Genomic DNA, 72,089 nt, shown 5'->3' with positions numbered 1-72,089 from the left:
CCTCACCTCCCCCCATGTCCCTCCCTGCCCCCCTCACCTCTTGCCCCCCTCCCCACCCCCTCACCCCACCCCCATGTCTCGACCCCACCCCTCACCCTCACGCCTAGCCCCCTTCACCCCAACCCCTCACCTCTCGCCCCACCCCCATGTGCACCCCCCCCCCCCCCCACCCCCTGCCCTCACCCTCCCCCCCTGCCCCCCTCCCCTCTCACCTCTCTCCCCACCCCCATGCACAACCCCCCCCAACAACCCTCTGCCCCTCACCTCTCGTCCCCCCCACCCATGCCCCGACCCCCTCACCTCTCGACCCACCCACCCATGCCCCGACCCCCTCACCTCTCGACCCCCCCGCTGATGCCTCACCCCCCTCACCTCTCCCTGCTGCACCCCCCCCCCCCCCCCCCCCCCCCCCATGCCCAACCCCCCTCACCTCTCTCCCCACCACCATGCGCACCCAACCCCCCCCCCCCCCCCCCCCCCAACAGCCCCCCGCCCTTCACCTCTCGCCCCCCTCGGGCATGTCCCACCCCCCTCACCTCTCGGGGCCCCTCGCCCATGCCCCACCCCACTCACCTCTTAGCGGCCCCCCCCATGCCCCCCTTCCCCCCCTCACCTCTCTCCCCCTCCCACCCATTGCTCTCCCTGCCCCTCCCCCACCCCCTCTCCTCCCTTCGCTCCCCCCCTCCCACGGCCTCCCCCGCCGCCCTCTCGCCCTCCCCTCCCTCCTCTTCGCCCCCCCCCCGACCACCAGTGGTCGGGCGGGGTGGCGAGTTGCTGGGGTGGCGCAGGCCTCGTTTGCACCACCCCGATGGCCCACCCCCCCGCCTGATTGGTGGCCCGCCCCCCTAGTGCCGCCAGTCGAGTGGGGGGGCGGGCAACCAGGGAGGGTGAACGAGGCCGTGGGAGTGGAGGGGGGGCGAAGAGGAGGGAGGGGAGGGCGAGAGGGCAGCGGGGGAGGCCGTGGGAGGGGGGGAGCGGAGGGAGGAGAGGGGGGGAGCGGAGGGAGGAGAGGGGGTAGGGGGAGCGACAGGTGGGAGGGGGAGAGAGGTGAGGGGGGGGGGGTTAGGGGGCTGAGAGGTGAGGGGGTGGGGCATGGGAGGGGCCAAGAGGTGAGGGGGTGGGGCATGGGAGGGGCCAAGAGGTGAGGGGCGGGGGGGTGTTGGGGGGAGGGTGGGCATGGGGGTAGTGAGGAGAGAGTTGGGGGGGTGGTAGGCATGGGGGTGGGGCGAGAGGTGAGGGGTGGGGTGAGGGGGGTGTGGAGAGAGGTGAGGGGGGGTAGGCATGGGGGTGGGGCGAGAGGTGGGGGAGGGTCATGACATGGGGGTGGGGGGAGAGAGGTGAGGGGGGGGTGGGGGGCGGGTGGAGCGAGAGGTTAGGTGGGCATGGGGCATGGGGTGCGGGCCGAGAGGTGGGGTGGGGGTGTGTGGGGTAGGGGGCTGGGGCATGGGGTGGCGCGAGAGGTGAGGGGGGTGTTGGGGGTTCGAGGGGGGAAGAGGAGAGGGGGGTTGAGGAAGGAAGGGTTGGAGAAGGGAGGTGGAGGCTGGGGCATGGGGGATGGGGGAGAGGGTAGAGAGGCGCGGTGGGTGTAGGGAGAGAGTGTTGAGTGGGGGGGGAAGAGACGGGGGGGGGGGGGTGGTGTGTGAGGGGGTTTGGGGGTGGGCGGCAGGGGGACGGGGGTAGAGGGAGGAGTGTGAGGGGTGGGGAGGGTCGCCACGTGGGGAGGGCGCATGAGGTGAGGTGGTGGATGATGGGGAGGGCATGTAAGTGAGGGGGCAAGTGCGGGTAGGGATGGGAGTGTTGACGAGTCATGTGGGGATGTGGAGGGGGGGTAAGGAGGCAGGGGCATAGGGTGTGTTTGAAGGAGGTTAGAGTGTTGAGAGTGGGGGGTTCGTGATAGGGGGTGAGTCAGATTGCGGCGTCCACCTCGGCAGCTCGCCCGCCTGCCATGGGGATTGGGCGATTCTGAGAATCACCCAACCCCTTTGACAGGCGGGCAAGTCGTAAGGGTGGGTGCCGCAGCCCTCACACCCCACACCCCCTCGCGCCCTCACACCCCGCCCGGCCTCCCTGCCCACCATGCGACACCACGAAGGCCCACTCACGACTATTGGGTGATTGAGTTTGATCAGGCCCACCATGCTCACGATGGACGTAATTGTTATTTTGGCTCAGAAAAATTATTAATTTAGAAAAAAAAATTCTTCTTCATTAAATTAATTTAATATGAAAATTTTGAAGGAAAAAAATTTAACTTACCTTTCAATTGCGAGAATTCTTCGTTGAATATGTTGTTGATAGCAATATAGCTTCTCCACAAATTCACGAGTCTTTCAACAAACTTCAGAAAACCTAGATGTGACGTGAGTAATAGTGATAATGAAATTTAATATATAAGTGAAATTACAAAGATGTTTTTCCGTACAGTTAATGTGGGATAATTTGTTTTAAAATATTATAAAGCAAATATTGTAGAATTGTTTTACTAAAATATTATAAAGCAAATATTGTAGAATTTTTTTACAATGGGTTGAATGTGGGATTAATTTGTTTTAGAATATATTATAGAAATTAAAAAAAAAAAAATAAAAAAATTCAATTGTTTAGTAAATATTATATACTTTAACTGTTAGAATAATTAATGTAGAAGTCGTAGTTTACAATTTTAATTTTAGTGATTTATTTCATAAGAAAAATTTAGTTTACATTTTTCAATAAATTGTAGAATAAAATAATGAAGGTAAATAAATCTAACAAACTTTTTGGAGGGAAATATTTTCGTGAAACTTTTTGGAGGGAATAACTTTGCAGGGAAAATTTCATTCTTTAAGCTATATAATCTCCTTAGGAGACTCCATTTGTATCATTCAACATCTTCTATTTGAAAGGGATGGATTGTTATGATAGTGAAATTTTGATTTATACACCATCAACATCTTCATCGTGTAACAACTCTATTCATATTGATGAATATAACAGGAATTCTTCCACTATGAATAGAAAGTCAATTCTTCCACTTAGTCCTAATTCTAAAGACTATGAGAGCAACACTGATGAAAGAGGGGATGGAGAATTTCAAATAAATAAAGAGTCACAGATTCCACTTAGTCCTAATTCTAAGGACTATGAAAGCAGCGGTGATGAAGAGCATGATGGTGAAGTTCAAAAGAATGGAGTGTCACGATGTCCACTTAGTCCTAATTTTGAGGACTATGAGAGTAGCAGTTTTGAAGAGCATGATGGTGAAATTCAAAAGAATGGAGTGTCATGGTGTCCACTTATTCCTAATTCTGAGGACTATGAGAGTAGTAGTTTTGAATAGCATGATGGCGAATTTCAAAAGAATGGAGTGTCACGGTGTCCACTTAGTCCTAATTCTAAGGACTATGAGAGCAGCAGTGATGAAGAACGTGATAACGAATTTCAAAAGAATGGAGTGTCAAAATGTCCACTTAGTCCTAATTCTAAGGACTATGAGAGCAACAATGATGAAGAGAATGATGATGAATTTCAAAAGTATGGAGTGTCACGGTGTCCAGTTAGTCCTAATTCTAAGGACTATGAGAGCAGCAACGATGAAGAGCGGGATGATGAATTTCAAAAGATTGGAGTGCCATGGTGTCCACTTAGTCCTAATTCTAAGGACTATGAGAGCAATAGTTATGAAGAGTGTGATGATGAATTTCAAAAAAATGGAGTGTCACAGTGTCATCTTAGTCCTAATTATAAGGACTATGAGAGCAGCAGTGATGAAGGACAGGATGATGCACTTAGTCATAATTCTAATGAGTATAAAGGTAGCAGTGACAAAGGACAGGATGTAGCATTTTCAATAAGTAAATAGTCACATTTTTGACATAGTCCTAATTCTATGGACTATGAGAGTAGCACTGACAATGCACATGAGGAAGAATATCCATTAAACATCAAGTCAAATTTTCCATTCAGTCTGAATTCTAAGGACTATGACAGTAGCACTGAAGAAGGGGAAGATGAAGAATATCCTCCAAGTCAATATTTGAAAAGCAAAGCTGATCACAGTGTGGATAACATTCCTCTTAACGATGATGAAAATCCTTATACAAATGATGATTCGATGATGGACATGTTGCCAAGAAATATTGTATAGAGGAGTAGGAGCAGACCTTTTCGTATCAATGCAAGTTGTTCTAGTTATACAAGGGGTACAATAGAATATCCGATGAGAAGAAGTTCTATCAGCGCTCTCATTTCAAGTGAATGTTGCCAAAAAAATTGCTTGAAACATATGGATTTCACATTTGCATTAGAAAGCAGGAAGAGATATTTGTCAATGAATAAAAGCATGCAAAATTCATATTTAGTTGGGTGCATGCAATCTACATTGTCAGGTTATGATTATCATATTAGGAATTTATTTATATGTAGAAAAGCTTTCAAAATGTTTCATTCAATTGGGAATTTTCGTCTCTCGAGAATTCAAGAAAATTTGGAAAAGGATCCTACATTTTATTCAGAAGTACATCATAAAAGACAGTTTGGGCCATTATCAAATACTGCAATGTCATGGATGAAAGATTTCTTTTCAAAGCATGGAGAGTGTATGCCAAATAGAGAGACAATACATATTCTAGATAATTTTTCAAGACGAGAAATGTACAACTTATACAAAGAATATGCAGAAGGTGCTGAGGGACATGGCCAGTTTATTACATATCAATATTTTGTGAAGGTATGGAAGAAAGAATTCAATAATGTCCATATTCCTAAGAAGACAAGGATGGGGATATGCAGTACATGTGCTTCTCTTAAATAAAAAAGGGACAAATGTGAAGGCTCAGAAAGTGGTAAGCGTTCATAACTTTAACTTTTAAAATTGTATAGTCATCAACTATGAAAACATATTTCTTAATGAATTTCTTTTATGTTGTGTAGATTTAATTGTCAAAGAACTTCAGGATCATCACGAACAACAAACAAACAAAAGGAAGAAGTTGTACAAGCATCGAAAGAAGTGTTATGATAATCCAAATAAATATTTGAGTTTGATAATTGATGGTATGGACCAGAAGAAAACACTTTTACCACATTTTGTTCGCAGAACCAAAAATTTATAGGAGGAAAATTTTATTCAGTTTCACTTGGTCGGTTGTATGGTCTTCAATGGGAAAATGTTGCCAAGGGTATACTTCACAGCTCCAAATATTCATAATTATTCAAATCTGACCATAACCATAATTCATGATGTGATTTCTCATTTGTCTGGTAATCTTCCTGAAGTTTTGTATCTACAATTGGACAACACTTGCTGTGAAAACAAAAATCAGGTTGTTTTTGGATATCTAAACATGCTTGTTGAATTGAGAATTTTTCAAAAGGTAAAGGTTGGTTTCCTTCTTGAAGGGCACACTCATGACCATATTGATCAGATGTTCAGTCGTTTTTCAGTCACATTGAGGAGGAAGGAAGTTGGGAGCTTGCCATCACTAATTGAATGTATTAAGAAATCATACATGCCAGAGCCTACTTTTGATGTGTTGGAAGAAACTGTTGACATGCGAAGGTTTGTTTTGGGATCATATGGTGAGCGGAAATGCATTGAACAACTTAATGACATTAGCTTCCAACATCAATTTCGTATCAAAAAAATTGATGGGAAAACACTAATATGGGGCAAGAAGTATTCAACTACTACAGAATGGGCACCGTCATCAGGTTTGCAATTTTTGAAGTTAATTCCAAATCATCCAATATCTGCATCAAAAATATTGTTATTACCATCAATTGGTGAAGTTAAGAATGCACGCAGACAGAATAGAGAGATAAATTATTCTGATTGCCTGGAAGAAATTAAAAAATGTATTAGATATACATATGAGTACTTTGACATTGCTGATTCAGTTTGGTGGGAGTCATTTTTCAATAATCAAAGTGATATCATTTCAACAACAAAAAATGAATATATACCTTTGAAAAATCCTTTTATTTGTCCACAAAATGTGTCGAATGAACATGAGGAAGTAAACATTGTTGAACAACAACAATATAAGGGTATTATTAATTCTTCATAGGTAGCGGAAAGAGAGATGTACATTGGTTCCAGAAGATCTTGTTCACAACGTGAAGCCATGGAAGACCTTTATTTCAGTACAGAATATTAAGGAGGGTTGCATGATTGTAGTGCTAGCAGATGGAGATCCCAATGGCTATCCATTTTGGGTTGATAAAGTTATAAAGGTCTTTACAGAAAATGAGGATGTTACAAGTGTTGAAGTACATTGGTATGCCACAAATACACACCCATTCAATGGTGTGTATAAGCCAGAGATAGTAGTTGACAAAAAAAATGGCGGCAAAAGAAAAAGAAAGGGTACAAATATAAATCGCCGCTGCACAGACATATTAAAATTGGAGGATGTTGACATACTTGTTTATGACTTCAATTTAACAAAGAGAGGAACTCTTCTTTTCAAGACAATAGAGATTCTGAAAAGGTTGTTAACAAAAGGAACAGTGTTGACATGGGAGTCTACTGAAACCAGTCGTAGATCTAGAAGAATTTGGAAACCTAAAATGTTGGGCATGCATGTGGACTCAGATGGGGCACTAATTGATGAAAGAGAAGAATATGGAACATCTTCGTCAGCATCTAGTCACTCATCTCAAGATGTGAATTCTGATGGTGTGCGAGAAAATATGAGTGATTTTGAATAATTGTTTAAGACAGTTTATATAATTGATGTATGCATCATATCTTCAAATAAAATTAATGTTTTCCATATGGTGTTAAATGAGAAGTTATGAGGTATTTTTATGCTGTTGGATTATATGTCTTAATTATGATAAATTTTATTGTTTAAAATATCTACAATGCAATATTAAATTAGAGATATAATGTATGTTTTATTCAATATACAAATAATGACTTTTGAATTCATTTAGTGATGTAATTTGTTCATAATGTCATAGTTTTTTAATTTTATAGTTGAAAAAATTTCAATTTCTTTTGTATCTAGCATGTTATGGTTGAAAACATGTAAAATTTATACTTAGGAAAGAAAAATGATATTCTACCAAAATCATTAATGTGTTTTTTTCCTCATAAACAACTTTGTTTGACATATAAAAATTTGGTTTTACTAGCATTTCTTAAAAATATTGAAAATTGACCCTAAAAAAAAATCATTGTTCCAGTATCATCACTTTCATTTTGAAGCTATAATTTGCACGAAAATTTCATAGTCACTGCCATTTTTAAAACATGTTCAAAATTGATGCCTAAAAAATAAAAACATCGTTCTAGTATACACACTTTTTGTTTTTAGCACTGTTTTTGATGTTTTTTTGGGGTTTTTCGGGCAGAGTTCCCGTTTTGAGTTTATAGTTCCTGTTTCAAAGTTTACATTGTTCCTTATTATGTATGCCCTTCTTATATGTCATAACAATATGAAATTGTTGTAGAAAACCCATCCACTTGTAATGTCATGATTGTTGCAATTTAGTTTGTGAGTGTAAGTATTGTAGTGGTTGATGATTTGTGTGTATGATTGTTTCTTTACCCATTATGTAATGTTTACACTTTTTAACACTCTGAACTAATGCATATAATTATTTATCATATGTAGGATAGTTAACTACTGTTGATGTGAATGTCTCAAAATGAAAGCATATAGACTTTCTTTGCTACATCAACACTTCCCCCATGGCATATTCAATTGCATCTGTCTCGATCACAAATGGATGTTGAAGATCTGGTAGTGCTAGTACTGGCGTTGTACTAATCCTTTCTTTCAATGTGTTGAGGGCTTTCTATTGTTTTCCTCCCCAATGAAACACATATTTCACACTTGTCAAAGCATGTAAAGGATCTACAATCAAAGAAAAGTTAACAATAAACTTTCTCCAATATTGCGCTGCCCCTAAAAAACTTCTAACTTTTGTAGCAGTATTGGGCTTAGGCCAATTTACAATGACTTCGACCTTAGAGGGATCTATCTTCAATTCACCACCCCCTACAATATAACCCAAATAATTCAAATATGTTTTTCCAAATTCACATTTTGACAGTTTTACATAGATATTTTCTCTTTTCAAAACATTTAAAATCTGCTTTACATGTTCATCCCATGTTCTATTGAAAACAGGAATATCATATAAATAGACTATTACAAAATCATCAATGAATGGTCTAAATACATCATTCATGACTCGCATGAATGTAGCTGGAGCGTTAGTTAAGCCAAAAGGCATAACCATCCATTCATAGAGTCCTTGATAAATTTTGAAAGCAGTCTTCCATACATCCTGTTCTGCAACTCTGATATGATGGTAGTTGCATTGAAGTCCAATTTAGAGAAGTAAATTGCATCTTTTAATGCTCTAACAAATCATCATTACGAGGAAGAGGATAGCTATTATTTATTGTGATTTTATTTAATGCTCTAAAATCAATGCACATTCTCCACGGACCGTCTTTCTTTCGCACTAACACAATAGGTGATCCGCACGGTGATGTGCTTGGTCAAACAAACCCTTGATCAAGCAACTCCTGTAACTGCTTCTTTATCTTTGCATTCTCTAGAGATGATAACCTATACACTCCAATGTTAGGTAGTGGAGCATCTTGCTGCAAATAAATCTCATGTTCTATCTCTCGCTTGGGTGGAAGCCCTTTAGGCTCTTGAAACAGAATATCATAATCGGAAACAACTTTAACTAGATCTACTTTATGTTTATGATTACATCCTTGGAATTCATTGGATTTATCAATATCCTTTGCTTTTACAATCATAATTAAAAATTGTTTACTTGAATTTACAATTCTTTTCATCTGTCGTGAATTTATGAGAGAGAAATTATCTTTGAGTTTATGAGCCCTTACAATATATTCATTTCCATCCTTAGTGAGTTGATACTTATTTTCAGTTCGATAGAAGATAGAATTTCTATCGTACAAGTATAGACTTCCTAATACAATTCCACATATGTCCAATGGGACTGTCTAACTCAACGTCATCTACAAACTTTGACCCAATAAAAAAATGAAGTTTACATTGTTTTGTAACTTGTAGCTTAGTTTCATCACACACCCAACCTAATGGATATGGATTTTTATGAGGTTTTTTTTCTAGACCCAACTTCTTTACAATTGCTTCAGAAATCAAATTAAATTGTGACCCACTATCAAATAAAGCATCAATTTTAGTATGCTTGGAAATGACTCTAATATGAAATAGCTCATTCCTTTTCCTCTCATCTGTTGGAAATAATACTGAGAGGGGTGGGGGGCAGGGAATCAGTATTAACAAATAAAACACTTTTTAATTTTCATACTTAGATTCATATACGCTACTTCAGTTAAGGAAACCCGCGTGTATACGCAACTATGTTTAATGCAACTAGCGTGTATCCAGTAAACTTATGATTCAGCTAGTTGATCTTTAATGAGTGCATTAGAACATTATTAACCATGTAGACATTAAACAGGTGCAATAAAACGAAACAGATCATCACACATAAGAAGCACACATGAACACCATGATATAAGGTGGAAACCCAATGTGGGTGAAAACCACCTGCTGCAATTTGTCTCTATCTTATTTTAATAAGAAACTTCCTTTTACAATATTTTGTACTGGTGCAGTCTTATACCAGTATGCAGGCTTCTACCTGCAGAAGGCTACAACCTTCTCTCGTTCTCTAGCTTCTCCTCGAAGGGAGCTACAACCGCCTTAGCTCTTGTACTAGCTGATGTACTAGTACATAGGTGTTGACCTATAGAAGGCTACAACCTTCTCTTTTCTTCAGGGACCACGTTTCATAAATTTTCAGACTGGATCCATAAGTACAAAACAATCACCACTGCAATACAATCATTAACTTTGAATCACCCAACAACTGAATCACTGAAACCCTGTCATCAAAACACAGTCACCAGAGCCCAGAATCTGCAACAACCACTAGAACCAACAACAACCTAAAATATCAAAACTCATAATGCACACACTACTTGACCATGTCGAACCAACGTGTATACACCCTTTCACTAGAGAGAACCCACGTACATATATGAAAATAATTACTTATACCTTCGCTGCTATTTCAACTTTAGATATACCCAGAACATAAGATATAAATGATAAGACATGCGTCAATATTCAGATCTATCCATGATCATACCATATAATGATAATGCACTTTAGTCTTCATGATCCCGGTCCATCAACCTTTGTCAACCGCATAGGTGCCTCCTTGATTCAGATCGAGCAAAGCATTACAAACCCATAACTAGCATACTAGATCTCACACTTCATCAAATATTCATCACTTTCACACTTACACCTCTTGGCCTAATGATCTTCTCCTTATATAGGTTTAGGTCTCTCTCAATACCATGGTCCAAAACCATGTAGAACCAATACCTTGGACCCAATACCTGGGGTCAACACTTTGGACCAAATACCATGGACCAATACCAAAATACCATGGACCAAATACAACAGACCAAAGCTTAGTTTTCCAACATGTACACACCTTTCCTTCTATGAACCTGTGTGTGTACATATACGTGCCTTTTGTTCTTCTAACCCGTGCGTATACGCACTTTCATCAAGGTTAACCTGCATATATCTCTCTCTTGACCCGTTGTACTATAATCTGTCATCTGAGTGAGTTGTCATCAAGGGCAACACCTGTATCATAATGCCAACAATCTCCCCCTTTGGACTTGATGGCAACCACCACACCAATTCACTCTCCCCCTTTGACATCAAGGGCAAAGGGCAGACCAAGAAGTTCTCTCCCTTGGTATACCTTCTACTGTCCATACTCCCCCTGAGTACCTATTGAAATCTCTGATTGAGCTCCCTCTTTGTATATGCCAAGATGTACCAATCCATCCATGCTCCCCCTAAGCACATGCAAGGTCTGCAAAAGCATAACATGACTCTAAACATACATCAATCTCCCAACCAAGTGGGAATACACCATTTTTTACTCATCCACCCAACCAAGTGGGGATATATCAAATGTTTATACATGACCCAAAAACAAGAAACATTACATCATCCATCCCATGCATAGTGCGGTAACAAAATACATCATATGACTCACAAAGACCAAGGACCTAAACAAGACCATGATAGTTATCAACAACTATCATACACCATAAGCATCAGCATTCAGTCCGGTAACCTATATTACCATTCTTTTGACCAACCAGCAAGATGCTTATTTAGCCACATAATCATCATCACCAAAGACTTCTAACCATAATGCCAACATCATCATTATCATTATCAACAAAATGCGAAGAAGTACTTGTAGATGCTTTAGAATCTTTACCTTTATACCTGTAGCTGTAACCATTGTCTCATCACCTGAATCTGATCCCAAGTCGTTTTGAATAGCAGCAACATTCTTTCACTCTTTACTCCCAAACTTCTTAGGCTTCAATTCTAGATGCAATGACCAACAGTGTGCCTCATTGTGTCCTTCCTTCTTACAATGAGTGCATGAAGGTTTATCCTTCTTCACAATGTTTGTTTTCCTCTCCTTCCATTTAAGTTTCTTTTTAATTTATTCTTTCTTTCAATAGGTTTGGATGATTTCCCAACATCTTGGGTTACATTTTTTCCTCTAGATTCTAGATGAGTTTCTTGAACCGATACATCATCTAAGCTAGTCGGATTAAACATAAGTATAGTATGCCTCAAATAACTATGAATACCACCTGTGTATTTCAACAATGTTTCTGGTGAGTCCAATGATATGCCTAATGTTAAAGCTCTCTTACGAAATTCCTAAGTATAAATTTGAACACTTTGACCTTTTAATTGACGTAGTGTTTACCAACTCATCATTTCTTGTTGCATATAAGCCAAAGGATAAAATTTCTTTTTAATAGCAGAAACAAAGTCGTTCCAAGTTGAAATTATTTTACCATGCTTTTGGAGATTTGCTTGTGTCTTTCCTTCCCACCATACAACTGTAGTTCTTCCAAGGTGAAGGATAGCAAGCTGGGTCTTATTTCTTTCTGAAACAACTTTCTACACCCTGTAATATACTTCAATTTGTCTTATCCAATTATCAAGCCTTTTAGTGTTAAGCTCTCCATCATAAATTGGAAAATCAAATTTTACATCTAATTTGATCAAAGAGGATTTCTTCTTCTTCTTCTTAGAAGGACTAGATTTATGAGAAGAAGAGGATTATGATGGAAGAAATGGTGGAGGAAGCATTTCTCCCTTTCCCTTATCTTCTTGATCTTTAGGTGATGACATGCCTTCATCTTTGTTCTTCCTTAACTCACCATACATCTCTTCCACCATTGCACATATTGTCATGAAACTATCCAAGAATTGAGATTCTGACCCAAGTGGAGTTTCATCTGCCATCCTTCTTTGTGAAAATACCCTTCCAATCTTTGTATTCGCCTCAATAAGTTCACCTTCACCTAGTCCGAGCCTCAACCTAGTAAGCATTCAAATCTCCACACAAACTTGTCAAACCTTAAAACCTTGCTGCTCTGATACCACTTGATTCGTTAATGAAAAAGGTATTATATACCATGTGTGAATTTTCTTATGTTACTTAGTGCAATGGATTGAAAATATTGTGAAGAACATAAACACATAAACAACTTGAAAACACATTCAAATACATCAACATAGCCAAATTTAATAAAGGAGTTCACCAGACTTTCTAGCTACATCTCCTGTTCCTTTTGCTTCTAGTGCTAACCTCTTTATTTTGTCTTCAAATTGTTGTTACAGGTATGAGCTTGAAAACAGAGTCTCAAATAAGAAAATGAACATCACCCCTGCATTTAGCTCAATATTTTGAGTCAAACGAGTATAAACTCGACCATATTTGGCCACTATGACCTCCAGACCCCCTGGAATGGTCCAAAACCACCCCTGTCCCTACAAAACCACCCTATGTTTGGCAAAAACCACCTCGGCCTGCATAAAACCACCTCAGACTACACGCTAGTGGTATGTTGGGTTTGACACCTGCAATGGTTTATTAAGAAATTGGTGTCTTGGTTAACCAAGTCCCACCCTTTGGCATCTTGGTTCTGTTTTGGTGATATGGTATTGATATACCATACATAGTTGCAATCTGCGGTGAATGTGGGATAAAGCAATAACATGAAATCAAAGGACCGACAGTCGTGGGGTTGACCTCGATAGCAAAATAAATACAAGTTTATCATATCCATTACCAATGTCTTGTCCAATCCAACGGCTATTGTGTCACCCGTTCACCAACTATCTTGGTCGATCTCCACCATCGATCAATCCCACGTGATCCGATGGCTATCACGTCATCTGCTTGCCAACTAGACTAGATGATCTCCACTGTCGATGTGACCCATCCAATCGAATGGTTGTCGTGCAATCTCGTGCATATTCTTGCACGATCGATATCAGATCGAGAGCATGTGAGAAAAGTGGTTTTCTCATGCTACATGTCACCGCTAAGGTTAATCGTGTGAAATTGAGGAATACCGTTTACCATTTTATAAGCGCATGAGATACTGCTTACCGCTTATGAATACTATTCCTCTATTCTGCTAACATGTGGCTTAATCTGATCTCTTTTATTTTGCGCAACTTAATCAGAGTCGTCTATCTCCCCCACTCTCGTTCGTTGATCTGACTGATCCAACAACTGTGCTTCGCTGCTCTGATACCACTTTCATCTGCATTTGAAGACTTTGATCCAGAGGCAAAACTGAATCCATTTTGGATCAAACTCAAACACAAATAAGACCATGATATCCAAAATAGTCACTAGCTAACATGTTTACATCATAACTCATACACAATTATCATTCACATACATGCAAAGTCAATCTAGATTAGTACATCACCATATCACAAATATGTTGGCTCATACCTCAATATCGTAACCATAACTATCTGCATAGGTCAAACTAGGTTGACACAATACATATAACATTAAGATATTCAATGCAATGAACATAACCATCACACATATGACTAATCCAAATTACAACATCAAGATCTCAATGAAATAACCCTAATCATCAAGTTAATAGCATATAACAACAATAAGCTATATATCATGCTCATCAACAACATAAAACCTAATTGTCATGGTAAATTTCATATAACAACAACAAGTTAACCTATAACATCCTCATCAACAACATATCATATAACATGATCATCGAGTTATCTAACCTAACAAACAATAGTAATGCTTACAACCACATGTTACTATCATTCTTGACTATCTAACACATGTGCATATGACTATACTAATCAACTATCATCTATCATGTATGTAGCCATAACATCAAAAGACATGTATATAAAGCTAGTGTATATAAACCTAATGAATATAACAATCCTTAACCTACATACCTTCATGCCCAACAAATAAACTTGTATGACAACAGGCTCTTTCCTCAAGGTCCAATGTTGCAACTTCACTTTGATGATCTGCATCTCTTGCTTTTCCTCATTCAACACATTAGCATCATAACATACTAATAGCACCATGATGACCTAACTTTCATGCCATGAATTCACATGTAATGTGTGACCTACTATTCATGCATAACTATAACCAAGACCATACAGGCATAACAACTGCATATATACATATAACACGAGTACCGAACCATATACACATCATTCTAGCTAGAGTCCAGTCATCAAAGAATTACCATATCAACTTCACAAACCTTGACCTCATGCATGAAAACAACCATTACTCCATTGTACACATTGCCACATGCAACCATCAACATCCATAAGCAATGCCTAATCAACTACACATATGCATGAGTGCATGTAGTCGAGCATAAGCGAGCAATTCTTGTAACCAACCTACAAGACTGAAACATGTAATCAAACATACAAGAATGCAACCTAAAATACAAGGATGTAATCAAATGACATATAACAACATGTAAGCGACATATAATGATATGTAACCAGTCAATACTCATGACGATGCATTCCACAAAATCAACTTCAAGTTCCTCATGACAACCTTACTACAACCATGATCAATATTTATGCAATGCAACAAGCACATGGAATGCAACTGTAAGAGACACGCTTGCAACTAACATGCATCTGTGACCAACACACACCACCCATCTAGTCTGAGGGGTGAGCCATGCTCTAATACCACTTTGTAACACCTTCATCCCACATCCACCCAAGTAACCATTCCAACCGGGGTAAACATGATATGAGAGGCTACTATGATTAAATTTGACCTCCAATGTGACCTTAAGGAAGTGGGTTCGATAGAAATATCACACACAATCATCCAACATCCACTTTAGAATCCTCAAGAGACATGTTAGCCACTCAAACAACCTATCTTTGGGTCCCATTAATGTTCTAGACCTCTTAGGCCATAGTCGCTCTCATGCTATGGGCAAGGGAGCAAATAGAAACCCAAAGTCACTCTCACAGGCTTGCCTCCTAGTGACCAGAGACCAAATTTGCTAGTTTTGTGCCAGCGAACCTGAGATTTAAGCCCCATTTTCAGGCCTAGATCCTAGGTCACTGCCCATAATGGAGTGATAACTTAGAATCAGTAAAAGTACAAGGAAACAATGATGCAAAATCAATAAGTTGAACAAGACCATAATTAGATCCCAACTAGTCATGACAAGGATTTCATCAAACATATCATCAACATGTAACCTACATGTGTAAAAAATAGAATTAAGTGTAGGGATCTCATACTTATTTGAGAAATGCTATGAACCATTGTTCCCTCATGTCATTTTCTACATTAACATTTATTAGGTTATAGACACACTATCCATTCATTTACAAGTAAAAACATGTTGAGAGCCATACTTAACTATTGTCATAAAAAGTACATATAACTAGCATAATAGGGACAAAAATATCATAAACATATCAACCGTGAGATCCAAATATACATCAGTACATTTACACATGAAAATCAAGGGAATGATTTTTTCATTAATGAATGCAATAAACCAACTGGAGATGGGACTACCATGTTCCACTAGACCATAGAATGGCTGAGCCAAATCTCTCTTCAGTCATTCACCTACATGCCATATTCCAAGCATGAATGTGTGACTCAAACCAAAAGATCCAACCAGGGCATACGAAGGCTAAACCACCTCACCCTAATTAATAGAAACTAGGCTTTACCATAATCCATCCTAGATCACCAGGCCAATGCAATGAACACATCATAACAGGCTTTACCATGATCTCCACCCGATCACTAGGCCAAACACGTATGGATGCCACTGGATTTCTCCACCTACACCGTGAGGAATTTTCCTGTCTCTTAGTCTCTCAGGCTTTATCGCAATCCAAAATCAGATCACTAGGCCATAAACCAAGACCCATTCTCTAGGCTTTACCGCATATCCCAAACCCAGGATTACTAGGCCCAACGAAGAGAAAACCACCTCTTGGCTTTACTGTATATCCTGTCACTCACTAGTAGGATTCCTAGGCCCACTAAGGCAACATAATAATGGTTTTACCACAACCCACAGTCTGGCTCAGGGATCACTAGGCCAATCGATTTACCGTGATCCACAGTCTGGTTCAAGGACCACTAGGCCATGTGCTCTATCATTCGTAGATCCAACCCACTCAGCTTTGAACCCATCCGACAATCCAACTCAACCAAAACATGAGCACCCCATCACACCATGGCTATTTGGAAATGGCAAGGCTAGGCAGAAAACATTGTTACACCTATGAAAACCCATGCTAAAATAGAAAAGAACCACATGCAATGCCATGAATGCCAAATATAGCAAGGAAAATACACATGCAAGTTGATACCTGTAATGAAGATTGCTATAGTTGCTTGATCCTGCCTTTCCCTGGTTGATCTTTGCTTCCTCTTGCCTTCTTTTCCTTTCTTGCTTGAATGCCAAAGTTGCTCCAAGAAACTCTAAATGTCCAAGAGTGAGAGAGAGAGAGAGAAAATAATGATAGAGCTCCAATTGAATTGATCAACCCCTACTCAATGATCCTCAAAAGCCTTTTTATTAGTGAGGCCTCTCTTTTCTTCATTTTCGATTATTTTCCTTCATTTTCCTCCTCACATGCAACCTATGACCTTTCATCGAATTTTTCTTATAATTTCCATTATTTTCATAAATAATTTTTCCAAAAATGTCATTTTTCCTTTCCAAATCCTTACCCATTGCCTTTACCGATTCCCTTAGTCATAAACAACCGAATGAACACCCACACCAGGACGTCCTGCCCAACATTCAACTTGGAATACATGTTCCATCAACCGTGATCTTATATATTTTTACATGTAATTTTTACCATGGGCCAGGGCTGTTATAGGATCCATAGGTTGTTAACTCTCCACACAAAGCCCTAAAAATTACTTCACACAAAAAATATAGGAATCTGTAAAGTGAAAAAATTAACTACCGAATAAAAATAAATAAAACAAGAATTAAAAATTACAGGAACAAAAGTTGCAAATACTTAAATCTAATATAATTGTGTATGAAATAAATCAAACAACATATACAAAATTATCCATCTTTGTAAGTGCATCCTAGGAATACAAAATTAAATCACAATAAGATCAACAAAAATATTTTTTCATTAATTAGCTAGAAATTACTGGGTACAGGTTCATAAAACCATTTGGAATGTCGCTGCTACATTAAAATCAATGCTATGCTTTCCTAAAACAACCTTTGAACCTGGATTTTGATCAAGAATTTACACATAAATATGGGGGGTGAGGTGAAACCATTTTCCCTAAAAATGGCTTATAAAATCATGGTTAGTTTGACAAACGATTGATTTGTTTCTATCCTTAGCTAAAGATCTGATCACATAAACTTTATTTGGCCTAAAACCACCTTGAAATAGCTTGACCTAATGCATTATGTTAATATTTAGCTAGAAATAGCTTAATCTAATGCGTCTTGGTAACTCGTCGTTCAGTTTGGGCATAGCTAGACAATGGTCGCAACTATAAATTTCCATTTAAAATAACCATGAATATCTCCCAATCCACACACATTTTGGATGAAATTCCTACTCATAACTTGAATTGGGATGGTCCGAACAAAACCGATGTTTTATTTTTTCTATATTATTCTCTATTTTCCTAGAAAATACACTTGAATTTGATGACTCCAATCTACCTGACATGAGTTGTACAAACTATTAATCTCTGCTGGAGGCTTATAGAACTAACCTTTGTGCAATGTGAATGATATGAAATATTATTGTTGATACTAGGAATAAATCTGATGGCATGATTTGCACTAATTTGGTGGTGAAATATCTCAACCAACAAATGCACCATTGGTAGTTAGCTATAGGAGCATAACTATCGAAATGTTGTGTCTACCAAAACATGGTGTCTACCAGAATGGTGTGTCCCGACTTCTAGTAACTCAATTGCTTCCGGTAATTAGAGTAACACCTGATAACCTTGGAGGAAAGATAGAAACAATAGGAACCAAGATATGAAAACCATCATTAGTAATAAATCAAGCATTATTCTCTTTAATCTGTTAAAAATAGAGGAAAATGACAATAATTAACTACTTTATCATTCTTGGATTCATTGTGACACATTTATGGAAAAATCAGTTAAGAGAGACAATGGACGGGTAAGAGATGGTTAAAGGAATATCCTAAAATGACTGGAAATGGATTCTTGGAATAGTGAAAAAGGTGTCGATTTGATAGCTCATAACATATTTAAACCTAAGACTTAAACTGAGATGAGTGATGTGGAAACCAAAAAGTAGATGTGAGACTTTGACAATGGAAAAACATTTTTTTATCATTATTTATATTTTTTAAATGTCATATATTATTTTTATATTAATAATTAAATTAATTACACATATATCTCTTATTAATTTTATTAGGAAAGAATTGATGTATTTTTTTTAATTTCAATTACATTGTTTCTTTCTTTGTACACTAAAATATTTGATTTTGGTTTATATATCTATATATATATATATATATATATATATATATATATATATATATATATATATATATATATATTCTTGTTATTCCTAAGTAACTCGACAAGAAATTAGTTTTAGATAATTCTAAAAGTTCGTGATCTATTGTAAAATTTATTTAATGATTTCATTTTTGTCTTTACTGGTATATTTATAAAACTATCCGCCAATTAGTTACTAATCAAAAGAATAATTAATCTATAAGTGTTATTCTGACATAAGGAATTCCTATCGGTGGTGTAATTAATCAAAGCTAGTTGTATCTATATCATGTATAATTTTGAGACTACAAGATGTTCGTAATCTAACATATATGTATATTTCACCTTAAAGGAATTAATTATGAGGATTAGAATTGATTAATTACTTAGGAATGAATAGATTATCAATGTAACTTATTATGTTATGCATCATTATTGGATTTCGAGTGTGCTTTGGGTCTATGTAAGCACATTTGTTCATCCTTACAAATTTGTAATCTCGTAATATTAATTAATTACTTATGAATCAGTATATTATCAATGTAGCTTATTATGTTATGCATCATTATTGGATTTTGGGTGTGATTCGGGTTGATGTAAGCACATTTGTTCATCCTTACAGATTGGTAATCTTGTAACTTACTTTCCAATGTAAATGATAAAAATAGTTGCAAGTATTTTAATATAGGCTCGTGATAGAATCAAGACTCAATGCCACCTAAAATAAATTTAAAAGAAAGTCTATTGTGACCTCCAAGCTAAGTGCATAGAAGTGTAGAAAAAATTCATAGAACCTATCATTCATAGACCACAAGTTAAAAAGGGCCATGAGGGTTGTCATTAATCTAAAGAAATTGATGAGAAAACCAAACAAATGCCAAACCAAAATGCCTTCCCAGAGCACCAAGCTCCAAAGCGCTCTACCTAGCAAAATCCCTATGCAGCTAACCAAAGTTACAAATCACAGTGTGACGAACAAAATTCTCTAATACAATATTCATAACAAAGAAAGACAAATTTAATAAAAACTACAAAGCACATCATATGATTACAAAAACCATGTGAGATGTATGTGCCTTCAGGATCACCTCTTTTGAACATTGGTTAGAAAATCTACCTGAATCCAATGTAACTATAGTATGGCCCTATAGATCAATCCGTGGGCACCAAAAATCATCAATGGAGGAAAACCTATGAAGAAATTAAGTTTTTTTCAACAGGAAAAAATGGAACTTCTTTCATTAAAAAAAGTTTACATAAATCAATTACATATTTGCTATCGGTAGATCTAGATGACCTAGATACATTCTTGATGTAGGTTAGAATGAAAAACATATATCAAAATAAAAAATAGGGGCAAAACAAATCCCATCTGTATCCACGATAGGATAAAATAAAACATAGCATATATAGAAAAAACTAAATAGTCTAGAGGATGAGACTCCAAAAAATACAAAACCCCTAAGGGAAATACATCAGACAACTTTCTAAGAATAAAGGCATTGATCGAAAGTGTTACCAAAAATAGAAGGATAATATACAAAAGCTAATAAAAAAAAAAACAAAGCCAAGAAGTCCGAAGAAAACTAGTGCTCAAAAAACCTAATCCCTAGAAAATTCCATGGAAAAAGTATTCAAACTCATCAGAAGGGAGACTTCTCTCTTAGAGAGAGCATCAACCAATGAGTTATTTTCCCGATACACATGTTGAAAGGATATGTCGCTAAAGGAGGAAAACATGAACATGATATTTTGCATCGAATGTGATAAGAATGGAACCTCAAGAGAGTTCCTTCCCTAAACCCATTCGATGAACGATTTGGTGTCATTGATTTATCGAAATATTCTGTTATTTGATAGTTCTATAATATTGAATTATAATAGAAAACACACTGGAAATAGGTTGACATAAATTGTGCAATTAATGCATGTCTCCATACTTCAAAACTAATGGCTCTCACATTGTAATATTTTTTCCTCGCAGACCTTAAATACATTTGATTGTAGTTTTGAAGAGTAATAGAGTGAGAATGTGTGTATGGAAATCGGTAAATATGATAAAAGAAAGAATTTATTTCTGGAGATGTTTCAATTGAGCGAGACGCTGCAAGTTCACATTTCTCAAAATCCTAAGGTTTTTGGGTTGTTGTAATGGATATGTAAATAAAATAATAATTTATTAGATTTAATTTAAAATTGGTTTAGTGTATGTTAATTACAGATTTTGAATTTAACAAAACATGTAACGAAACATGAAACTGTTAGAACTTTCCAACTATTTCCCTGTATTCTTGGGATAGTAGCTAAAACTGGCTCCTATGGATTGGGCTACTTTTTCTATTATGAGTTTGGGAAAAAACACATAAAAGGAATTGTTTCTATCAAGGAAGGTACAAATATCTCTAATGGTCTAGTATATATGTAAAACTAAAAGGGGAAGATAAGGAAATTGTAGTGTTGTGTTCTCTTACTGAGTCTGGAGATCATTTTTTAACCTTTATCAGTTTTAGTTCTACCGATACCATTGATTTTCATGATGTTGTGGGATATTTGTTGAAGGAGGAAACTCGGCAGAAATATAGCTTTTAAACCTCAACATCAGAAGCAATGGTGGTGAGTGGTCAATCAAAAGAAAAAGAAAATAATTCGATATGCACATCAAGATCAAAGTCAAGAGGCATGAAGAGTAAGTTAAAGTGTTGGTATTGTAACAAATTAGGGCATCTAAAAAAGGATTGTTCAAAAACAAAGGAACAGGATACTAAAAAGGACTCTACAAAAGAAGTTAATTAAGATAAATCAAATGCAAGTATTTTTGATGAGGCATTACCCACTTCAACTATTTCTCAACGTCATCATAATTGGTTGTTGGATTCTAGTGCTTCCCATCATATGTGTCTTCATAGGAATTGGTTCTCTTCATACCAATGTATTGATGTCGGTGTGGTTTCCATGTGTAATGATGTTACATGCAAAACTGTTGGAATTTGTAATATCATGATTAAAATGTATGATGGGATTGCTAGAATGTTAATAGATGTGAGACACGTGTCTGAGCTTAGAAAGAACTTAATATCTTTAGGAGTGACAAATTTTGTTGGTTATAAATTTATAGTTCAAGATGGACTTATGAAGGTGTCAAAAGGTATCTTGGTAGTCATGAAGGCTAAAAGGTTTGGGAACCCATATAAGCTTAAATGAAGGATAGAAACAGATAATGAAACAATATCATCTGAAGGTGGAAGTGACTCTACTCGTTAATGGCATTAATGCTTGGGTCATATGAGAGACTAAGGGATGAAGACATTGATTGATCATAAGTTACTTCCAAGCTTAAAATATTTGAATTTGAATTTTTGCGAGCATTGTATTTATGAAAAACAACTAAGATAGAAATTTAAAACATGAAAACATGTTAGTAAAGGTATCCTTGATTACATCCATTCAGATCCTTGGGACCATCTCCTAAAGTATATTTTGGAGGATCTTCATATTTTATAAAATTTATAGATAATTATTCTTTAAAGGTGTGGATTTATTTACTAAAAATAAAATTTGATATATTTGATGCTCTTAAGAAGTATAGAGATTTGGTTGAAAAGAAAAATCATAGGTTAATTAAATTTTTGAGAATTGACAATGGAACCAAGTCTACTTCAAAGAAATTTGGAAATTATTATAAGGAAGCCAAGATCGAAAGACATAAAACCACGGTTTATACTACTCAACAAAATGGGGTTGTTGAACACATGATTAGGAATATTCTAAAGAGAGAAATGAGTATGCTCAGTAATGCCAAATTGCAGTAGGAATTGTGGGTAGAAGCATTTCGTATAATGTGCTATATGGTAAATCGGTCACCATCAACTGCAATTAATTATAATATTCTCGAAGAGGTATGGATAGATCAACCTTGTGATTATTCAAACCTTAAAGTTTTTGGTTGTGATGCCTATGCTCTTATTCCAAATAATCAATATTCTAAGTTAGATCCAAAATAAAAAAGACTAATATTTGTTGGATATGGTGTTGGATTTAAGGGGTATATATTGTGGGATCCTACTACACACAAAATCATCATTAACAAATATGTTATATTTTATTAATCGTCACCCATAAAATTAGATGTAGATGGTGAAATGAAACGAAAAAAAGTACCAAAATCTCAATAAGAGAAATTGGAAACTCAATCACCTTCAAAGGAGGAGGATCACGAATATGTTCATGAAGAAAGTCCCGCAGAAGCAGATGAGGATACATAAATTTCTTAGGAAACTGAGGAAATATCACAACAACTTCTATGAAGATATACACAGATCAGATCTTTTCCTAAAAGTTATGACAGTTTTTCTACACTTGTTTCTTTAATTTCTAATGATGGAGAACCTAGTTGTTATTAGGAAGCAATGGAAGTATCTGATAGTGATTAATGGAAAGTAGCAATGAAAGAGGAAATGGATGCCTTACAAAGGAGTAAGAGATGAGATCTGGTGGAACTTCCTACTAAAAGGAAGTTTGTCAGTTGCAAGTGGGTTTATAAATTGAACAAAGATGTTGATGATACTATTCAGAAGTACAAAGAAAGACTAGCTGCAAAAGGATATTCAGAAGGAAGGTGTTCATTTCCATGAGACTTTTTCACCAGTTGTTAAGCTTGTTTCAATTCAAGTTGTGTTAGCATTAGTTTCATTACTTGAAATGGAGTTAGAGGAGCTAGATGTTAAAACAAAATTCTTACATGGAGTTTTCAATGAGGATATATATGGAAAAACAAGAAGGGTTTGTTCAAAATTGCAACAAGAGGTTTGTTTTCAAACTCAAGAAGTCATTATATGGCCTGAAGCAGCCTCCCAGGTTATGGTACAAGAAGTTTGATTCCTTCATGATGAGCCACAATTTTAATAGAATTGAATATGATCATTGTGTTTACTTTCAAAAGTTGGAAAATTGCATATTCATTATTTTGTTGTTATATGTTGATGATGCACTTGTAGCAAGCAAAAGAATGGTTGAGATCAATAGGTTAAAGACTTAGTTGGCTAGGAATTTCCAAATGAAGGATCTTGGCATAGAAAAACAAATCTTGGTCATGGAGATACACCGAGACTAGAAACATGGTAAGTTGTGGTTATCACAATAAAAGTATGTGGAGAAAATACTTTTGAGATTTGGTGTGAATAATGTGAGACCTGTTCAAATCCCTTTAGCTTCTGATTTCAAGATTTCTTTAGGTTTGTGTCCTAGTAATGACAAAGAAAAGGAGTACATGTCTCGTGTACCATATGCTAATGCAATAGGATGGTTAATGTATGTGATGATTCATACAAGGACATATATTTCACGTGTAATTGGTGTTTTCAGTAGATACATGGAAAATATAGGGAAAGAGGATTAAAAAATAGTGAAATGGGTGCTTTAGTATCTTATGGACACAAGTAATTATTGTATCACCTATAATGGTAGTAGTGATTCAGTCTGTGGTTATGTTGATTCAAATTTTGCAGGTGACTTGGACAAGAGGAGAATCACTTCTAGTTATGTCTTTACTCTTGCAGGTGGAGCTGCTATTTGAATGTCAAAGCTTCTGAACACAGTTGCTTTATCCAATATTGAGGTGGAATACATAGTTTCCCCACATGCTTGCAATGAGGAAATTTGGTTAAAAGGATTGTTGGGTGTGTTTGGAATGATGCAGGACAAGGTGAAAGTATTTTTGATAGTCAAAGTGTTATTTATTTGGCTAGGAATCCAACTAATCACAATAAGACAAAACATATACCTATTAAAAACCATTTTGTAAGATAGGTTATTCATGAAGGTGGAGCGAGGGCTCTAGAAAATGTCCATACAAAGAAAAAATGTGTAGACATGTTCACAAAACCAATTTTATTAGAGAAGCTAAAATGGCATTTGTCTTCTCTTGGATTGCAAGGGAGGTGATGAATATTTTGGGCATGATATATTAGGTAAATTATTGTCAAGGTGGATATTGTTAGAAGTTGCCAACTATTTCCATATATTCTTTGGATAGTGGCTAAAAGTGGCTCCTATGGATCAGGTTGTTTTTATCTGAGTTTAGGAAAAAACACATAAAAGGAATATTTTTTGTTTTATGTAAAAAAATTAGTATGTAATTGTTTTAAAATCTATGGACAAATTTAGAAAAAATCTGACACAATGTTATTTATCCATGTAAGCATGTATGTAGAGGCAATAAAAAAAGAACACATAAATGAAAGGAGAGTGTGTTGAATGGTTGGAAAATGTATGCCTATGAGTTGGCTATTGTAAATCTCCCTTGAATAATAATACGGATTATCATTTCCCTGTGGATGTTTCCCTCCTAAGGAGGGTTTTACCATGTAAAACACTGTCAATTTTTGTGTTTGATTACTCTGCTATCTTTTTTATTTGTCATTATTTTCTACAACTAAATCTATTTGCAAATTATGATTTCGCTACTCAACTCAACAAAAACATAGTTCAAGGCATGAATCACAATTCAATAATCTTACATATGTGTGTTCATTTGGGTTCATTTGATACAATGTTTCATGCTCATTAGATGCATAGAATCTATAATACAATGCTCCATATTGTGGGGATAATATATTGTCTTCCTCTCTACTTGGGTTCAAAGTTTTGGTTATGACATATTTGTATCTAACACAATTATCTATCTTAATTCCTTGTAACATGATTATCTACCTCAATTCCTTAAAATAATAAGTAGATGTTGTTCCTAGAAACAGCTAGTACTAGATTAGTACAATGAACTACATAAAAAATACAATACTCTATAGGAGTGAAATGTACATTATCTATTAAATACACAAGATATATAATAAAAATGAAAATGGATTTATTTTAATTTTCCACATTCCAAAAATGGTATGTAGAAAACTACATGTGTAAGTGTGTAGAGTCGAGGAGGTATGTGTCTTACCATAGAAGAGAAAAAATATTCATCTTCCTGCAAATGAAAACATTCTCAATGCCTTTTCCATTAACATAAGCGTGATTTTTTAGCTTGTACAAAAACATTGATTCATTTTAAATAAACCTACACCATTATTATTAGTCCCTGCCTCCGGCATAGCAGGGACTATAGCGTTCGATCCGCCGTTGACTCCCTATTAATTTGGGTTGACCAGAGCATTTAATTGATGTTTTTCGCTTTTACCCAAAGTTTTATTTTAGAGCCTTGATGTTTCTTGCTTTTTATCCAAAGTTTTATATTGGAGGTCTTATTGCCGGGTTGCTGAATTTCCAAATCCAAAAAAAAAAATTAACCAAAGTTTGGATGGCTTGTTTTGCTTTGTGAATTTTAGACCAAAGTTTGGATGGCTCATTTCGCTTTGTGAATTTTAGGCAAAGTTTGGATGGCTCATTTCCACCCACCGCATAAAATGTTATGTAAACAGTTTCGAAAAATACTTTGAACATTTATAGTAATTCGTCTGCTTCTTACACTTGACGCTTACACTTCACACTTACACTTGACACATGCCACACAACGTGCTTACACCTGCCACACATGCTCATCCATCTTAAACTCGCCATAGGTTTACATTCAGAGATAAATATACATTTGGAGCTAGGCATTCAATTTTTAGTTGCAGATATGACTCATTTCATTTTCAATTTGTGCTGAGAGACTTTGATAGCAAGTTGCAGATAGTAAGATGTCTCACATAGCAGGTTGCAGGTAGTAAGGATGTCTCACATTCCAAGCAAAGAAACCATTTTCAGTAGTCACCGTAGGTCCAAGCAAAGAAACCATTTGCAGTAGTCACGTCAATTAAAGGTACACATCTCTGCCTGCTTGTTTCTGAACTCATAAGCTTCATCATCTCGGTACCATATGCATTTATTTAGCTAGTTTATCAATTCCTGTGACTGATGCTAATGAAGAGTTGTTTGTCCTTGTGAGTGGAATAACTTCCTGTTCCCGCCTCGACATCTCTGCTCCATCATCGACCTTCAGTAATTAATTCATCTGATGGCAGCTAGGTTTCCTAATAGCTCTGACAGTTCATCAGTGAGTTTCATTGTTTTCTGTTTGGGTGATACAGTGCTGGGTTTGGCCTTGCGATGGTTTATTTGCTCCATGGATTCACCACTAGATGCCATCCGCTACGCTACTGCAACTTAGGCATGGCTTATTGACTCTTTTTCAACTGCAAATTTCTCCCATTGCGCCGCCCTAACAAGTATTCACCATTTCTCAGATAACTTTTCTTTCTGTGTATTATTATTTCCTTATTCCGCCATTAAGGTAATACTTTTTCTTTGGTCTATTTCAGCTTCATCTAGAGGCATCTTAGCGCTATAGGTAGCAATGCAAGGTGCCTCTTCCGAAGCTCTATCATGGCTTCGTGTTCTAGATACAGTTATTTCTTCGGGTATGTGTTAAAGTCTTTCTTTCTCTGGTCGCCTATGGGTGGCAGAGCTTTCATGGGTTCGATTACGGTTTCCGGAATAGATTTTCCTCCTCCTGAGTTCACGTAGTAGGGTTTTGCCTAGCTCTAAAGCATTCAGTCGTAATGATGTTGATACTCTGTTAAATATTTTGGGCATGCGGAATAGCTTCGCCCTTCTAAGGCAAGCTTTCAGCAATGTAATAAGTTATATTTATTTGAGCAGAATATAGTTTGCGAGCGTTCCTTTCCAGAGAATTCCTCAGGTTCATTATGGATTTTGTTTATTAATCCCCATGAGGATTACTTTGATAAGGGTTTCAAACCCTTGTTGAACGCGTTATTATTTTGCTGCAAGATATGAAGTTCCAACTCCATACTTTCACGATAAAATCGCAAGTTCAGTTATTAAGTTGCCATTCTAGCTTTTCATTATAATTTGATTGTACATATAATGGTTTTTCCTTTTCGATCTATCACTGTAAATTTTTCTTTGCATAGTTAATGTGTTTCAAGTTTTGAGCTTTGGCTATGTAATTACTTGTTTAGTTCATGATATCTAGTTTTTCAAGTCCCTTCGAATTTGTTTAGCTGTATTCAAGAGATCATGGTTGCCTAGCTTACTCAGGCTCTGAATTATAAATCTCAGTGGGAACATTGTCTCTTGAATTAATATGTTTCCTCTCGTCGGATCTTTCCTCGGAAATATAAATTTAGTTTTCCTTTTTTTTGGAATTATGGTTGGCGCTCTGTTATGTATTCTAGCTCCATAGAAGTGATCTCGACCTGTATATAAATGTGAATTTCTTTGCGGGGCTTGTTTTTAAGCTAGGAGGATTTTCGACCTATTATACTACATGTGTTTGGAGGCTATCTTGCCCTTCTCATTTACTCTACTCTATTTTGGTGAACTGCCATAGGCCTATAACAAAAAATGATTATTGAAGTATTTCTTTATTTGATTGCATTCAGTATTTACAGGGTTTGAGGCCATTGAACTCGGCCTACTGGTTTATTTGTTATTTGATACTATGATTCTCTAGATTAGAGAATTACATGGATTAGTTACTTGTATTTTGTTGTTCATAAATGTTTCGAGAAAGCTTTTGTTCGATAATCTTTATTTGAAATAAATTTGTCTAAAGTGGGATCGCAATGATGAAAGAAAGTGTAACTTCTTTCCTCCCCTGCCAGTGCCACAACGATGAACGCAACTACAACTTGCCCTTTCCAGAACGATAAAAGAAACTACAACTTTGCCGCAACTATGAAAGAAGCTGCAACTTTCCCCTATAAGTGGACCAACTTGAAGAGGTAAAAGAAACAAGAAAACTCAAAAAATTATACTTGAAGACGTAATCAAAATAGACAATAGAGATAGATATATAAGTACAAGTTTTCTTACTATATCGGTTCACTTTGAGTTTTTAAAAATAGGAAAAATACATTACGGTATTTTTTAAAACTATCAAAACAATCTTACCATATCATAAAATAAGAAAAATACTTTAAAACCATGAAAACAATCTTACTATATCGGTTCACTTTGATTTTACTATTTTATACTAGTTTGAAAGCCTTGTTAAGGTTGCTGCATGCCATCTTCATGCACCGGTGGGCAAGTCATTTTTGGCCACCTGGTCCACATGCATTATGTTGCAGTCATCATTCTTTAGACCATGACCCTCTAGGGTTTAAACAATATGGTTACAACCATGGAGCTCTCAGGTGCTTTGGGGTTTAACGAAGATGACAAGCCTGAATCTAGCCACTGTATGGTTACATCCATGGCACGTTGGGGTTTAACACATACAACAATCTTGAATCATGCCACTGTATGGTTACGACCATGGAGCTCTGGTTTTAACGTACAAGCATGAATCTGGAAACTGTGTGGTTACGGCTATGGCACTCTAGGGTTTAACGCAGACCACAAACCCTAATATGGCGAGCTAGGCTGCCGAAACCTTGATTATATTTATAATATAGATGCCTTGGTTATATTTATAATATAGAGGCCTTGGTTAGATAGAAGCATGAAAGGAATTTGCATTGCAGACAAAACAAAAAAGACAAACCAAAAGGGTAAACTGAAAGCTTGCGAATTCACAGGAAAAACTGTACTCACATACAAAGAACAATTCAAGTAGTAGTTAGATGTAAGCAATAAGCTCATTTGATTGCAAACATGTTACTAATTCCTCGAAGGGAACAACTGTTTATTCAAAAATTCCATTAAATTTATTTCAAACACAAATCAAAAAAATAGGGAAAAAGAGGAATCTTGAGCTTCAAGTTCATGTATGGCAATAGAAACCCTAGCACACAAAGCAAAGGAAACTGCAACACATGTTTAGATATCCTTGAATGAAACGTATGGATAGGTAATTTCTGTAGCCGATAGTTGAAAAAGAGAAGTTCGACTTCCTGATACACTAAAGCCTTCGGGGTTACAGTATGAACACAAGAAGAAAAAATACGTTGAAATTTGCTATACTTTCAAGGCATCAACATTTATACCTGATAATGCTGCGAGCGTTGAGCGTAATACCTCGAAGCACAAAGAAAATGGTCAATAGAACATTTGGGTGTGATGCAGAGTAGAGCGACTATCTCGCCTCATCACAAAGAAAACCAAATAACTCAGTTCAGTTACGGAATAGGGATTTGCTTACCTTTGAAAAGCCTTGAAGGATTTCCACCGCTAGCATCCATTAAAGAAAATCTCCCCTAAATCTCCCCTCATCCATTTCAAGCAACAACAACATTTAAACCCTGTAGCCGGGAGGGCCATCACCATCTTCATCTCCAAGTGGTATGCTGGATCAAGGGCCTGGACTACGACACATTTAAGTAACAGGGTAGAAATTACATGGATGTGGTTCATGCGCTAAAGCAACCTGTAGTAGCGCAAAGCGTCAATGATGATTGCTGGTATTTTCATGGCGGTTTTGCACATACAGGTGAAGGGCGTGAAGTGCCAATGATGGATGTTGCTGGCATTAATTAATTTGAAAACCAATCGTTGCATGCATGAGGGCGTGTGTCTACGCCAAGTGATATTTAACTTTGAGATTATTCAGATGCCCACATTTATGTACGTGTGTTTATAAATTTTACATGTCGCACGTTGCATTACAAATGTCGTTTCAAATTAGTAAACCATCAACCATATGCATCAAGCATCAAATATATGTTTTGTACATGCTATAATGTTGACTAGGATGATTAATTGTATTGTACTTGTTTCAAATAAGTAATTTGTACACGCCAATAGCAGGATGATCCCTATGATCATTTTTAGTTTTAAACTAATATAAGATTAAGCCAATAAAACAAGACAGATCGAACGCATGGCATAGCCGGATGATCACTATGATAATTTTTGGTTTTAAACTAGTATAAAATTAAAAAATTCGAAGGGCCAAAAAATATTTAAACACAACAAATCAATATTCCATATTCCAGAAAGCGATGATCAACCCTGACACAAGGAACGCTTTGTTTCCATAAACGAGCAGTAAACGAGAGCGTTTGAATTGTTCCCACTTGCAATTCCTTTTGAGTCGCTCGAAATAAACTGCAGATCTTGAATATCGCCAACTCATTGACTTTAAAGTGGGGAGGAGATGAGATGTCGCTGAATAAAACATAAATCTGTGGTCTGCATATCGTAAGTCTCGTCGACTAATGGACTCCAAAATGGAAGACCTCCTCAAAATCGTGTTGATATTTTTATATATTATGATAATTGTATCGACGAGATTTCAGTTTGGAATGACGAAATGAGTCAGATTCAAAATTAATTTTATATTTATAAGTCTCTTAAGGATTGATTAAGGATGGCACACGCTTACAATGAAGTAAGGATTCCAGACCCGGCAGGGACTGCCGCTGCTTGCAGACCTTGTTCCAATGGCCATTATACTTCTGACTCCTAACCATACACATCAAACATACTATGGCAAAAAATAAGAAGTAAAATAAAACGCAAAAAGAAAAATTCATTCGGCCTAATAAATCCTGATAACTTGTAAATATTTGATAAGTATTGGGCTTTGAGTTAGCCCATTACAAAATCCTTGTGAGAGACCAAATATGGATCATTGCAATGAAATGTATATGCATCATTTTTTCTGCCTCAGAATATTAATGTATGGTAGTGTGGCCCAAAATACACTTATTGTAATTGTCTTATTTTTTAAGCATTTTATAAAAGGTTTTTTCAAGATACATTTACAGTGTATTTAGTGCATCACAATGAAAATAAATTATTGATCTGTCCAATATTGAGAAGAATTTCGATCAGTTAAATAATGAGATGAATTTCATATCATTGATTGTATTTGTAATTAGGAGTTAGATTATTCTATTTCATGGAAAAAAAAATCTATCCAATAATAAGATGAATTTACTTAAAAGTGGCTTCCATCTTCAACTTTTCTCTATCATGCTTAAACATGAGACTCTATGGACATTAAACTCACCAACTTTATATTTTATATTTGGAGAAACATAGTTATACTAGCATAATTTGATAAATTAAATGGTTGATAAATGTCAATGATATGCATGATAACACTTACCTCATGGTAAATCTTACATGACCAAGATTAAAAAAAATCTTAAAATTAATTAATCATATTATAACATTATTTAAATTATTATTATTAATATTAATTATAAAAATAATTTATATATGAGCTAAACATGTGTAGCCAGGTTCTTGACCATGGAGAGTTCATCCCCACTTTATGATGGAAATTCTTAACCTATAAATATAATTTGTTACTAATACTATGGCTTACTAATACCATATGACCAAAAAAACATAACTCATGTGCATATGATACATGCTCATATGATCAATTTTAAATTAATCAAATTACTTAAAAGGGCAAAAAGGGCACAACTACTTTTAAGATAAATTTCAACCTTTGATTTGTGACTTATTCTAAAATATTCCATGGTGGTAAAATCTCTACCATCCACCTAATAATTATTAATAATTAAATATAAATTGTGGTAGGCCTATTCCAAAATATACATGCCTATTTGGTTAATTAACCATTAAAATCACTATACCTCATTTATACTTAATTTCAAAAAAATTAAGATGTAGTCTAATCAATAGATGTTTTGATTTTATGTATTGGAGATATAATTTTTGACAATATTCTGATTACACATTTTTTAAAATGTTTTTTTAATGTATAAATATATTTAGCTTCCAAAACCCGAACTACAACATAAATAAGCCTAAAATGTATTTGAAACACTCATGAAAATGGACATGGATAGATAGATATATACTGATTCATTATTCCAATGATACACATATTAATACATGTCATTGACCATTGGATTTATCATCTGAGAGGTCCTTTAGACTGACAATGCCAATTCATATTCCCTTGAGGGTCTTTATATTCCTTCTCAAGTCAATATGGCATATTTACATAATCCCTAATGATTATGTTTGTAACATTACCCCATTAATTCGATGAAGTGTATTTCCACAACTTTAAATTCAATAATTTCACTATATTGTTTTTCTAGAAGATTCAATAATAAATTGCACGTATCATTCCAAAAATTGTATAGAAAACTCTGCAAGCTCCAACTATTTTATTTATAAATTGGAAGGAAATTACATCAAGTAATCTAGAAGGAAACCTAGTGGGTATATTTCAAAAACCATTGTCTTGAATTCTCATCTTTGAAACTTGTCCTCCATGGCGTATTTAGACTTCAGCCTTCCTAAAAAATATAATTTTGGCCCTCAATTCGGCCCTTTAAGAGACAACGAATTCAACTCTTTTGGTTAATCCAATTTTGACTCCACTGGAAATTCGATCCTTTGCAATTTGATCCTTAGGAACCCATGGTCCACGAGATAGGAAACTTGACCCTTTGATAGTACTTTATTTGGACCACCTTCAGAATATCATTTCATACCAAAAAGTATTAATTCAACTTCCAACTTGTAACAAAAATTTAGCCCCTGCAACACGAGAAACTCAGCCTAGTAACACCAGAAATTCAACTCCTACAATATGAGCGAAACTTAGCCCCAACCACACCATAAATTCGGCCCCTACAACATGAGAAACTCACCCACCACCAACAGTTTAAATTTAGCCTATGGCTTGAAGAGAAACTTAGCCGTTGGAACTCTATAAATTGAACCCTATGTAAAATATGCAATTTGACCCTTGTGTAACTAGAAATTTTGAGTTTTCTAGGTATATAGATCAATCTCCTCTAGGAATAGAGATTAAACCTCCTTGGAATACCAATTCAAGCTCTTTTGAAAATAATATTTTTATTGATCATCTAGGGTGGCCTAGTATCCATTGAAACAACCACCACGATCTTATTGATTTTTTAGAGTGACTTCTATACAAATAATTACTTCCAATGACTTAGTTCCTTTTCACAATATTATATATAATTCCATCATTAATAAATTACACAGAAGATATTAATATTATAGCATTTATGACAACATGATAAAGAAGATACAACCAAATAAAGAAGATAATATTTTTACCCTGGGAAAACCCACTTGGGAGAAAAACCTACCAACCTTCTTCTTAGAGAAATATTTAGTTCAACAAGAGATACATCATAGTCAAGCTTGTGGTCACACTAACTAGCATGATTCCATCACAAGACAACCACAAATATTTCAAGTCATACCACCTTCACTTGTCCACAAAATCCTCCTTGAGTAGCTCAGTCAAGGTATGTAATAAGGCCAAGTTTTAGCTTGTTTCTCTTCACATAAATGGCCAGACTTGACCTTAATCTCACTACAAAAAATTGAACTTAATGATATACTTTTTCTCCTCAAAAACTCAGACTTGATCTCAAAAATCTTGGACATCTAGTAGGAGTTTATTCACACATGCAAGGGGAATTGTCTTTGAAGATATATCGGTTGGTTACTTCTCCTTTTTCTCGAACTTCTCTTCTAGTATTATCCACTCTACATAAAAAACAAACTTATCCTATGAGAGATTTGAATTTGTGACTTTTATGGTGAATGAATCACTTATTTATATGCACTTGAATGGGTCTAAATGTGTTTCTCTTGGGGCAGAGCTAACTTGATCACATGTAGGACGAATTGACATCTTATGGTGTCTAAAATATAAATTCAAAAATTCAATTTACCACTTTTGAAAAAGCCATGAAGAACATGCCTTATAAAAATATTCTTTTGACAAATCAATAAATAAATTCTCTTTTATCACAAGCATGAAGAACATGCTAAATATAATTTTTCTTTCATCACAAATATAATTTTTATTTATATTTACAAGTATAAATTGTATATTATGAATAATGACCATAATTACAAAATTCAACACTCCCTCTTATTTAGGTAGGTATTCATAATGACTATCCAAATGTGCTTTGTTGAAATATTTTCTTTAAGAATAAGGTTTCACAACTCACAACATCAACATCATAATCCTCTGGGTGAACAATCTTGACCTATAAAAATCATAACATCCACTTAGTACCATTATCTCGGCTAGCATACCTAACCTATGTTACAACATCAATATCCACTAGGTACCATCATCCAGGTTAGCATACCTAACCTATGGTACAACATCATTATCAACCAGTCACTGTGATTTGCTCGAAATGTCAACCTCATGGTATATGGAATAGTACATGTTTTCCATCACCAAGGTAAACCTTAGGGAACATCCATGTTCCAGCTTTACAGGGCTGGCTAAAAACTATTTGACATCCACATCCTCACTCCATAGGGTTTTCCATCACCATGGTTAAATCCTAACAGACATCTATGTCCCAATTCCGTAAGCCCCATTCCAAGCCATACTTCTGCAACCTCACTCTAGGCTATACTCCTCAGGCCTCACTCCAAGACATATTACACATGGCTCACTCTAGGCCATGATTCTATATGGGCTCACTCAACACGTAACTAAGCCTGATGCTAAAAGACACCCACTCTTATAAAGTGACCGAGATGAAACACTAAAAGGAACCCACACTTTTGAGTGGTTGGGACTTGAAGGCCATTCTTCCTAATATGAGTCAAAACAATTGACCTAGGAAGAATAACCATCCTCTGTTACATCACCATCACTCCCTCTCATGAAGAGAGGTATCAACAAGTAACAACTATTCCATGAAGTACACAAAAATTCACCTAGGGAAAATGATATTTTTTCAAAATATTAGCTATCTTCTCATCAGACATAAGAATATACCAGAGCCTCACTACTCCATTCTGCATGATGTCATGAATCTAGTGGTACCTATTATTGATGTGTTTTGACCAATCAGGTGAAATATACTCTACCTCTGCTTCCTAATCATTTAATAAATCATAATAGAATAGAAGCAACTTCTAGATGTACTCTTCCTATTTTTCAACATTCAGTCCATCATTCCAAACTTCTAGTCCCAAATAATAGTGCATCAAATAAAAATATTTCATATCAAATTCAACACCCAACTCCCTCTTAATATATAACAAAATAAAATATTCTACCACGACTTCTCCCTTTGACACATGAGTCCTTTGATCAAAGCTATCAACCCAAATTTCTTCTTCAATGTAAAAGTCTTCTTGAATCATTAATCTTCTTCTCATGTACCTCAAGCTTCTGAGGTAGCCGTTATGTACACAACTTCTTTCATAAAAAATGACAGTCTCAGAAATCATAAAAATAAATTTAACGAAAGTGTACCTGATAAGATGCCCCTTCATAGTTTTCTCCCTCTTACTAAGATAAGCCTTCACTTTGTAGTTCTCTTAATTTGATTAATCTTATAGGTCACAACTGAATTATTTTTGGCATAGATCAAGACATACTTCAATCTTGATGATCAACTTGCTCCCTCTAAATCCATATTTCTTCTAGCATGATATCTCTCAATACAAGTTCTCTTGTCACAAGCTTTGCTTTGTTTTATCAATCTTATCATCTGCTACCAAAACCTAGGCATCCTTCACCATGTACCTGCAATCCTCACTAGGAGGTCATGGAAGAAAAAACACAACCAAGCAAGGAATACAAGGACACGAGACTAACTACTAGTGAAATCAACAATAGTAATGATTAAAGATATATAAAATACTTATCTTTTAGGGTATCGTCTCTCTCGTGATCTTATATCTCTTGCATCCATATTTCATATCAACTTTGTCTGTCTAATGTGATTCCTTGCTTGCATGAGCTAGGGTTTCTTCTTTCAGCAGAAACATCCCATCCAAGGATTTTGTTTATAAACCCTAGGAATTTCTTGTCCAAGCCATTTTTTTCTACTAGGGTTTACAAACCCTAGACATAAACAGTCTAAAACCCTAGAATGAATATTCTCTTTACATAATTGATGGTTCTATCTAGGGTTTTATCCATAAACCCTCGAGTTTTTCAGTCTTCTGAACCCTAATTCTTCAAATATGCCTCTGACATATTTATACAATCCCCATGCTTTACTAAACTATCAAGGGTATTCCAAGCATTGATTCTCATTCCAATAATGAAAGGTTCTGCAAGCTATTTTTACTTGGTTTCTAATCTTAAAGAAGAGATTGACATCTTCTCTAGAATTTTCACACATTGTTCAACAGTTCTTGTAGTAACAACAACTGTAGCGTTTCAGTAACAAATTATCTTTTCTTATTCAAGATCATAGAATCCTTGATTCTTCAAGTGTATCGACTTTATTTTGAGCATGAATGATTCTAGAGAGCATTCTACTTTAAATAGGATACTTCAATAATCTTTCTTCTGATTTGATAAGCAATGTCATCATAATTTCCTTAACTTCCTTTATCTTAGAAGGGAACTTCAAACATGAGATTACCGTTCATAATGTAAGACATTTCTTGTATACTTGATATGATATTCCCATAGAGCTGATCTATTCTTCTACATTTATCTTCATGATGTCAAAATACTCTTAGCAATTTTGTCATTATATCTCAAGATGCTAGCAGATGATCAAATTTTGGTGAATACCTTTCTTTTACTTATATCCTTTAGGTATTCTAAGGTGAGGTAATATATACCTTCTTGTTGTAATCATACTGATAACAAGGGATAAATGAATAGTATTAATTTTTCTATTAAAATTTCCAAGGTTTTCACAAGGTTCTAAATCTATCTCCATTCATCTTTCTATAGGCTTAGAAAATCCACTTATACTATATTTGAATTATGAGTAGAAGCTTGACACTCAGAAATCATTATATGGAACATACTTTGAGATATATTCCTACCTTGCTTGTAATTTAGATTGAGGGAGATATATTTTGTATTTACAACCTCAATAGAACTTTGATCTCAAAAAAATACATACCATGCAATTATACTTAAGTAGATTTATTGAAGAAGCACACCTTCGTTGGAATTGGCATTGAATGAGGCAATTTAAATTCTCGTATGAGATCCTTCGGTACTAGAGTCTTTCTTCTAATATCTTTTCGTTCTTATTACTATAGAAGTAATCCTTCTTTGTAATGATATTTTATAAACAATTTAAATGTTTTTAATGTTAAGGTATCCTTTTGATAATCAAGATCCTCAACCTTAGTCAAAATTAATTTATGCTCATGGATTCTCCTTTTAGCAACATCAAAATAAACTATATTGACTATGGATTTTATGAGATTTTGACCTTCACAAATTTAGAGGTTTCTTTCCTTTGGTTGATATTTGTTCCTTCAGTTCTAGGGTATCTTGTTACATGATTATTCTTTAGAATAAACATATTTTTATGCTCCTTCTCATTGCATGAAAAAACCTTGGTTAGGGAATGAGTTACAGTGCATTGGTGAAAAAAACTCAGCCTAAATAGTAGGGATGATTTCATCATTGGCATGGAAGAGAGGAGAGAGATCAAAGGCTAGTTGGAAAATTGAGCCCTAGATAATGATTTGAGATAGATATAGTTTCTTCTTTAAGGCTTCTCTTCAGTAGGGATGATTTCATCATTGGCATGGAAGAGGGGAGAGAGATCAAAGGCTAGTTGGAAAATTGAGCCCTAGATGATGATTTGAGATAGATATAGTTTCTTCTTTAAGGCTTCTCTTTCACCATATCTTGGATGCCATGTTGATTTTTCATATTTCCTTCTATATGAATAATTATTTCCAATGATTTAGTTGTTTTTCACAATCTTATATATAATTCTATCACTAAGTAATTACATAGAAGACATCAACATTATAACATTTATGACAATTGGATCAAGAAGAGATAGCCAAATGAAGAACACAAGATTTTTACCCTAGGAAAACTCACTTGGGGGAAACCCAAAAACCATGTTCTTAGAGAAATATTTAGTTGACAAGAGATACATCAAAGTCAATCTTGTCATCACACTAGCCAACATGATTCCATCATAATACAACCACAAATATTCCAAGTTAGACCTCCTTCACTTGTCCAAAATATCCTCCTTGAGTAGCTTAGTCAAGGTCTATAATAGGGCCGAATTTCAACCTACTTCTCTTTAAAAAATGGTTTAGACTTGACCTAGTCTCACAATAGAAACTTTAAACTTAATTACAAAAATTTTCTCCTCAAAAACTTCAAATTCATGTTAGAAATATTGAACTTTCAACAAGAGTTTCTTCACACTTGCAAGGGTAATATTCTTTCAAGATATCTCAACTAGCTACTTCTCCTTTTCCTTGGCCTTCTCTTCTAGTATTATTCTCTCTAGATTAGAAACAATCTCGACTTACAAGATATATGAACCAATTCCTTTGATGGAGAATGAATCACTTATTTATATGCATTGGAAGGGGTTCGAATGGGTGTCTCTTGGGGCAAAGCCGACTTGATCACATGTAGGTTTACTTGAGTTCCTGTGATGTCTAAAATTCAAATTTAAAAATACAATTTACTAGTTTTGAAAAGGCCATGAAGAACATGCCTTATAAAAGTATTATTTTGAAAAATAAATAAATGAATTCTATTTTATCACAAGCGTGAAGAAAATGATAAATATAAATTTTCTTTCATCAAAAAAATAATTTATATTTTATCTTTACAAGTTTCAATTGTATATTATGAATGTCGACCATAGCTAAATTCAACACATATAGAGTGTGTATTTCAATGATGAAACTGGGAATACCTTAGAGTTTTCATCTCACAATCTCTCGAGTTTTTTTTTCAATTCACCAATCAAATCTCATATGCTCTTTTCCTCAATTCTCCTATTCTTTATAATTTTTCCCTCTCCAAAATATTGTGGGTGGCAGTATAATACCATGAGTCACTTATTTTTCTAAAGTGAATTTACCATATTTATTTAATTATTAAGATAATATTTTCTAATTAATTTGCTGACCCATTTTTCCTTGTCGATAACCTACAGGGATCATGGTAGGTTACGACTTCATTTTTCTCTGCGGTTATGGATTGAAAACGAACATTACAATCCTCCTTTCCAAAATTTTCTTTTCCTTAAGAAAATCTAAGCTAAGATGTTATAATACATTTTCACCTTCCCATGTGGCATATTCTATTAGTAGTTCCTTCCAACAGATTAAGTACTGCTTGCTAATTTGACTCCTCAACTTCCTTTCTTTTGTATCCATGACCTCTTATGGAATGAGGGTGAATTTTCCCTCCTCATCTAATGGTGGAAGTTTTGTTTCACATTAAATTGATACCTAAGTACTTTTTTTAGGAAAGATACGTGGAAGACATTCTAAATCTTTCTTTCTTCTAGTAGCTCCAGTCCATAAGCCACTTCCCTAATTTCCTGCATCACCCTATAAGGCCCATAAAACTAGGGCTTTAATTTCTCAAAGCCACTCTTTTTCAAGGAGAATTGCATATTTGGTTGAAACCTCATGAAGGTAAGGTCTTTTTCCTAGAAACTATGATCCACCCTATCATTATATGCATATTATATATTTTGTCGATTTTGATCCATTTGCAAGTTCTCTTTAAGCATTATAAGAATATCCTAACTCTCATGTAGCCAATCCCTTACCTTTTGTTCCTTGTTTTCACACAATGCCATCTCAATAAATGAGGGAGCATCATATCCATATATATCCTTGAAAGGATTCATGTGAATTGATATATGATAAGTAGTGTTTTAGTAATATTCTCCCATGTGAAACCACCTAATCCATGTCCTTTATTGATCGACCACAAAGTTCCTCAAATAACCTGCCAACTCTTTCTTGATGATGTCCGTATGGTTGTATGTTTGTGGATGGTAAATGGTGCTTGGGGCTAATTTTGTGTCGATCAATATAAAAATATAATACCAAAATGAACTAAGTTTCTATCTCAGTCCCTAAAAATATGTTTCAGAACCCTATACAATCTAAATACCACCCAAAAAAAGTCTCTGCTTCCTATTCTTTTGTGTAGTCAGAAGATATGGCCATGATGTTTGAAAATTTGGTTAGCCTATCCACCACCACATAAATATATTTTCTACCTTGCAAGTCCAGAAGCCCTATAATAAAATCCAACAAAATGATTTCCCATTTATGTTCTAGGATAGGCAATGGTTGAAGAAATTTTCTTGGATTGATCTATTCTATGTTGTTCTGCTGGTAAGTAGCACATTTTGCCACATGTCTCCAAATGTCCTCCTTGAGGCCTTTCCACGTGAATATTTTTCTTGATTTCCTATAGGTTTTGAAGAATCCTTGGTGGCCTACTAAGGGTGAGTTATGGATGGCCTTCATAATTCTATCCTTCAGTTGTGACTTGGGGACTGAGAAAATAATCTCTTTGCAAAAGATAACATCATTGATGACCTTGTTCCTGTCATCCTGTATCAGTCCATCCACCATCTCACATGCAAATTAATTCTTTGAATAATCCACTAGTAATAGTTCCTTCCAATCACTACTAATATCCATGAGTGAACACGTTGTTGGTTTCCTAGCTAGAGAAATCATTGGCCACTAGGTTCTTCTTCCCTTTTACATATTCAATGTTAAAATCATAGGGCTAAATTTTTCTAACACATTTATTATACCTTTCATTCAACTCCTTTTATCCTAGGAAATATCTCAAGCTATTGTGATCTATATTGACCATGAACCTACCCCCTACCAACTATTGCCTAAACTTTGCTAGCGCATGCATGATTTCTAACATTTCCTTATCATAAATAGAGTACAGTTTCTCTAACTTTCTCAACTTCCTGCTTTCAAAATCCATAGGGTGTTGATCTTGATCAACACATCCCCTATTCCTTTAATTGATGTATCACACTATAACACAAAATGTTTTGAGAAATATAGAAGAGCCAAGACAGGACAAGTACTCATTATCTCTTTATACTTCTTGAAGGTGTGTTATGCTTCCTCCAACGATCTGAATGCCCCACTTTTGGTCAAGTCTATTAAAGGTGCCACTATCTATGAGTATCCTTTGACAAAGAACCTATAAAAGTTGTAGTAAGGTTCTTGGGTTTGGGCCAATCAAGAATATTATACATATCTTTTACTGGTGTACTTGTAGCCCCTTTTCACTGCTAATGTTTCCCAAGTAAAAGATATTGGTCATCCAAAACTCACGTTTATATTCTTTTGAAAAAAGAGATTTCTCCTCCAGTATGCACAATACCTCCTCAAAATGCTCCAAATTCTCTCCTCATATTATGTTGTAGATGAGAAGACCATAAAAAATACCAATAAAAATCTTTGCAATTACTTCTTGAAAATATGATTCATGCATGATTGGAAAGTAGTAGGGCAATTAGTAAGCCCAAAAGGAATGACAAGGAACTTAAAGTTCCCATAGTGGCATATGAAGGAAATTTTGTGTACATCCTTCTCACACACTTTGACTTGATGGCACCTTTACCACAAATCAATTTTGGAGAAATAGTCTACTCCATGGAACTCATATAGAAGCTCATCAGTCTTGGGTATCGGGTATTTATTTTTTATGGTATTCATATTTGGGTCCCTCTAATTGGTGCACATCCTTAGTCTTCCATCCTTTTTCTTGACTAATACTATGGAGGAAGAAAATGGGCTAGAGCTTGGCCTTATGTGTTCCATATTCAACAACTATTTAATGGTATTTTCGATTTACCCCTTATATCATTTGGGATGCCTATATGGAGTTGTGATAATCAGTGTTGGTGTTCAGATATGAATTATAGAATTCACCCTTTTCCCACATTAGTTGTCAACCTAGGGCTCTTCTGGTTATTTCAAGGCTACCATGCAAGGTCTACATAGGCCATAGTTTCCCTATGCAACATTGAGCATTCAATCAACAACATAAAAATGTGTAACATCAAGCAATAATGGTAACAAAAATCAGAGTAATATCAAGTTAAGATTCACAACAACACAACTTAATGAATAGTTGTAGTGATAAAAAAATAAACATAACAGAAGATAAATCTATGCACACCACTAATCCAACAACACCTGGTCAGGAGAGTGGGTCCAACTCCCTGATCAAGGCTATGGTAAAAGATCAAAGACTAATGAATACTCAGAAGATCAGGATTGCATTAATCAAAATAAAATTACAGAAGTCTATTGTTACATGCTCAAAACTCTCATATCTCTCTTTAGCGGTGGCTAGCTTTTCCAGCCCCATAACCTTACTTATACAATTCAATATTACAAAGATAGTATCAATGATACCCAAAGATTATGACAATTTCTTGCCTACAAATACACAATGATCATTGAGAAATAAATAGAATACGAAGATGGAAAATGTATTGGTCCATGAGACTCACTTGGGTGGAATCATCATTACATCCAACATCCTAAGATAACGTTGCCAACTCATCAATAACCATATGCTGAATTGTATTCTACTCATCATCATCCTTTCAAATTTGCAAAGAAACATGGGTTAGTAAGTTACATAAGATCCACTCCCCTAGGACTATGCTTCATTGATTAATAATTCACAAAGACATGAAAAATAGATATACCTTCATTGCTTGAGATACAAATTAACCTTACAAGTACATGAAATAGGTGAAAGAAAGGGGTAAAAAGGTAGGGAAAAGGTAGGAAAATTTAGTAACCAACATCTCCCCGCAACTAGCTTTTTTGCATGTCCTCATGTAGCTTATTTTCTGTGCAGGTCTGGGTTGGAACCACTGTGATTGGCATGAAGTTGTACAAGGTTATATCTCACAACCATTTCCGTCTTGGGAAGTTTGAAACCATCAGTACAAATGATGTCCTTCCACTAGTCTTTTGTTGTCACATGGGCTAGTCTGTACTGCTCAAAGGGAAGCCAAATAATGGGAAACTAAAATCTCAAACCTATCCACCAGGTCCCACAGTCTCAAATGCATATGATATATCATAGAATTCACTCCGGAGCTCAAGAAAGATTAGGGGCCCAAAAAGGTTCATGTACCCTCATTGTTGGTGATGACAACATCCATGATCTCTGACAACTGTTCCGGGTTTCCCCCTGGCAAGTGAGAATCTCCCTTGTACACATGTCAACACACCATTTCTGTGTTGTCAACATCTTATCCTTTTGTCCGTCCAACTGTAGAAAGGTGTGATGTCTATTATAAATGCCTAGTGATTGACAATGTTCCATTCTGATCACAAGTGGCTGATTTGCTTGATTCTATTTGAATGTGTCGAAGGCTTTCTACCATTTAACCTAATTAATCATGAAGGAAGTAAATTCTCTCATATGAATTTCTCCCACATATGGGACTGCATTGGATGATTGATCATTCTCCGGGATGTAATTGTGCATATAGAGTTCGCATATCAAATGTTTCCACCTCGATCAATATTCATCGGATAGTGTTTATACCTACTGCGGAAGTACTACCAAAACTTCTTAGATTGGAGGGACGTTGGTTGGCACTTTGAACATTCTTATTACCTTTTTAAGCCCGCCCACTTGATTACTTAAATTAACGACCTAATCTGTCATGTTTCCTTTACCACTCCATGCCTCACCCTACTTTATTATTAGACACGCTTGCTTGGGTTAGCACTTAGAACCTTAACTATTAACCTGCTACGCCCCTGCTGCCTGCTTCTCTTTACTTTTACTACCAACCTCTAGTGAATCCTTACCCCCCCACTTAGTCCCCACACTTACTCGTTGGACGACGGGGTGGGGCTTCCCATAGAACCTTTTGGTCGGACCGCCATTGTGAGCCCTCAGATCCGCAGGAACTGCATAAGATCTTCTATGTTGTGGCTAATTTCCTGGTGGGTAATTTCTAGACATAGAAACAAATATTGCTCGTGAAGAAACAAAGCATAACTATTAGCAGGAGGTCAGCAAGCCATTACCTATTGTGTTAGGGTGAGCATTTCATCCTTGTCAACCTTCAGTAACTGCACTTTCCCTTCTAATTCTTCAATATTTTTCTGTTGTTTTTCTTGTTTCTTCTTAGGTTTCTCTATCTGGGTGACATGATCAACCACCACTCTTACTGCTTGTTCCCAAATTCCTTTCAATTCTTCCCAGTGATCTTCCAGAGAGATGGATCCCTATTGACGATGAGACGTAGTGGTTTTCCATTTCTGAACCTCTCTGGTTAGTAGAAAATCCCGAGACTTAATAAAATGCAGAAATGACTCAGTCTGTGTGGCTGCTGAGGTTGTCAACCTATCTTTCTTTTGTACTACTGTCGAAGTTGTTTCGGCTCTGGGAGTCGCGACACCTTGATCAACGTTCCTCTTTTTTTGTCTCCCCCGTCTCTGCAAGTGTAATACTTGCCTCCAAAACTTAGTAATTTCCATTTTTAATTGCATGTTTTCTCTGAACAACAACTGGTACCTGTCCTAGATGAGGGCTCTCCTTTTTTCACATTGTTTGAAGAATTTCTGTTTAATAATGACCTCCTCCATCAGTCTTGCGACCAATGTTGGATTTGGCTGATTGATGTCAATGAAATCATCAGTCAGTTCCTGTTTTACCCTTATCTCTTCCATTTGTTCAACAAATCTAAGGGGGATCTAGTGCCTTCTTCTATAGCTCTCGGTACCTCCACATTTCCTCCAAATGGCTCTGAAGCCACTGCAGGTCCCTGAGGAGTAGTATCCTCAATGTTTTCTTCCTATGGTTGCTCTGTTGCCCTATTTTCTCCTTCCACTTGCTCAGGAATTGATTATGGCCCTTGTGGGTCAGTACCAACATCCATATTTCTTTCCAAGTACTCGAGGGGTGTCAGTGAAACATAATCGACAACAATTTCTTGAAATTTCCCACTGGTCGACACTGGTTCTTGTGTAATAGTACCGAAAATAATTTTCTCACCCGTTAACACTGGTTCTTGTGTAACAATGTCGACAATGATTTTTTCATTTTTCTCACCAGTAAACACTAGTTCTTGTGTAACAGTGTCGACAATGATTTCTTCAATTTTCTCACTAATCGACATTGGTTCTTGTGTAATAGTGTCGACAATTATTTCTTCAATTTTCTCCCTAGTCGACATTGGTTCTTATGTAGCAATGTCGACAATAATTTCTTCAAATTGTTCACCAGTCGACATCGGTTCTTGTGTATCAGTGTCAAGGGTAGCTTCTTCTTCCGTTAGCTTAGTGGTTGAGACTGGTTCTTGTGTATCAGTGTCAAGGATAGCTTCTTCTTTCACTGGATCAGTGATTGACTCTGGTTCTTGTGTATCAATGTCAAGGATAGTCTTCAATTTTCTCACTAATCGACATTGGTTCTTGTGTAATAGTGTCGACAATTATTTCTTCAATTTTCTCCCTAGTCGACATTGGTTCTTATGTAGCAGTGTCGACAATAATTTCTTCAAATTGTTCACCAGTTGACATTGGTTCTTGTGTAGCAGTGTCAAGGGTAGCTTCTTCTTCTATTAGCTTAGTGGTTGAGACTGGTTCTTGTGTATCAGTGTCAAGGATAGCTTCTTCTTTCATTGGATCAGTGATTGACTCTGGTTCTTGTGTATCAGTGTCAAGGATAGCTTCTTCCCCCATTGGCTCAGAGGTTGACACTGGTTCTTGTGTTACAGTGTCAAGAGTTATTCTTTCTCTTTTAATTTCTCCTACAAACTTTAATACCAGAGGATATATTCTTTCTCTTATTGGGTGGGTATGAGAGCAAAATTTCCTTGCCCCTTTTGGCATGGAAGTGAGGAGGGGAGAACGAGGGGTAACCTCCCCAATTTCCATTCTTCCAATGCATTCTGCTTCAATTTCTCCAATTTTGTGTCCATTCCCTATATCAGCTAGTTGTTTTCTCCTTCCTTCCTCCCTTCCTTCCTTTTCTTCTTCCGTTGCTTGTTCCACTAACTCGCCCAATTGTTCATAAGTTAACGCTTGTTCTTGTGTAATAATGTCGACTGGACTCCTTCATTTGCCGAAAATTCTTTTGCTACTTCTTTCGTCATTTGTTCCCCCAATTCCCCCACATGTTTGATAGTTGACATTGGTTCTTGTGTAACAACGTCAACTATGGCTCCTTCCTCTGCCATCAATTCTTCCTCAACCCTTGTTGGCATCATAGTCGTAAGCTCTTCTTCTGCTAATTCAATGAATTGTGGCTAAGTCACGGGGGTCTGTGACAGGGAATGCACCACCAGTAGCCTGACAAGCCCATGGTTTGTAAGTTGTCCAGATTTAAACAGGAGCACAAAAAATTACAAATATAACCATAAATACAAAGATGTAGTAGAAATAACTCTTCATTTCATTAATATCAAATACTGAAATATGCTTACAAACAAAATGGAAATAATACTAGCTCGGGCGATGGTAGCTTATCCTTGAGAAGAGATGTGGCGGATACATGCCTCTGAACTGTGTTACAATGAGGCTCAAAGGCCTATTTACTGTTGAGAAATAATGGAAAACCCTAAACATCTGAAAACCTAACCCTTGGAGATGAAGCGCCAAACTATGGGCCCTGTTTGGGTAAATTGGTATATCAACTACTCAAGGTCATAACTTTGGCATACGATCTCCGTTTTACGTGCACAATAGCTCGTTAGAAATATATATTCGATGAATACAAATTTTGAGTGAGTAGCATCAATCTACGCCACATGTTGTTCTTGATTTTTCCCAAAAAAAGTCATTTAGGGCCTCAAAACGGCTCCAGAAGTTTAGGACCCGAAAAAATGCCAAAAATAGTAAATTGTGCTACAGATAAGGAAACTGAAAAACTGAAAGAAACAATGGCAAGGGTCCAAGTGGAATAGGCGCGTGGCCACCAATATCCACCTAGATCATTCCTCCCCCCTTAGGAAGCAATGGTTCCCATTGCGTTGAGTTCCTCTATGAGATGAGGAAACCTTTGCTGAACTTGGTCCCGGGTGAGCCACTTGCCCTGGTGAAGGAGTTGACCTGCTTTGACAACTAGATATAGTTGGATCCTTTGTTGTTGGGTGTTCTTGATCTTCGTTTCCATGATCTGATCAGTTGTGGATTTCTCCATGCAATCTGGATTTAACTCTATAGGTGTGAGTTGTTCTGCAATGTATGATGTGTCCAACAATGGTGGGAAGTATGGTTGAGGACAGTCCACATTGAACATTGGGTGTAGGCCAAGGAATGGGGGAATGATGAGCTCAAATTCATTGTCATCCACAGCCTTGGTAATGGTGTAAGGACCATATCAGAGTGGTCTGAGTTTCCGATAGGCTCTGGTAAGGTGTTCCTTATGCAAATGCAACCAGACTTTGTCGCCCACCTGAAACTTGTGTGGCACCCGATGTTGATCATGTCGCTGCCTCTACTTGGCATTTGATTTCTCCAAAATGTCATGGACCTACTGGCAGATATGTTGGATGTCCTCAATGAAGTTGTTTTCCTTATTGGCTTCTGATTGGACATGAGCCGAATCTGCCTGAGTCGCTGCAAATGGTATGGCTACATCAATGGGACATAGTGGCTGGAATCCCAAGCCCACCTAAAAAGGGTTGTGGCCATTCGAGCTGTGGAGAGCCCAGTTATAGTTGTGTTGGACATAGGGAAGGCTCTCATCACATGTGCATGGATGTTTTGAGTTGTACATGTGTAGAAAGTGTACGATCATCTTGTTGACGACCTCTGTCTGGCCATTAGTTTGGGAATGAAAAGTTGTGGACTTAGTGAGCTTGCTGTCTAGCATCAACCAGAGATTGGACCAAAATGTACTAAGGAACCTGCTGCCCTGATCTAGGATGATAGATTTTGGGATCCCAAAGTGTACCCACACTCGTTCAAAGAAGAGTTTAGTAGTTGCTTCTGCTGTCATATTCTTCTTGCAGGCCTCCAGAATGGCCATCTTCGATAATCTGTTAGTGACCACAAAAACACAGTCATTACCATGCTTAGTAGAAGGAAGACCCAACATGTAATCCATGGAGACAGATTCCCAAGGTTAACTAGGGGTAGGCAACATAGAATAGAGGCCTTGCTTCTTGATGGTCATTTTGGAAATGGCACAGCTAGTGCAGGATCTAATGTACTTCCCGACATCCTGTCGAAAATTCAACTAGTAGAAATACTTCCACAGTACTGCCACTGTTTTCTTGACCCCGAAATGCCTAGCGACCCTACTGTAGTGCACTTCCAAAATCATCTTGGATCGCTCGGTTGAAGGAACAAAAAGGTGTCCTAGGTGGCATAGCAGGGCATCCTGGAGGTGAAAATTTGGAACTTGCTTACCCTCCAAGAGAATCTAATATGTGTGGTCGAACTCTGGGTCACTTTTGTAGAGAAGTGGCCAATCAGAAGTCTCTTGCCCACAAGAGTTGAGCACGGTGGTTAACGCCATGATTAGTGGTTAGTTGAGGCAGTTTGCAACATTATTGGTGCTACCCTTCTTATACTTGATATTCAAATGGAACTATTGCAGGTATGTGGAACACTTTTGATGGTGATCATTCTGCAACTTCCCTTGCGTCTGTATGAACTATAGGGGTCGGTGGTCTGTGTGGATGACCGTTTCCTTCCCCAAAATATAATGCTTCCATTATCAGCAGGCCTGCACAATGGAATACATCTCTTTGTCATAAGTGGGATACTTCCGAACTGTGTCAAAAAGTGTCTCACTGTGATATGCCAATGGATGCCCCTGTTGAGTAAGGACTTCCCCAATAGCATAGTGAGAGGCATCTATCTCGATCTCAAATGGTTGTAGCATGTCTGGTAAAGTGAGCACTGGTGCAGAGCAAAGGCGATGGTTCAACTCTGCGAATGCCTTTTGTTGAGATTCAAACCAAAATAATTTTGTTTTCGCTCCTCCCTTAGTGACTTGACTCAAGGGCCAAGTGATATGAGAGAATCCCAACACAACCCTGTGGTAGAAATTGGCAAGACCCAAAAATCTATGGAGCTCTATCAGAGTGGTTGGGGCTGGCCAATCCTGAATGACTTGGATCTTGGCTGGATCCACATGCACCCCTCGTTCATTAATAATGTATCCTTGATACTAAACCTAGGTCATGCCAAAAGTGAATTTCTCCAAATTGGCACATAGCTTGTGTTGTCGCAGCATTTGGAGAACCTGTTGAATGTGGTGGAGGTGCTCTTCCCAACTCTGGCTGAAGATCACGATGTCATCCAAGTATATCACTACAAATGAGTTGGTGAATGGTCGCAATATGTCATCCATAAGCCTCATGAAGGTTGCAGGAGCATTTGTCAACCCAAAAGGCATATGCAACCATTCGAAAAGGCCCTCCTTCGCATTGAAGGTAGTCTTCCACACATCGAAGGGTTCAATTGGTACCTAGTGATAGTCGGACTTCAAGTCGATATTGCTGAAATATTTTCCCCCCTTCCGTTTGTCCAGAAGGTCATCAATCCATGGGATTGGGTACCTATTCTGGATAGTGATCTTGTTCAGTGCCTGGTAGTCAATACAGAGTCTCCAAGTCCCATCCTTCTTCTACACCAACACGATCGAGCTCCCACAGGGTGATGAACTCGGACGAATGTGACCTTTCTGCAACAACTCCTAAATTTGCCTCTTGATTTCGTTGTTCTCTAGAACAGAGCATCGATAGATTAGTCCATTGGGAAGTGGAACACCTGGGCTCAGATCGATGGAGTTCTTGACCTAATAGTGCAGAGGCACCCCTATGGGGGAGGTGAAGATGTCCTCGTACTCCTCCATGACCTTGTCCATCTATTGTTATTGTGCAGAGGGGCCCTGTCTGGAGGTCATGGCCAACGCCTTCTTCTTTCCTTGAGGGCATATCATCAGGAAAAAAAAATTCCTGATTTTGGAAATGAGCTTACTGCATTGTTTTGTAGTAACCAAAGAGATGGCGGTAGGCAGTGCTACCTCTGGTATATTGTACAACTTATTTCCCAAAGTAACAATAACAACACAAGGCCTTGACTCATACACAACATGTCTCTTCCATAACTATGGTTGGCCTAATAATACATCACAACCATCAAGGGAAGCAACATCACATAATACCTCATCCGTGAAGGGCTTGATGTTGTATGGAATGCGGCACTGCTAGCTTACATGAAGAACTCATCCTTGGTGAAGCCACTTGATGGTGTATGGTTGTGGATGTGATGTGATCGGTAAGCCCTGCCACTTCACGACCTCTGCCGAAATGAGGTTATTTTGGCTCCCGCTGTCGATAGTGAACTGTAGTGGGGAACCCTTTACCCACATCTGGGAGTGGAAGAGGCGCTCCTCCTCCTCTGGTTCTTTGGGTTCCTCCTTCTATATCTTCATAGTGGCAATGGTGGCGTTGGGCTCTACATCAATAATCTACTTCACTTTGTCATTCCCCTTGTCAGGTTCTGACTCAGAGTCGGAACATGCATCTGGTTCTGAAGCCTTTAGCTCAGCGACCAGTGACTGCTTGGCCTGACACTCACTTGTGTTGTGAGTGGAGCTCTTATGGAATTCACACCACTTTCCCATGTCCTTCTCAGCTTCACGGCATTGTTCTTTGCTTACGGATTTGGAAAGATGTCTTGGGCCACCTGGCCTTGGATTTGTCCTTTGTTCTATGGTTTGGGGGCACCTTTCCCTTGCTTCAGATTTGCAAATCTAAAGTCTCACTTATTTTGTTTAAACTTTTTCTTCATCTTGACCGCATATCGATATGTCATGCTGAGTGAGGAGATGTCCAGGAATTCCATCTCGTCCTGGATGTACCTGTGCAGGCAACCACAGTACTAGAGAACCAAATGCTTCTCAGAATCATTGATACCCAACTTCGTGCGAAGGGTATGTTGGGCGCGGGATCCCCCAAGGACAGTTTTGGGGCTTAAAGCCCATATTTTGGTCCAATTTTTGTAATCCAAATGTAAAGACTCCGCATTTTGTGATCGCGGAGCGTGTAGATGTTAAAGTGTCATGGGGTTGTTCACCCTTATTTTGATAATGTAATGGCAGTTGTAAAAGATCTACCCATGGTCGTCCACAGACCATGGGATTGTATAAATAGAGCTAAGCTCTAAGTAGATAGAATATAGAGAAAATGAATGAAGAATGATCGAAGATGTATGAGAGATAGCTCTGAGTAGAAGTCTAAGTTTGGGTCATAGCATAGGTAGAGGCTCTGCAGCTAAGTGCGCAGAGGCCTAGAAGTCCGTAGTTCAGTGCACGGACCCCTGCAGTTGAATGCACAGGGCAAGTCGAGTTTGTAATCGTATGGAATTATCAATAAAGAGAATTATTCTATAATTTTTACATCTTTATTTCCTATTTATGCATCTGTTATATTGGGTATGAATTTCACTTCTAATGCTTATATGATGCGTGAATGTGTATAACTATATTGGTTAAGTGAACGAAAGTAAGAACATCTGTTTACGGAAAGATAACTAAGATCTGTTAATGAGATAAGTATGATACTTAGCATAGTTTGGGAAATATCACAGTTCATTGCCGTAGTAGCGTGAAAGCATATCAGCCCTTGGTTAGGGCTGCGCGGAAACTGATTGTAACATTTTGCGAACGTACTGAAGGGTAGAACAAAGGGATAAGTAACCTGCATGAAGGCAGGTATATTTGGAATAAACCAACATCACATCCATCTTAGGGGTGCGGAAACTTGGTTCCATCATCCCCCCATACTACTTCGGGTGAGACTTCAGTCTGCGCTCCACGGGCTGATGCCGAAAGGGCCAGTAGTGTAGGGATTTGTTTGGCTAACTCACACTAAACCTAGGTCAGGCCCCCACAAGCCAACAAATGGTTTTGATGTCGGGACTGGAATTTGCATGAGATATGTGTGATGTCGTATCACTGGAATCCAACTAAGAAAGAAATCGAAGGTTGGTTGGATAGAAGGATTCATGAGTTCACGACAGAGGAGAACAGAAACTCGCGACTATCAAAAGAACAGTGGTTGGACCAATACCTGTACACAGAGATCCACGAAATATTTTTTTCCTCTTTCCCTATTGAGCTATACGAGTGGATCATGAAGCTAACAGATAGCCAAGGAAGGTGGAAACTTGACAGTCCTATTGTGTGGACCCCAGAGCTAGTTCGAAGGTTGGAAGCATCGGAGGATAAGATCACGTGTGTCGTCGATCATTGGCTCACTCACATTATAGGAGGATTTTTTATTGAATTCGCGGTTGACAACTCAGTCAGCCATAGCGAGGCAGAGCGATGATTTTTCAAAGGACCGCGAGGTAAGTACATAAAATATTTGAATACTTGGATTAAAATGCTGTTGTGCGAAAAATGGGTTATGCAGTTACCTTGATGTTTGGGACTACACGAAGTGGAAAAATTTATAGAAACAAAGGAAATAATGGTTAGGAATATATCCCCTTCATTTCACCACCAGGAAGGGACAAAGAATAGATAGCGAAGGTCTCTCCCCGAAGTGCTATCCAATTGATAAGACAGGGGTTTCCATGAATACCACCTCTGCCCACACCACCTCCATCTTCACTGCCATCACCTCCAACCTCACTTGTACCACCTTGTTACATATCCATTTGGGCACATCACTCCCATTATCCAGATCAATGTTTTAGGGCTCATCAAACCCTAATTTCTGTTGTTACGTGCCCTAAACAAGTCACCCCTTTGAATGCCTCCTTCCTATACAATTTCATGACCTGAAGACATCCAGAAATGGCCTCTAGAGGGACCAGCGTAGGTAGGCCCATGTAAGGGTGCGCTACAAAGATGTTAAGTCCATGCCAGGGTGCTCTATAGAGCACTTAGGCTTCCTTTCACTTGCGCTAGGCGAGTTTGAGTGAAATTCACATAGGGTTTGGGGAATATTCTTATATCTTGGAGTCATCTAGAAGGTTCCCTCACTTATCAACTCCTATGAGCTCGAAAATGGATGAGGAATGAGTTAAGATGCATCCTATCCTCTCATCCCTTCCTCCATGGAACTAATTCAAAGTATGGAAGCCCATTCAATACCACCATTTATGACAAAACCTCCTTCATCTCCCTATAAATTGACCACTTATCTAAGTGATCAGGGGATAGATTATGTTGAATTGTAAGGAGATAATTTTTCTCTCTCATCTATCATACATAGAGGAAATCACAGATTGATTTGATTGTTTATTTCTAAGATAGCTGCCAATCCTAGTGGGGCTAGCAGATCGAAAAGACACTAGCTTTCCTGGAAACAAAATGGCGACTCCACTGGGGAGTGAATAGTTTGTTTGTTGGTTATTGTTGTTTGTTTTATAAACTATAATCGGAGCCTGAAGTTAGCTAGATAGCCTTTGAACTGCTCTTTCTCTACAATTGCAAAGTAGATGAATGCTGCTTCAATCAATCTCTGGTTTAGTTTATGAATTGAATATCTAACTTACAAACATTCTAGATGCCCTTTTGGTATCTCAGTAACCTCTCAAAATCATACCTTTGTACTTTTCTCTTTACTGTCCATCATAGCTCAGCTTAACTCACTGAAATCAGCAGCAAATTTGAGCCAAAACCCACCTCAGTTGCGCTCCTTGGCCCATCACACTGTCTATCATTGTCTACCAGTATGCATCGCACCTCTTGAGCCTAAAAAGTGCAATGCATCCCTGTTTATATGAAGCCTAGGTGTGATGAATATATGATATTATTTCCCTCTTTGAAATTTGGGGTTTTTTGTCTTTGTTTCCAGCTCTATTTAGTTGTTTCGCTGCTTATGAATAGTATCTCATTGCTGAAGCCTGCTTGCTTTACATTGTTCAACATCCATTGATTAGGATTAGTAAATTTTTTTATGTATTTTTCCATCCTTTACAATCCTTTGTCAAAAAGTTGTTTAAATCGATCTATCATTTTGGTTCAAAAAGTGTCGTAACTATCATTTTGTGTGAAAAAGAGGAGTGTCGTAAAGTCTTCCTTCTCTAGATAGTCGATTGAACTTTTTTGCCATGTATTTGATTTGATTTTTTGATATTTGAAGTGTTGAAAGCATCTTCTATTTGAAATTGAAAAGTTTCGTTTAAGTCTTCCTTTCTATTTTGAAAAGAAATTGTCAAAATGTCGCTTTGAAGAAAATATTTAAGATCTATACTTAGTTTTCATTTTTGGCATTTTTCACAATAAGGGGAACAAAAAACAAATACATGCATTTGCATTTGCATTTATACTTTGTGCGAAAAATGATTTAGGAAAGGTGCATTTAGTGTGTGCTCTTTGCTCTTTGTTTGAAAGAATCGTAATCTTCTTTCCTTAGTAGCTAGGATTTTCATTGCTAAAAATAAACAACGATTGTTTATCATTGTAGATTGCATTTATGAATTTTACATCTTCATCACACGGTGAACCATTGAATGGCAAACTTCTAAACAAGATCAACTCTAAAATAAATTTCAATGAACTTAACAATGCTTTGGAACCTAACGCAACACATCTAGAGGTCTAGGCTAGAGACGTTTTCTGGCGTCGTAAAATCTAGTAACTATTGTTTTCATCGAAGGTTGGGTGATTCCTCCTCTTTGATATGACAAGTGCTATCACGGACTTGTGCTCCCCTGTCTACCGCCCTATCGATTGCAATGCACTTAACACAACATTCAAGAAGATTGACTGTCGTACATAAGTCCTTGGTAATTTCTCTTTAATTTATCACCAAGGTGTATATTACAGTTTTTCGATTGGTTTGGTAATCCCTCTCTCTAGATTTCCATAGTAGTCACTTTCGTTCCTTTTCGACTCTTTAAAAGAAAAGGTCCATCTAAGCACTTGCCACTTCAGGCTCATTAAAAATTGAAGGGGACTAGAGTCATCTTTAGCTTTTTCTTGACTCTTAAAAATTGAAAAAGAAAAGTTGTGTCAAAGTGTCATTAAAATTTATTAATTTCGGAATAACATACTTGTTCCTTCATTGATATTAGGTTGAGATATATGGAGACAAATCTGGGATCCACCATTCAAGGAATCCCTTTTGATGGGAATCCTAGTCCTTTTCCTTCTTTCAGAAATATTGGTGCTCCTCATATGGCTACATTGCCCGTTCCGGGAATTACAATTGGCCTGCTAGTATGGCTATTCTCAACCTCTGTCATTCAAAATACCGTGATTCCTTCGCAATCAAATCAATCTCCAGTTGATCCTAAAGTTGACCCTTTGCCTTCTTCCTCATTTGTTTCTCCCTCCCCATCTTCCTCTTTGCTTGGTGAAAGTATTGGTAGTAGTAACCAGGAGGCTAAGAAGAAGAAGAAGAAGAATCCAATTCGACAAGGGGGAAACCAAGGAACCATTGCTTCGAATGCAACATCTAATGAAAATCTGTTCGTTAAGCCACACAAAGTCAAATATCCATGCATAATCTGTGCGGAAGACCATTTTCATCGAAATTGTCCTTATTTTCCTTGGATATTGAAAGAATGGTCTTCCCGTTCACACCGTCTGGTGTGATCAACCTCTGGTGATCATGTTGGTAACACTCCATCAACTAGTAATAGTAAAGTTCATGGACAGAAAAGAAAGTTCAAATTTCTATGTAGGTTATGTGAAGGTATACACCCCTTTCACCTTTGTCCCTATCTGGATGAAGCCAAAAGAGTGTTGGATAATCGTCCTACTTCACCGCAGTGACTTCCATCTGAACTATCTCTAAATCCTTCACTAGTTGATGAACTGACTGACCAAAATCAACTGTCGGTCGAAACCACTCTCTCTGAAAGTGAATCCTATGAGTCTATACCCAAACAAATTCAACAGGTCGAGGTAGCAGTTGATCCGATTTTACCTTCAACTGATAAGACCTTTCCTGAAGAGAGTGAAAATGATACCACTCAAGTTCTTTTTGTTACCTCAGATTCAAATGAGCTTGGGGGTAGTCCACCTATTCCAACAAGACAGGAGGAAAATCCTCCAGTTCTCATAACTCAAGGGGTTAATTCTCCCATTTCTACGGTGCCCCCTCCAAGTAGTCTAGTTACTTCCTTCGATTGGAATCAACTGGTAGAATCCTGCCTTCCTTCTTATGTGCCTTTCCAGATCATAATACAAGTTTGTAATATGATTGTATCTGGCACTATTATAGATGAAGGTGCATCGGCGAGTATCCTTTCCTCAACTACATGGCAAGCGCTCAGTTCACCACCGCTTGTGCTGGTTACATAGAATCTGTTGGGCTTTAACAAAGGAAGCAGTCAACCATTAGGGATCCTTCCTTAGTTACCTATCACTTTGGGAGAAAAAACCATTTACCTGAATGTGATGGTAGTCCCAGGACCTTTAGATTACAATTTAATTCTTGGGCATGACTATGTTTATCGCATGGGAGCTATTGTTTCAACACTCTTTTGAGTGATTTGTTTCCCGCATGAAGGCAGGATTGTCACCGTTGACCAGCTTTCATTTCCCGGTCCAAATATGGCTCCTAGTCAACCATCTTCCTTAAATGGTCCTTTTGTACCAATGGTATCATCCCCGCCATGAATTAATTATGTGGCAACCAGTTCCATACCTACATCAACTGACGATCAATTCAACGATGTTGTACACCATGTACTGGGGGCATTGGAACTAGAGTTCTCCTTCATGACCTCTTACGGGTTGTGATCAGGGAGCCGGAGGATAGTTCGTAGTCTTGTGTCAACCTCGTTAAAAAATGAAACCAAGGATATGAGCATAGTTCCTTGTCTTGTCTCAAGCTCATTAAAAAATGAAACAAGGACCCCCGGAACAAGTTCCAAGTCGAGTCCCTGATTAGATCTCATAAATAAACCTTCATTCCATCCACCTAATTACCACAAGTAGTCTGGTGAATGTAACAAAGCTTAGGGGGCATGCACCCTTGTCTATTTTGAGATGAACCCAGCTGAAAAGATAGGTCTCCCTATAGGTTATGTGATTATAAGTGTTATCTCACACCATTCACCTTTGTCTATTTTATGGACAAAGCCAAGGAAATGTTTCGTCAGCTCCGCTGACAAAAACAATCCTACTTAACCGCAGTGATTTCCATATGGTTACTTGGAGACTCTCCTTTTCTCAATGCCTGGGGGCATGCAAACCTTTTTATGCAAGCTAAAAATGACCAATTTCATTTTTAGCTTTTTAGCTTTTTATATTTTTAGCTTTTTAGTTTTTCAACTTCTTAGGTTAGGTGATTGGTCTGACACACCATTCACTTTTGTCTGCACTGCAGACGAAGCAAAGGAAGTGTTTTGTCTAAACTGCTGTCAAAACTACCCTACCTAACCTCAGTAGTTCCCTAGTTTTCTAGCTTTTCTATCCTTTTAGTTTGGTCATTTCTAGTTCGCATAAAAAGTTGAGCATATGTTGTCGCATGGTTCAAGCTCATTAAAAAATGAACCAGGCTATGAGAAATGTTATCTTATGGTTCAAGCTTGTTAAAAAATAAACCTACCACTGAGCATATTCTCCCCCAGAGTTTGAGCTCGTTAAAAAATGAACCCACCTTCAGTAAATAACCCTTGTGATCACAATTATATCAGCCTTTTGAACCTTGGTTGTGTTCCTTCCATCACCTCCATCCTTTTGGCTGATCATACGCTTCCACTTGATTATTTACCATTTTGAGGAATAGCTGCAATGAGTGGTCCTGTTAGCCACCCTCTTCACATCACCATGTTTTGAGAAGTTCCAAGATTACCTGGAACCAGTTTGCTACCCTAAACACCACTCGTTCCTCAAAAAATGAATCTCCTTTAAAATCTTTTCAGACTCACTAAATATGAAAATATTGTCGAGCTATTCGCCTTTCCAGCTCGCTAAAGTGATTGGAAGTGCCATCCCTCCTGTATATTTTAATATTTTTCAGACCTGAGGGATTATCTCATGAAAAAGTTCGAGCGCTTGTCCTTTTCAGCTCACTAAAGTGATCAGAAAAGTCATCTCTTTTGTATTATTTTATCCTTTTTCAGACTTAAGGGATTATGCTACAAAAAATAACTGCTATAGTTTCCTTTTCGTCCCTTTTCAAACTCTCTAAACATGAAAAAGACCAAGTTATCCTTGTCGTTAAACTCATTAAAAAAATAGCGACAAACTTGTCCACCTAGACAAGAACGAGTTTCACTGTCGCTAGGCTCGCTAAAACATAGCGACAGGTTTGCCCGAAGGGAAAGTTATAGAACAAGCATATGTTATCCTCCTCAAGCTTGAAAAAAATAAAGAGGTATTGGTCGGCAATGACTAGGGAAAAAGGGAAGAAAACTTGAAGAATTTTATTGGTAGCAGGTCGCTCTTGAACATGACACTTTCACTCTATCACCATGATTGACTCGGGTTGGGTTATTACGTTCACCAGTCATATCACCATTGGTTCTCCATACCATCCATATTTTGGGGTTAATGCTACCAATCCATCTCAATGTCGTCGATATGTTCAAGTGAAGTCATTCGGAGAATTCACCATCCAGGTAATGCCTCATCCACTGCAATACCTTCACCCTCCATTTTTCATGACCACCATTCCTGAACCTTATATGATCAGATCATTTTCACCTCCAGAAAATCATTTGCTTCATTTCGTGTCATAGGTGTGGGATACATTAAGGCCCTCCTACGATGGGTCACTTCTTGTCAACATCAGCTCATTATCCAAGAAGTTGACTTAGAAACAACTCTTTCAGTACTTTGAAGCTTGCATGCCTCAATGGCAAGTTTCTCACTTCCGGCGATAGGTTTACATCAATGGCCTTCGATCGAAAGATTTTGTGTGGTGTTCGACATCGGATCATATATTCACACCACGTGAATTGTACTGTAGTACCTTGAGGGTCATTATCATTATCGGTGATTCCTCTCGTGCTTATTAACAACTTACATTATTGGTTGGTAATCAGGCGATGTCTTTCCATGTTCGACTTCAGGACATCTTTTCACATGGATCAACTTGTACATCAGGTGAAGATTGAACGATTTGGAAGACCTCGGATCTAGTTTCATCCATCCGGGCTGTGATATATTCAGGAATATAAAGACATCAAATGTACACAAAATCTGCATAGATGATCATCCAAGCTAGGGATGATGACTCTACATATAAAGAATCACAAGTCTACAACTACAGACGATTATCTGTCCTATGTACATGAAAATGAATTTATAAAGCTGAGCATGGGAATGCCCGTCTCAACTAGATCATGAAAATAATATGATGATGATGTATTGTATTGTATCTTATATAGGTCACCTTCCAGTTCGAATACCTCGGATCCTCATGATAAAGCATTTCACCTGACATCAAAAGATTTACGACTTCATGCTTTAGGGGGCAACTGTTATAGACATATTTGGGCACTGCAACCCCAATCTTATATGTCGATAAACAAAGTGTTTTGTAACCCCTAAAAGTGTTGTTTGATACCCTAAAGGATCATGGTCAACTGATTACATCATTCCCCAGAAGTTCCACTTGAAAAACCACTCAGAACTGGCCAAAACGGGACCATACTGACTGCTCCATTGTTAGGGTGTGATGCATACTAACTTCTACACTAGCCAGGTGTGATGCATACTGAAGAGGGCTTCTGTGGGGTGCGATGAGTGAGAATGGACAAATGTCTGAGACAGTTTGCTAAGTGGATGCTCATGGAATCTTCTATAAACTTCTCCTATGACACTTGCCTCTCTGAATTCGCCCAGGGATGAGAAAGAGATCCAAGAAATCTCCAAGTGGAGTGAAGAACAACAAGTGGAATGAGACTAATCAAAAACCCAGAGATGACTCACACCCTTGCAGACATGTATAAATGGATCCTTCATCTGAGAGATCTGGAGGCTAGAATTTTGTAATTTGTAAGTAAGTGCTGATATTTTGTCTTTGAGAAGGAGCATTGTATTGTTGGGTGATCTTGCTTTTCATGAGGTGAAGAGGGCTTTGATGCTGGGAGGATGATGCTGGATCAGACAACTCAGTTGTAATTCTCCCTTCTACTTTAATAAAGTTCTTTGAGTTTTCCTCCATACAATCGTGTATTTGTGAATGTTGTTATTTATGAATGCCATTGTATGTTCATTGTATTTCTGATTCTACAATGCTTATGACATAATAGATCAAGATGCTTTGATAGTCCTTTGTTACTGTGTGTCTACAAATACTCTTCAAGTTGGATAACTACAGAAAGGAGTTGCAAGTTCTGTCAAGGGGGAGAGAAATCAAGCAAGGAGTCTAGCGGAAGATCCAAGTTGGTCCCTTTGCTTCTCTCTCATCTATCATACATAGAGGAAATCACAAATTGCTTTGATTGTTTGTTTCTAGGATAGCTGCCAATCCTAGTGGGGCTAGCAGATCGAAAAGACACTAGTTTTCCTGGAAACACTCTTCAACTCCCCTTTATGGCTTCTAGACTTCCCTCATGACTCTTCAACTTCTTTACAAAATGACTCATTACATTACGTTATGACTCTTCACATTCCCATATTGACATTTGGAATTCCATTTACAAATTAATTACAAATAATATTACAATTTACACTCGTACCCATATAAGACAAAAATGGGTAGAGCCAACTAGACAACCTAATAAGACAAAACATATCATGCTTGAGTTTGGGAAAACTCCAGCTCAGCAGCTTCCACTTGATGTTGTTGAAATATGGAAACAAGAATATTACAATTTAATTTGTCCTTGAATTAAATTGTCAATTAAAATCGAATTTAGTCTTAACAGCTACTTGGAAATAATTAATTAATTTATTTTAAATTAATTAGTTGGAGAAATTCAAGTTAGAAGTCTTTCTGAAGTCATGCAAGAGTTATCCCTTAAATTAAGGAGATAAGATTGAGTTATATTTGAGTTGTAATTAGTTAACTTAGTTTACTGAGTTAAGTCCAATTAAATTAGTTCCAAACTATTTCAGCAACTAATAGTGAGTTAACAGTCAGTTGATGCATTAATTCACTCAACTAGTGCTACTCCAGTTAACTGAAGATTCCCTAATCAGAAACCCATGCATGTCTATTCTAAGAATGACCCAGTTGAGATTAAAGTCAAGGAGAGTTTACAATCAGTTGCATGTGTTTTCTCATGGCGAAAACTCATGCATGCAGTCAAGAATTTATCCTTGAGGATTGCACAGTTTTGGAGGATTAGTTTTCCACTTGGTAAGAGAGAATCATCCACAAGGAACAACACAACGAAATAGGAGCTTGGAGGGAAGAAAGGAAGGTTATTGAGAAGCCAAGATTTCTTGTGAGCATCTGTGAGGATTTTACTGAGAGCTGGCTAGCTATGAGAGCTAAGGATTTGTATAATTCCTATGTATTTCCAACATGTATGATAATACAATAGTGTGGGGTTTTTAGCTGAGCCTTTCCCCAAAGTATTTTCATGTGTATTGTGTGATTGATTCTTCTTCTTCTGGTTACATTGTTCATCTCGATCTTTAATCTTCTGCAAATTGATAGTAGAAGTAGGTTATAGTATTCTGCTTTGATTTATATTGCATTATCGGGTTAACCTACACAGATTTTATACATGGTATCAGAGCTATGAATGGTATACTGAGAAGAGAATTCGAAGTTTGAAGTTCGGGGTTGCAGGTGCAAATCGAATTCATATCATACTTCAAGGTTGGCCAATGGTGTTTTATGAATTGAGAATTGAGTATGCCTCAGAAGGTAGCTTGAATTACATAGCATGGAGAGACAGAATGGAGGTTGTATTAGAAGACAATGGCTTAAAGGATTTCATTGATCAAGAAATCCCAAAGCCAGCTTCAACTAATGAACAAGAGTTGGCTGAGTGGAAGAAGCATGTGGCGAAGGTGAGACAGATCATCCTTGAGGGAGTTCGAGACCATATTGTCTCGAGTCTCCATGGGAAGGATACTCCATTTTCAATGTGGAAGACATTGAAGGACCTCTACTAGAACAGTAGTGACCAGAGGAAATTGGTGCTGAAGGATAAGCTTTGAAGAATCAAGATGGAGAAGGGAGATACTATTTCCACATATATGAACAAGCTCAGCACCTGCAGAGATGAGCTTGGCAGTGTGGGAATAACTACTGCTGATGATGATATGGTGAGGCTCGCTCTCCTTGGCCTTCCAAAGAGTTGAAATAGCTACCAGGACTCTGTGAATGGAAGGGAGAAATTGCTGGATTGGGAATGACTATGGTTGGATCTTATGCAGGTGGAGATCAGGAGGAGTACATGAGATGGTTCTTCATCCAAGAATGATGATGAAGAAAATCTAGCCTTAGCAAGTAAGGCAAGGAAAGGGAAGGGGAAGGCTTCCCATTTCAAATCGAATTCTTCTCATGGAGGGAAGAAGGGTGACATATCTAAAGTAAGATGTTTTAATTGTCACAAGATGGGACATTATGCGACTAATTTCCCATCAAAGAAGTCAAAGAAGGGATCCTCGGAAGGATCGGAAGGTGAGGCATTAGCCTTTCAGTTTGAAATGGACTTTACCCTCATTGCATGCATAGTGTCATCAATGATGGGTTGTGTCTGGTATCTTGACAATGGAGCCTCATTCAACATGAATGGTGATAAAAATTTATTCATTGCCTTCGAGGAGAAAGACCTCAAGATGCGTATAGAGATGGGTGATGATGGAAGGTATAGTGTTTCAGAAGTGGGCACGGTTGCTTTTCAGAGGGAGCATGGAGCTCCTCTCACCTTGACATATGTGATGTATGTGCCTGGACTGAAGAAGAACTTGGCATCGGTCATGATGTTGGAGGACAAAGGATATGATGTTGTCTTCAGTAAAGGAAAGGCGCTCCTAAGACACATAGCCATGGGTCATACCAAGAGGATAGGGATTTGGGTGAAGAATCTCTATAAACTAGAGGTAGATGATTGTGCAGCATTTAGTACGAAAGCAGAATTGGTACAAAGCCAAGACATTGGCGAGTTGTGGCATAGGCGATTGGAACATTTGCATCATGGGGATTTGAAGATAATGCAGTAGATATCTACAGGACTTCCCCAAGGTAAACTTGAGCAAGTTGACACATGCAAAGGTTGTACCTTGGGAAAATACACCAAGTCTTCCTTTCATGATTGAGACAGTCGAGCAGAGGCTATCTTAGAGCGAGTTCATACTGATTTGTGTGGACCATTCTCGACGACATCCACAGTGGAGCAAAGGTATTATGTGATTTTCATTGATGACTATTCTCGTAAATGCTGGATTTATTTCGTGTAGAAGAAGGACCAAACCTTCACAAAGTTTTGTGAGTTCAAAGCTTTGGTCGAGAAAGAGTTAGGGAAAATGATCAAGGCCTTGAGAAGTGAAAATGGTGGAGAATATGTCTCTCAAGAGTTTAAGGACTTATATGTAGCGGAAGGAATTAAAGAAGAGTTGATGACACATCATAACCCACAATAGAATGGGGTGGCTAAGAGGAAGAACAGAACTATTGTAGGGGCAGCACGGGCAATGCTACATGACCAAGGCCTTCCACTTCACTTGTGGGCTGAGGCATGCAACACAATAGTCTATTTGCAGAATAGAAGCTTGCATTGCATTCTTGGGATGAAGAAACCAGAGGAAGCTTTCTCTGGTAAGAGACCAGATGTGGGTCACTTCAGGATCTTTGGCTCATAAATATATTGCCATGTGACAAAGGATGCACAGAAGAAGCTTGAGCCGACAACAAAGTTGGGGATATTTGTGGGTTACAGTGATACACCTCACAACTATCAGGTTTACTTGCTTACCAGTTGGCGGATGGTTGTTCGCAGAGATCTCAAGTTTGATGAGCAAAAGGCCATCCAAGTTTCCCTTGAGAGGGAGCTCTAACTACAGGCTGTGGAGGAACTATTGGTTCCTAAGGAGGAGGAGCCTCAGACTAATGTGGAGTAGCCGCATGCAGAAGTTCCAGGAGTGGAGCCATCCACTCAAGCAGAGTCTTCCAGAGATGGACAAAAGTGCACAAGAGAAGCTGATAGATTGTTGGAGGATGTGAGAGAGAATGTGGGAGCACCATCTTCTTAGCGCAGACAGAGGAGGTCACCTAAGAGGTACATTGGATACATGGTCCTTGCTGGGGAATGTGTTGAGACCGATCCATCTTCGTTTGAGGAAGCAGTGCAGTAGCCGATTTGGGTTGATGCTATGGTGGAGGAGTATGACTCCATAGTTTGTAACATTGTTTGGGACATGGTTCCAAGACGAGAGAAGAAGTCAGTTGTGAGTTCTTGTTGGCTTTAAAAAGTGAAGCAAGCTGCTGATGGTAGTGTGGAGAAGTATAAGGCAATATTTTTTGCCCGTGGATTTTGACAGGTCGTGAGGATCATGTTGTTGTAGTATATTCCGACAGAGGAGCAAGATTTACGAGATATTTTTCAGAGTAAATCACAAGATCTATCATTTTTCGACGCATTTCGAACCAACTAGTGTGGTTCATCGTCAGGACAAGTTGAAGAATCAGAACCAGATTTGCATGTTAAATAGCTTGAGCAGAGCCTCCAACGGCTAAATTTGACGAGAGACTAGGGTCACGAGAAAATAAAAAGAGAAAGAGCCATGAGGGAAATTGCAAAACATGACAAGCTAAAAATACTTAAAGAGGCAGGAAAGGCCATTGTAAGCTAGGGTTTTTTGCTAAGGGTTTTTTTATCAATAGGGATAGAGTTTGCTTAGTAAATTGTATCATGAAAAGATTGTAATATTGTATGATTCCTTTCCCTGATATTATGGATCTTTAAGTTTTGTAAATTTTGATATATAATGTATGAAAAAATAAGGACAAAGTCTTCATAACCATTTGGGAAAAAACTTTTGTGTATTGTTGGATTTTCAAGATCAATATAGTTTCCTCTCTGCTCTAAATGATTTTCCATCTAGAGGTTACAAAAATCACGGTGTGGTGATCTGGGTTTCTTAGATCAATATGCTATTCTTCTACTACATCATGATTTTTACAATCTAAAAAAAGAAGCCAATACTTGTCTTTCCTCTGGCATAGTTTTGAAGGATTTGCAACTCTTATTGGAATATACTTGTAATGAACTAGAATTCATGTTTGATTGTAATGAACTTGGGGAAGGATTTAGCAAGTGAATTTGAACTTAGATTTGGATCATGTAATGTTTCAGTTAAGGTAGTCAATACTAAGGATAAGGAAACAACTAGAGTTGTATCCATAGTTCATGTACAATTAGACTAGTGGAAGAGCCTTGCGTACTTTAACATATTGCATATGGATGACTTTAAAGTTATTCTTGTGTAGGAATTCCTAGGGAGAATGTAGTTAGTTATCGTGCTATTTGAAACAAGTTGGTGGATACTATATATACTATAAATTATCACTCTTTATTAGCCCTCTACTCCAATTTAATTAATATACCTATATAAGTCCTTCCTATATGTCATTTTTCTCTTAGTGTTGGTGAGGGGTGATGCAACTCACTTGAAGCATTAGACTCAAAAATACATCAATACATGGTTACCTAGAAGCACATTATTGACCCTTTAACTTCAATAATTACATTTTTAAAGGTAATAAAACTACAACTTCGCACTGACACTTCTATATCACCATTTTCTAGCATTTCTGTAGGTGCTAGAAAATGATTTTCCAACGCCTACAGGAGCACTGGAAAATCATTTTCCAGTGTCTACAAAATCATTTTCCAAAGTTTTTGGATGCAATATAGTTTAGCTATAACATGTTGAAGAGTTCTGTAGTAGGTTATAGTTGAAAAATGTTGTATGGAAGGACAAATTGGAGATGACTCACAAATATTGGAAGCACGTCTTGCAGATTTAGATAGAATACCTTTTGGGACACAAGAAATATAAGTCCAATACGTATGAATATTTTCTATAACATAATTAATGAGTACCAGAAGACCACCCTTAATGAGTACCAAACATTTTATCAAATCTTTGGGACTTCATAACCATTTTCAACAGATCCTCTATGAGAATATCATAAAAATCCTAAATGACCTCTATAAATAGACCATTAGGACCAAAGGTTATACCCTTTTTCATAGAGGATAGGGTATCTAGAATCTCCTCCTCCAAAACTTCAACTTAGAAATACTTATTCATTTCATTTGTTATAAACCTTGGAAATAGGAAAGTACCTAGAGAATCTCTTGAATGGGACAACCTTAAGGTTCATATAAAAGAGATTTGAAGAGTTTGACATCAACTTTCCCTTTTTACTTGAAGGATTTGATCACTGCTTCTTCTTGATTTCTTATAACCTAGATAATATTAAGGTTTTTATGGTAATTTATAAGCATATGAAGGAATTTTGTGTTATTGTCACCCTCCTCGATCAAAATGACCCAAATTTTTAGATTCCAAAAAATTTCCACTTTGTCAATCAGATCATGGTGTGCCCCTTCCAAATATCTTAGAGTGTAAATATCTTCACTAGAAAAGAAATTAGATTTATTTTACTCATAAAATTTATTTAAGTTTGTCTTTAGAGATGCTTGAGATTTTTCCTTGAAAACGGAGAGCCATTATTTCATTTTCCTTTTCACCATTGATATTTCCTTTACAAATTTCTACATATATGAAGCATAATCTTGTTGACGAAGAGGTACCTATTTGTCCTTGATCAATTGTATAAATTTTTCCTCCAAGAGCCAAGCATCGTTAAATTGAATGGGGGGGGGGGGGATATTATCTTCTAACTATATTTGGAAAAATATGTTCAGGTGGTTAAAGATCCCTCCCAAAAATAGCCAAGACGATATTAGGAAGGATTTCCCTATCAAAGAATCTAAAATTAAGAATTGGTCAATCCTCTTCGATATGGTTGCTTAATTCCTCTTGAAATTCCTCCAACTGGTCTTCAGCTTCTTGGCTCCATATTTGATCAATTTTAGCTATCAAATATATGGATAAATAACTCCTCTAAAGGGTATTGCATAGGATGAATCCACCACACTTCTCACAACAAAAACATGAGATTCAAATTTATACTTACAATATTGGAAACATTGTCAAAAACCCTAGAATATGCCAATGGTTCCTAATAGGATCTTCTTTTTGAATAAGGGCCATAAATATTTAAGACTTTGATTCAAATGTTAAATTCCTTTACCAAAAAATCAACAAGAATGGTTGAGTTAAGAGTGGAAGAATATGTAGATTGAAAATCTGAACTCTATGTAGTTAGTAAGCCACCTGATAAGCTAGTTGCATCCAAGGTGTAGAATGAATAGTTATTTAGCTAGAGCTCAGAAGAATCCCTATCTTTTTTCAAAATATCATTATCTCTTGAATTATTACAATCCTTGGTTTATGGGTTCAAATGAGTTGCTTCATGGAATTTAATTTGGAGGCACCGTTTACTTCATGAGTGTTGAAGGATAGGCACATCATGGGGAACCCTTGAGAAGGGATTTACCTACTGCAAGGGTCCTTTAGTTAATGGATTGCTTACCATGCTTGATCTCAAGCAAAAGTTTCCATTGGGCTTCTGAGAGATGATATTTCCTCCTAACTTGGGGAGTTTGGAGAGAGTCCAAAACTAGAACCCCTTCCAAAGACACATCATCCTTCAATTTTTATTTTTCTCTATGATAGAAGCTGATGGGCTTCTAAATTAGACATAAATTAAGGCCCATTCCTCTAAATTAAACATAAATTAAGGCATATGACCATCCTTCAACACATTAAGCCTCTCTTTTGCATTAGATAATGTATTTTTAACTTTAATATATTCATTAGGAAGGTTTATGAATAATTGCATATTTATGCCTAATATTACATATTTTTGTGGAATATAATGAGAATATTGGACAGATTATGAAGATTTGGAGGAGGAGATAATTTAGGGACTTGCTCCCTACTACAGGAGGATCACTATTAAATAATAAATTAACAAGATATTATGGAATTATGACACAAATTGTGGAACTCCAATGATTGAGAAAATCTAAGAATGTGTCCCTACCATTTAATGCAGATTCCTAGTATTGGGAACCAAATCCACTAATCAAGGTATTTTGGTGGGGAAAGCTTCCTCAATTCATGGGGAATGATTCCTAATCATTTTTTATAAGAACCAAGTCAAATTTTCTTCTAGGGGGAGATTTTTATTAGTGCTCTTGTGGAGATAAATTGTATTTCTGTAGCTCCATTGTATTTTCTTGCAAGGATGTAATTGTATTGATGAAAATAATGAAGATTGGTGTCATGTTCACCTTATAAATCTTGTTATCCTCCATAGGTCTCTGAGTTTCCTTGGGCTTGGCCATCCCAGGAGCCTCAGAGCCCTTTTATATCATTTTCTTTCCTTATTTTCACTTCTTATTCACATGCATCTCTTACTTTTATTTCTTTCTATTTCTGTATTTAGTATTAATGGTTTCTTGTTGTAGGATAGGGTTAAATGGTTGATATAAGTTCTTTTTCAGGATCACAAGCATCATTTCATCCTTGGAAAATCTTTGGAAGGTCACAGTAATCATTGAGCTACTTGGATTAGCTTTCTTATTCCCAAATCTAGATTTCTGGAACTCCTTTGTGGCAAAGAACAGTAAATTTTTGCTATTTTTTAGAGCATGCTAATGAGCTTCAATCGAGTTAGTTCCACTTGCATTAGATCACAAAAAAATCTAGTTCATAATAAAAATTACCCTATTTCATTTTCACTTGGTTAGGTTAGGCATTTTATAGATTTACTAGCTCACTAGTTCTCGAATTTCTAGATTTTCGACTAGTAATTTTCTGTTATTTTTTAGCAGGGGTTAAGAAAGGTATTTTTGAGCAATTACACTTGGAATGGGGACCTAATACATCCTAGTAAATAAATAAATAAAATCCCATTTGGATTTATTTGCTTAGTCATTCGATGAATTATAATTTTGTATAGTAGATTTGTAACATCCTGTAGTAAAACAGGGGATCCTGTAGGAGAACTAGGGGATCCTGTAGGAGAATTAGTACATCCTGTAGGAAATCCTGTAGCGGCCTATTTTGAGCCCTAATTGAGAAAAATCATCCTTGAAGCTGGTATTAGACCTCTACTTGACCTCCATGCCATCAAGACCATTTTAACCCTCTTCCTCCATCCCTGCCTCCCTTGCCAAAGAACAAGTGAGGATTAGCATTTGCATTTATAAGGAAAAAAGTAAAAAAAAAAAAAGTGTTCTTTAATATTCACGCATGCATATAGCAGTTAATGCTCCCTAGATCAGACTCCATGCTCAGTTAGTTTAAATCATCACATGTGATAAATAGTGTTAAGTTTGATTTATTTTACATTTAGTTCATGATCTTTATGTAATTAGAATATGTTTCTTTCCCTGTACTTTATTTCTTGCAATAGGTTAAGGTTTGCATTTCAAGCATTTCATTTTCTGCAATTAGTTTAAGATTTAATTTTAGTACATGCACTCCATTACATCTTGACATCAAAGGAAGGACACATTGTATTTTGCACATATAGTGCCGATACCTCTTAAGTTTGTACAAACCCCAGGTTGATAATTAAAAGTCAGTAGCCTTGGGAGTTGCAACATTCTCGTTGCAATACCAAGGCTCATCACTTTTTGGTGCCGTTGTTGGGGAGGTGTCAAAGTATGCATTTTTTATTCCTTAGTTGATTCATTTCTTTTTACTTTTTGAAAAAAAAAACAATATTTGCATTAGGCATATTTAATTTCAAAAATAGAAAAGTGCATTGCATTAATGTTTTCATTCAATCGTAAAAACAAAAAAATTCTCCAACATCAACCCACTCGCCATTTGATCACGTGGTGCAGTAAGAGCCACATCAACAACCAATTTTGCAAGTAGAAGAAGAAGATATTGCAAAGAATGTAGAAGAAATCGATGGAGATGATGACAATGAGGAAGATCCTCTCGGATTTCCCATTCAAGATACTGATGGTAGTGTGCACATGAAAAACATCCCTCCATCTTTTCTTCCAAAATTTTATGGTCTAAGGTCAAAGGATCTGAAAACTTTTCTCTTTGAATTTGAAATTGTTTGTAGATCTTATGTTTACTTATTAAAAACTCAAAAACTGAGATTGTTTCCAGCAACATCAAAGGATAGAGCTCTTAAATGGTTCATAAGTTTAGGGACTAATTCAATAAGATCATGGAATGATATGAAAAATATATTTCTAGAAAAATATAAAGATCATGATCTTAAAGAATAAATGTTTAGAATTAATTAAAAAGAAGATGAGAGTCTAGAGGATCTAATAGAAAGGTTCATGTATAATGTTAAGAGGGAAAAACTACATCATTTAGGATCTGACACACTAAAAACCCTCTTACTTAGAACAATTAGGGATGAATGGATTAATCTCCTTAATCTCATGAGTAGAGGTGATGTATACCAATTATCATTTGAAGAAATTTGTGAAACATGCAAACACATATCAAGAGGAAGGGCAAGAGTAGGTAAATCAACATCAAGATCGGTAAGTCAAGCTAAACTTGAAAATTTGTTTCATGACTTTAAAACAGAAATTCTTAGAAATCTAACCAAACAAGTAGAAATGTTAAGAATTCAAGATGAAGAAAAGGAAGATGTTGATATTTTTTTTGTCCATGCAAAATCACATGATGTTAAATATTGCTCGTCATTACCAAGGTTGAAGGAATTTCACCAAGAGGACAATGAAGCAAGTAAGTTTCCAATGTAGTTATGTTATGTAGCTCCAAGAGGACCTTGGCAACCTAGTCAACCTAGTATGATGCAAGAGCCTAATTCACAATTTCAAGGTTATGCATATCCACCTCAAAATAATTGGAACACACCCTTTCCTTGGTAACATTGAGCATCTCAACTCCAAAACCAATCTTGGAAACAAGGTTGGCAAGGAACTTATGGGAGCCATCCACAATATCCTCAGTATTTTCCTCAATATCTTCCATACCCAACTCCATGTTATCCCTACCATTCATCTCCACCACAACCAAAACCCCAACCACATCCATCTCAAATATACACTCCCACTCAACTACCTGTACCGCCATTTCCAAAACCACACATTGAAGTAGCTCAACCCACTTACAATGCTGAGGTACAACACTTCCAAACATCTTCTCTTGAGATCAATGGTATTCACCATAGCTCAGGAAGAGTGTTGCAAAAAAAATATTATCTTGATATCATTGAAGGAACACACTGAGAACAAGAAGATTCAAATGAGAAGACCACATAATCATGGGCTGCACTTGATGAAGAGTAGACATCAAAATCAGAGATTGAGAAAGCTCCCTCATGGTTGCCATCAAATCCTCCATGTATTCAAGAGGAAAATCGGCAAAAAGAGGAATATTTGAAGGTCATGGTAGAAGAAGACATGAAGAATGATCCAAATAAGGAAGAAAATCAAGGACATCAAAGTTATATTGAGGTTTGGTTCCAGAAAATCAACAAGATGGCATCACTCTCTTCTTCAAC

The sequence above is a fragment of the Pinus tabuliformis genome, chromosome 7 (assembly GCF_031772625.1).
Source record: "Pinus tabuliformis cultivar Carrire ecotype Pingquan chromosome 7, CPIR1, whole genome shotgun sequence".
NCBI classification, from domain to species: Eukaryota; Viridiplantae; Streptophyta; class Pinopsida; order Pinales; family Pinaceae; genus Pinus; species Pinus tabuliformis.
The sequence above is the reverse complement of the archived record's forward strand: the minus strand, read 5'-3'. Positions refer to the sequence as shown.